Raw genomic sequence first — 72,089 nt, 5'->3', positions numbered from 1 at the left:
TCGATGAGGACATGTACCATAAGAACAAAAAATATGAAAAAAGTATTGCTTGAAGTTTGATCTTGGTTTGTTAAAAAATGACTCAAGTTGTCGTAAGCAAAACAATTTTCTATTTCTTTTTATTCAATAGTATGTACAATTTCTTTTTTCTCATCTGACAATAAAAGAACTCATGAAATTATATCGAGTGTTACATTTTTCATTATTAAACTTAATAGTTAATGGAACATAGTTATGTATTTACTCATTTGAATTTAATTTGACAAACAGAAATTCCTTTATTTCTGATCCATCGTTTATATATCAGTTATATAAGGAAAATTTGAAAAAAGTGTATATCTATGAGGACATCTTCCGTAAGAACATAAAAAATGGTCTGCTCAATAAATGAAACCCAAACAAAGGGGAAAAAGTATTGTGTGAAGTTTGATCTTGGTTTGCTAAAAATGACTCAAGTTATCGTAAGCAAAACATTTTTCTATTTTTTTGTCAATAATATGTACAATTCCTTTTTCTCATATGACAATTAGAAAACTTAATACCTACCCGTGTGACTCAGTTGCATTTAATTTGACAAACAGATATTCCTTTATTTTTGATCCATTAATTATACATTGCAAATTGGGAAATAGAGAAAACATTTTCCATTTTGAACATAAGATTTACTGGAACATGAAATAAGATGTATTATTTTTTCCGCTTTTTAGCTACACTTTTCCTGGCGGTTCTTACCTCGTCGACCAACTGCTTTATGGTAAATTTTGTCAGAAGTTTTTGTCCAGCTGACGATTTTGAGAGTTCATCTCTAGCTATCTTCTGACTGAGAGGTTTTTCGGAAGAATTTATATATTATTCAAAAATTTCAAAAATCATATTTTGCTCCTCTCTGGAGAAGGACCTTCTTCCTTCGAATATGATAAGGTCATAGGTCCTCTTCCTTTCTTTTTCTGCTTCTTCCTCAATTACGTTTTCCTCTGTCACTGTTTCTTCTGCCCCAGGTCGACTTCATTATGAACGATTTCGTCCTCCGGGTTTTCTTGAGAAACAGACAGGGTTTCTGCAAAAGACAGGAAATTTATCAATGAAAATGCTTATACCGATTATTGTTCTTGTCAGTCGAATAACCATTCCTGATCTCACCCTCAATATGAAAGGTTAATCTAGGATATGAGTAATATTTGAACCAGAACATTGACATGCCAGCAAAATTTCCTTTATTATACAGCATTCATATGCGACAAAATCAACTTGATCTTCATTTAGCTGACCCATGCTGCTCGGTAACCTTTGCTTAATTGCAATCTTGAACTTATTTCCAGTGACATTGACCTTTGGAAATAGACTTCTTCAATTCTGACCAATGTTGGTTTAATGTAATGATATCGTCTTCCCATAATGGATATTAACTAACTCACCTGTTTAAAACATCGATTATGAATATCAAATATTGCATGCTGTGCGTATGCATCAAATTCAGTTTTACTAGTATACGCAAAGTTTGTAACGTAAGGTTGGATTCCTATCTTGAACACTTGTCACTGTGGATTTGCGCATCCTTGTCACGGACAATGGCATCGGCATCCCCGCATCCCTCCAGAATTCATTGATGGCCCTATTGACATGGTTTCCATTCATGTGGATCGGTGGAATGTCCACTCGTGGTGACCAAGAAAGGAAACCTCATCACTTTCATTGGATTCTTCTGAGAAACAGGGCAATCTTCTTATTTTAAGATACACATTTAAGTAGTCATAAACCGAGGACTATACTACCAGATAAATGGGTATCGAATATCCAGTTTTGTGCTAGAGAACTTTTAAAATGTAATCTGTTCCCTTTCTTGTAGGGTTTTTTTATTGCGCTCAACTGGAGGTTCGCCACCGCCCACGATCTCTGGCCATTTCTAACTAGAAGCACGAAAATCAGAATAACGTGCAAGGCAGTATCTCTCACGGGTCAAGTCAAAATCATTTTTCATAAAAATCTACCTTATTTAAAGTTAACAAATGTGTTGATATTGAAATTTATCGAAACCTTTCTTGCTGATGGCATTTGAAATGACAGTTTACCTGTTTCGGAGGTTCAATATGCTCTTCATCCATGTCATCGTCATCCTCATTATCATTCTTCCATTCATCCTCCGAATCTTCATACTCGTGGGACACCTTGTCCACATTCTCAACGTCATCATCGACATTGTCATCATCTTTATCGTGATCTTTGTCTTTATTGATGTCGATATGTGTCAATTTCAGAGAAGGCTAGAGTCATTTTTCCCTTTTGTTGATTGACATTGGCACCTCAATGCACGTGTATTTGTCATCCAACATTCCCCATACTGTAATGATGTCCTGGAAATGAAACGATACCTTTAACATGCATTTGAATAATTGGAACTTAGTAGTGTTTATTGCTGTTGTATCGATGTATACCAATGTATTTCGACTAATGAAAGAAAAATAATACCTCATCATCACTTCCATTGTCTTCCCTGCCACTTGCAGAGGCCATGATGTGATGGTATTTCCTGAATAAAAAGTTGAGGTTAAAGCCATTCTGTCATTTTTTATTAAATTTCTTAACTAGGGATTCTAAAATCATACTTAGAGATAAAGAATTATCGTCGGCCTCAGATTATAATTGTCTCTAACCATTATTGACACACACAGATATAGACAAACAAATAAAAAATGACACAAATATCCGCTGTATTAAATGCTCAGAACAAAGTGTACTTATATATCTGGATATACCATGTGTTACATACACTGCATTGTAGATTACTGAAGTTTGCTAGTGTTTGAAACAAGACCATTAACAAGGTATGCATCAGGGAGATGTCATGATGTCATACTATTTTATGTTAAAGCTATAGTGTCAAACCATCTTATGTTAAATCTCAAGAATACAACTAATACAAGGAAGAATTATTATTCTGTGAAATTTATTTGAAATAATTTTTCATACAGTATAATTCAATATTCATTTTCATTAACCGGAATAAGATAGTGACTGGTGCTCTTGCACCTTAAATTGGAACTAGTCTATTTAAATGGCATGAATCTCTTACCCTGGCTGAAACTTCTTCATTGCTCTAATTCATGAAAAAATATTTCAAATAAATACACTGCACGTGATAAACGTATTGTTTATAGAAGACAATACACGGTGCTTAAGTGTGACTTAATTAGTAATTAGGGCACTTAATTACCGTGACCTACTTTTCAACAATGGCATATTTTTTGGTCATTTTTTTCTAATCAAGGTTTTGAAATATATCATCAAATGACATTTAAGAGAAAAATACTAAAAAAGATATATTTTAGTTTGATAATTATTGCATTAATTATGAATTTGATCCCCCACTCGTCCCCCCTATAACAACTGAACAGCCTTGAGCTGACCTTAGATTAATGTCATATCATTACCGCCTGACCTCAAGTTTTTAATAGACAAAAAAAAAAAAAAAAAATAAAAAGTATTCGTCATGGCCACCAGAAGGCCCAAACTGGCACTCCTCCTTTCCATAACATTACTCTCTCTCTCTCTCTCTCTCTCTCTCTCTCTCTCTCTCTCTCTCTCTCTCTCTCTCTCTCTCTCTCTCTCTCTCTCTCTCTCTCTCTCTCTCTCTCTCTCTCTCTCTCTCTCTCTCTCTCTCTCTCTCTCTCTCTCTCTCTCTCTCTCTCTCTCTCTCTCTCTCTCTCTCTCTCTCTCTCTCTCTCTCTCTCTCTCTCTCTCTCTCTCTCTCTCTCTCTCTCTCTCTATATATATATATATATATATATATCAACAATAGTCCGGAAAAGAATCTAGCTCAGAACAACTAATCTAATGGGAAAGGAGGTGACCAGATTAATACAGGCCCACTATACCATTAAAAAACCCATGGAATGTAGTACATAACTACAATTTAACTTTATAGTGCAATCAGTTTCTTTGTGGGAGAAATAATGTAGGTTCTTGGACACTATACCACAGTGACTTTAATAAATCTAAAATTCAAAATGATGTATTCACAAGTGACTGCGTACATACTAATATATTTACATTTCATTTTTACTGCCATCTGTAAATGGAATATTGATTCATTTGTCATTAAAGCAACTATAGTGTTAAAAAACACTAAAACGTTTTCCATTGGTATGTTACAAAACTAAGACTGCCTGTTAATTACTAAAATTAAGTCACCATTTTTTATTGATATCTAAAAAATAAAGAATGTAAACAGCGCGGTCTTGATCTAATGCATACCTTACCGCTCGTAACACTAATGCCGCGCATGCGTATGTCTAGAAAGAAGCAATATGGCGGACACAAATACGAAAAGGCGACAAGGACCTAAACGTTACCTTACAGAAAGCGTAAGAGGAAGGAGTAAGACCAGAAAAGAGGACTGGAAAGAATTTATAATAGACAGGAGATCAATAGATGGCGAAAGATGCAGGAGGATCTTGGACTGAATACGGATTCAGAATTTGCGAAGCTACTGCTTGACTGGTTAGCTTAACGTCAGCCCTATAATTATAACGTATCCGCATGTTATTGATTATAATCCAATATTCAGTGTTTGATGCGTGAACATGTTATGAAAAGCACTACTAAAAGTGTTATCTGATAAATATTAAATGAAAATAGTTGAATTATTCGCTTGAATTTACTATCGACAACGTGTGTTGACTGTAAGGTAGGGCCCAATTGGGGGTATTCGTTCTAAGTGTAAAAATAGGTCGGTACTGGTGTAACTGTAAGAAAAACAACCGTGATGATAAACATAGCCTTCATAATGAACAGTGCAATGTATATTAATGAATACAAAGTATCAATTCCTGTACATTTCTGCACAATGATTTTTTTTTCTTTTCCGATTGTATTTACCCCCTTTGGGGCCCTACTAGTTTAGCGCCCGCGATTGACATAGATAATTCTCGCACGACAAAGCCAAAACAAAACGATTACTAAGATTGTTAAAAACCTATATATTAAAACACTATAGAATCACTTGCTGTAAACAAGAATAAGCAGAAAGGCGCAAAAGCAAGTGTCATACATAAGACATGTGCGTTTGTTTACCTCGTAATCCATTTTTTCTTTGCGGCGGATGTAAATGACTTCGTCACGTGACAAGCCATGTGACCCACTCGGCTTTCTTCGTAATAAACCAAGCGTGAACATGTTGATAAAAATATGTACAAAAACAACAAATTCGGCGTTACAGGTGCGTGTATCGCTTTATTATAGATATATTTCATCATTCATAAGCCGAATTCTCCATTTCCCGATGTTGAAATCCGCTTTAAAGGAAACATATCTTTAAACTTTTTACATGAAACTCAACTAAATCTTGGACAAGTCATATGCAGGGGGTGGTAACTTTATTTTGTTGCTTCCAAAATGACGATCACCAAAGCTCAACAGAATCGATTTAAAAAATCTGTATCGTGACATGTGTGAGGAAGGGGATATAAAACACTGATTCACAACGTACCTGTAAATCAATGGATAACGAAAACACGTGCACTGTTTTCCTGTGTAATTAAGCTGTTACTACTAGATGGACTAGCTGATTTGTGGCAAATGTAACTTTGATTGATGTTCAGCTATCTGAAAAAAGTGATATAAATGTACACAAAACATGTAGCAATATTTATCACATGGTTGTCCTGTTATGCCGTGTAATAGATAACCTGTTATGTGTGATAGTATAATACACATGCACATGTCAACATGTGGATCTGCGGCCAGTGTGGGTGACCGGCCCGGTCGTGTGTAACGTAAGATCTATTGTTCGCATATCGAGTTTGGAGACCTGAACAATGTTAGAAATCTGCCAAATCATGACATCTATCTTAGTAGTCATATGGACGCTATTTTCGAAATGTGATTTCAAGTTTCACAACAGTCAATAGACAACATGCAATTGCTGGTTCTCACCTCACCTCATAGTTCCGCCATTTTTGTTCTTGAAGTGAAAAACACACGTGGTACTCTATCTCAACACGTGAACTAGCCCGTCGGGGTAGTTCTCATAGGGATGAGCCATAGGGTCTAAACTTGTGTGGGGATACTCCTGTTGTTATCCAGGAGTGATTTGTCCTTGATGTTTTCCAGCGAGATGATAGTTCGGCCCTGTGAAACCACTTAACTGGTATCCATACCTCGTGATCCCATAGGTATATGCCCAGCACTCCACCTACTGTGATCTTTCTGAGATACAATATACTTTTCCGCAGCTTCTACCATCGTCCCAGTTCCCTGGTTTCTACAAATCAACTGGGACTGTGCCCCAGGCAATCCCATTACTAAGTACTTTCCTCGGAAACATTGAATAACATCACGCTCCCCGATGAACCTTACTAAATATCTGTCTCTCTGTGGTGTACCCATTCCGGTTGTCGAGCAAACGAAATTCTTAGGTGAGTCATTCGAAAGGAAATTGTCATTCTTTCCCCATATAAAATACTTTAAAGCCAAATGCCTTAAGGCACTAAATATTCTAAAGGTTGTGTCCCACACTGATTGGGGAGCTGATAGAAAAGTTTTGCTAAGACTCTATAGAGCCCTTATTAGATCGAAACTAGACTACGGTTCCATTGTGTATGGATCTGCTAGACCTTCATACTTAAACTTATTAGACACTGTTCATCACCAAGGTCTCAGACTCGCTCTCGGAGCTTTTAAGACCACATGTACAGAAAGCCTCTATGTAGAGGCTAACGAGCCATCACTTTATAGCCGTCGAAATAATCTGGCTTTGCAATACACCATTCAGCTAAGGTCAAATCAATCAAATCTTGCTTTTCCCTCTAGTATTTGATCCAAAATATAAAACCTTGTTTCAAGGCAAACCAAAACCCATTCCATCATTTGGTATTCGAATCTCCGCTCTTTTACAAAACACAAATATTGATGTCATTTGGAACGATAAAAATTCCACCCTGGATCATGAATTCACCTGAAGTTGACTTTTCACTTCATGACATGGTTAAATCAAACAGACAGTTACAACCTTCGTTCATCCTTCTCGAAATTGACCCCCTGCGAATAGGGGTTAGAATATATCCGCTGTGTCCGACTGCATGTGGTAAAAGTCCACTAAAAGGGGCAACCTGTCTGCTGTGGGTTGCGTCCCGTTAGTGCTAGGAGAAAAGGAGAAAGGATCCTTGTGGCTGAGGGGCGGTTATGTGATTTGCGTTTTATTCTCAAGCAATCTTGCTTGGCTTTCCCCAATACATTACTTCAGTCATTGTGGTCATCAATGATTAATCGGTTGGTCATGCCAAGCCCTGGGTCAACTTTATACCCTAAGTGTCATGTGTTTTCCTTTTCATTTCATGCAACCGTATACCCATCTATTTTTGTAACTTTTATTTTACAGTTGTATCCCAGAAGGCGGTGGCTTAATGATCAATCGAGAGAGATCTATTCTTTCGAGTATACTACCTGTGTATCCTTGACACTCGTGTACCGGAGATCCGTACCGTTAGTAGTGACTCCTTGTTGGGCTCCGAGGTGGATGAGGAGTACAGGTAATGAAAATCTATACACCTAACTATGGGCACAAAAATCAAAATAGATGACCTTGTCCTTCATCATCAGACTCAGAAGATGACCATGATTTCAACCAGTTCATCGTAATATGATCGTTGGAAAAGGATATACCAATGTCATCCTTTTCACGTTTTGTTATAGAAAAAAAAACAATCCTGTCAACATGCAGTACTCCAAAGAGTGTTAAAAAACTGCGGTCTGGCGAACTCCTTGTAGAAGTTATCTGCCAGCAACAGGCCAAGAAATTTGTGGTAAATGTGGAGTTCCGGGTCACGAAGATGGGTCGTCAGATGGTGCTTGTGATGGTTTTTTTTTTATTCAAGTTTTTCTCCATAATCACATCCAACTATACAATCTCACCTCACAATGACCCAAATTTGTGTACACACATACATTTTAATAGCATACTGTACTGTACAACTTACACTTAATGAAATAAATCTGTATACACACATACTTTGTAATAGTGTACTGTACTATACAACTTACACACAATGATATAAATTGTATACACATATACTTAATAGCATACTGTACTATATAAATTACACATAATGCTATAAATCTGTATACACACATACTTTGTAATAGTATACTGTACTATACAACTTACACACCAATGATATAAATTTGTATACACGCATACTTTTAAATAGCATACTGCACTGTACAACTTACACATAATGATTTAAATTTGTATACACATGTACTTAGTAATATACTATATTTTCACAAGTTGGTAACTTAACGTATAGTTGTATAATTTTTATTTTAATCAGCAGATTATCTTAACTTTATAACTGATTGATAAAAATCCATTTTTTTTTTATCTTTTCTTGTTTTTTATATGTATATGCATATATTCCCATATCTTCTATTTTATTATAATAGTTCATGTATTTTTTCCCTTCAGAAATTGTAGGTACCGTATTTTTCAACTTACAATAGTAAATAAAGTATCTCATGAGAATTAGTAAAAAATTAATTTCATATCGGTGTTCCATATCTACATCTGTTACACCAAAAATAAAGATTTTTGGATGCCTAAGTAAGGTTATTTGGTATTTGTTTTCTAACATTTCCATCAGCAAAAGCCAAAATATTTTGACAACACTACATTCCCAGAACAGGTGAATAATAGTTTCCCTCTCATTTATACAGAAAGTACATCTTTCACTTTCTGTTAGTTTACATTTCATTAACTTTGTATTAGTATACAATATATTGTGTATTATTTTATACTGAAAGTTTATAAGTTTTGTATCATCAGTTACCTCCCTTGGCATGAGATTAATCAGTTCCCAAGTTTCTTCACTGATATCAGTAGTGAGAATTTCTTGCCATTTTCTTTGACTGCTTATTGGCTTTTCAGAAAATAAAAGAATAAGAATATGATAAAAATATTTTATTACTTTATCATGTGTAGTGAGGTTATTGATTAATTTATATTCAACAGTAGGTGTATCAACATTTACATTCTGCAGAATTGCTTTCCAATGTCTTGGTATGGCATTAATAACGCCATTGTAATCTAAATAATTCACATTAATGTTATACTTATAGAGAAATTATCATAAGACATAAGTATATTGTTTTCTAGTAAGTCAGAAGCAAAAAATATGCCCTTTTTACACCAATGTTTATAAAAAAACCCATCTATTGTCTCTTTTAATAAAACTGTGATACCACCTCTTCAGGGGTTGTGGGGAGGCTGTGATACCACCTCTTCAGGGGTTGTGGGGAGGCTGTGATACCACCTCTTCAGGGGTTGTGGGGGACACATTTTCCTGTATAGAATCCCAAGCTGTAAACACTTCTCTCCAGAAAGTATTAAAATGCTTTGATAATTCTGTTAATCCTTCTTTGGTCATTTTAAAAATATTATCACCTCCAACACCCTCCAATTCATCTATGAGTAGTATTTTCCATGCTGAATGGTTCAAGGGATCAATGATTTTTTTTATCCAAGACATCTTGAGAGAATGACAAAAACTTAAAACATGTGGAAGACACAATCCCGCTTTTCCATAGTCAGTATACATAATATTTCTCTTTATTTTGTCTGGCTTTCCATCCAACAAAAAAACAAAAAAACATTTTTGTAGCTCATTTGTAATATGTGAAGGTGGGTCCGGAAGGACAGTTAATATCTGAATAAAAATAGGCAATGCTAGAGTTCGAATAATTGCTACTCTTCCAATGTAAGATAAATTTCCAAAAGACCAATATTTCAATAATTTTTGAACTGCTTTTAATTTTTCAATGTAGTTATCTTCAAATATGTTCATTTTTTGAAAATTATATTTAATACCAAGGAGTTTAGAAATACCTGGGTGATTCCATGATAAATTTCTTTCAGGTAAAAGTTCCAACCCACAACCCCGTCTTGCCCCAATCCAAATTGCCGGAGTTTTTTCAAAATTTATTTTAAGTCCTGATACTTTTCCAAAATCTTCCAAAATATTTAATGTTGTTTCAAGGGACACTGGATCATCTGAGAGTGTAAAAGATGTATCATCTGCAAATTGGTTTATCAGATATTCTGAGTTGTTAATAGTAAATCTGGATTAATTTTTAAAGCTGAACTTAGTAGTTCTACACATAAATAAATATATAGGGACTCAAAGGGTCGCCCTGCCTGACCCCACGCTGTACATCAAAAAATTCTGAACAATGCCCTTGGTTTTAAATACAAGAACTATTTTTATGCAGAGCTTTAATCCATTGAATAATTGAAGGCCCAAAACCATAAAAATGTAAAGATGAAAAATAAAACCAAAATCTAAAGAATCAAAAGCATTTTCAAAGTCAATCAATAAAATTAGTCCTGGAATATTTCTTTTTTCAGTATTTTCTATTATGTCTGCAACCAATCCAGTGCACTCTCCTATATATCTACCTTTTATAAAGCCTTTCTGTGTATCACTAATAAGAGTATCTAAAACTTTCTTTATCCTATTCGAAATAACAGATGATACAATTTTATAATCTACATTTAAAAGAGTTATGGGCCTCCAATTTTTCATATACAACTTAGACTTTCCTTCCTTAGGGATACATGTAATTATACCACGTCGTTGTGAAATAGAAAATTGACCATCTATATGTGCCTGGTTTAAAGACCATATAAAAAATAATGAATATCTGGCCAGAAAAATGTATAGAACTCTACAGTGTATCCATCAATACCAGGCGATTTTTTGTTCTTCATACTTTTTACTGAGAAGAGACACTCTCTGTATTCTAATTTACCTTCTAATTCATCAATTTGTGAGACAGACAATTTTTTTATGAATGGATTTGTATCATCAAAAAAAATATGCTGATTTCCTTCTGCTGTATTTTTGTATATAATTTTTCGTAGTAATGTTTCTGTTCTTGAATAATCTCTTCTAAATCAATTATCTCTTGTCCATTATCTTTTATAAGTTTCGGAATTAGTTTTTCCTGAAAATGTCTCTTCTCCAGATTACAAAAATATTTGGAACTTTTTTCACCTTCTACTTTCCACCTTGATTTTGCCCTTAAAATAATACCATTTATTTTCCTCTCCCTGAGTAGTTTTAGGTCATTCTCTACCTCTCCAATAAGTTCTAGCTGTCTATATTTTGCTTTTTGTAGTGTTTCTAATCTGGTTTCTAACTGTTTTTCTTCCCTTTCCCGTTCTCTTTTTTCTGTGCTGTATAAGCAATAGTTTTTCCCCTAAGAGTAAATTTCATGGTTTTCCATAATAAAGAGTCACGGATACTAAATGTCAACAAATCTTTGTTATCTACCTCAGGATTTTCTGCATATTGATTAACTACTTCATTTATACATCCCTTTACTAAATCTATATAGTCTGGATCTCTCAGCAAACTATTATTAAACTTCCATGTTCCCTTTCCCCTTTTTTGTTTAATACATTCTAACACTATTGATATTGGACTGTGGTCAGATCTATAACTTATGCCTATGCCACTTTTTGTTACAGCAGAGTTTAAATCAGAGGATACCAGAAAATAGTCTAGTCTTGAGTGTTTCCTATTTTGACCATGCCAAGTACAAAAATTTACATCTTGATGCTGCTCTCGCCAGATATCTACAAGATCAAAAGAATCCACAATGTCTATAATTTTACCTTGATTGATTACATTATTTCTATTGGTAAAATTCTTAGTATCTTTACAATAATTCTGTGGTGCATTCCAATCCCCACCTATAATGATTGACGTATTTTCACAAAATTCAAGGTGGTGAGAGAGTTGATGATAAAAGTTTACATCTGTGCTGTTTGGTCCATACACTGCTACTAGAGTTAAGTTCCTATCGCATGAGGTTAAATGAATATTTACCATTAAAAAATTACCATTTGCATCTTCTTTCCTGGATAACAAAGAGAAACCAAAAGAATTTTTAAACAAGATTGCTACCCCTCTACTGTTCGATACATATGAACTAAACCAGGCCTCATATCCCCATTCTATTTTCAATAAGTTTTCAACTTTTTTAATGGAATGTGTATCTATAAGAAAAGTTATATCATAATTTTTCCTGCATTTGTCAAAAAAGTCCCTGCGTTTTATTGGATCTGAGGACAACCCTCTACAATTTACACTTCCAAACCTGAGACCTTCAGCCATTAACTAATATACAACTATGATTTTTAACATACATAGTAAAATGCTAATATCATACATGTAAGAACAGATTATATGGTCCATTGACAGTTGACAGCATGTAAAAATGTATGAATACATGAATGATATTGTGATGTAAGACAATACAGAAGATGTGATTATTTTTTCAAAAACAAAATTTCCCCTTTCCCCCTAGCTTCCCTCTCCCACTTCCATAGTGAATATATTTTCTATTCCACTAATCCGACTACAAATCATTTCAATTATTAAAAAATAAGAGAAATTCATTGTACTTCAGTCCACTTACAGGTGTCTCCTTTACAGCTATAGACATGAAACCAACAAACATACTAAACATAACTTGCCTTCAACTAGCTAACATTTCTGTATTATATTCTATGTTTTAAACACAAAAAATGTAATAAAAGAAAAAAATTGAAGAGTGCAGGTCTGGTCTAATTTTGTCTGTACTCGACTTGTACATGTAGTAGATAATTAAATAGTACGTACATGTACATCAATTTTAGTAGTGATCTAATTCATTTACCTAACGCATATCGTAGCTTTTTAGTTTTTCAAATAGAGATAGCAACAGTCGTCAGAACAATTCCGAATGCACTGTTTGTATTGGTATTGTACTGGATCGCCTCGAAGCTACATGTGGAAAAAAATAATAAAAAAACCCCAAAACACTCCGGCAAAGATAACGAATCATGATGAAGATTCACGATTGTTTGGTTTTCTTTTTAATAATAACAGATGACATTGTGACTATATGTGTTGCATTTGCTATTTGTTACCTTCAACATTCGGCGAGTCATGTGTTGTTCAACGGAGGCTGCCATTTTATGTGAAACTGCGCAAGCGCAAATGTGAAGTATCTGTTTCCTGTTTTAAGCGGCCTTACTACATACTTTTTATATGAAGCATTTCAATAGGCCTTGATACTAAAAAATACAAACATTACAATACTTTAGAATTGTAGTATTAGAGTTTGTTACCAGATGAGTAAAAAGCTATTGAGTATTATCTTTATATTGTAGGCAAGATAACTTTCACATTTTTTCAGTAACTAGTAACTGGGTATGATATTTTACTTTATATTCTGTACATCACTTGTATACACGGGTTTAGACACCAGTAGCAAAAGCTACCCATAGAAAACACACACACTCGGATAGTTGTGGCCGTGAGGTCAGTCTATAGAATTTAGTGTCATGCACGTGCGATCGGAATGTGTTAGGTCATCCGATTCTCTTTATTGTACATGTACACCATGGAAATGGATTATAGACTTAAAATTAGGTTATTACTTACGGCATTAAAGGCACTTTACTGGTGTTATTCTCACAACGTATAACACAGATATCGTAAGCATTCCAAACGTATATAATCAAAAATCATAACTTATTACCAGAGACGCATATAACATCTCATTTTGGCTACAACAACCTGGGTACACTGGAAATATTTACTTACAGAATTTGAAGGTGCACAGCAAAAATTACATGTACTTCGTATACACATTTAGGCTTTTATAAACCCTTTACATGATAGTATCTAATAGTAAATGTATATATATATCAAATATACTTGTACACAACTGTATATATATTGTTTTTAATTGATAACAAATGAATCTAATCATTTTTACTGTCTTTTCTTGATATCAACACTATGACTCGATCTTTTCTGTACTGTACCACGTTATCCGTGTATGTATACATACTTCTATACTGTCCTTGTACGTTGTATGCATACACACCAGAAGTATATAATATACATGTGTAGAACAGTAACTTTTTTCAAGTGTCAGGAAAGGCATGTTTTTCAAGTATATCAGTTTGGTCTTCCTCTTCTCATCTACAGGGAGATTTTTCCTTTTACCAAGTAATTCTTGACGGAGTTTGGCCAAAGATGGTGGTAAGTCAGGTACCACTGCGAAGCCCGACCCTGGTTTAAGTTTGGACATAGCCTGTTTGAGGACAAAATCCCTGTCCATGGGGGCCGAAAAACGAACAATAATGTTTTCTTTCTAGGTTGACCGCTGGGCAATCGATGAACAGCTGTAAATAAGAGGTTCTTAGTAACCTCATCATTAATTTCAAGACTATCTTTCAGAAAACCCCTTACATGTTTTAGGGTGGTCCGTGGCTCCTCCCTCACCTCCCCCTCAATACCTCGAAAAACTAGGTTCCACTTGCGCCCCCACAACTCAAGACTAAGCCTTTCGTTTGTTTCTGCAGAAATATCACTTTTTATGGTAGAGATTTCCTCGTCCACACGCTCTAAAGCTTTTTCATTTTCAAATACTCTGTCTTTGACCGACGTGACTTCTGCATTTATTTTCGAGACTTCATTTTTCAGGGTTGCTATTTCCCCTGAAATTCTTCTATCTAATTGTCTGAAGCATTCACTTATATCTGAGAAATCGTCGCATTTATACGTCGACTCACTTCTAGTTTTTGTTGCTTTGGGTGGCATGATAGTAACTGCACGTGCAATGACACGTATACACGTAAAAATACAGGTCGTTAGACACAAAACGTACAAACCAGTTCAAAAACACCGATGAAGCCACTCCACAGTACCTCAAAAGTCTTCTATTCACAATTCTTTTTTGCAGCTGTCGATTCAAAGTTCAAAAAGCATCACTTTGGGGGAAAATAAACAAATTTACGGAGACACTTGTAAGTACGTCCACTCGCTTACACCGTCATATACAAATCTGCTTGTGACGGTTTAGCTCACTGCGCTAACTGTGGTGGAAGGCATCCAGCATATTCAAGAGATTGCTCTGCTTGGCGCAGGGAAAAAGAAATCCTTCGCGTCAAGTATACAAACAACATTGCTTTCCCCGAAGCAAGAAAGATTGTTGAAGTGCCTGTGTCGGGTCCATCCTATGCCAGTCGTGCAAAGGTTGGTATTACGACCGTCGAGATCCGTGATGCTGCAACACAGACATGTGATGCAGGTACACAGACTGACATGGCGTGCGAAAATATTTCGGGCCTTCAGCCTGCTGCATCAAAGACCTCTTCAACACAGTCATCGCGATCACCACCATCACCATCAAAACAGAATCAGAACCCTCAATCACCATCAAAACCTGCCCCCAGCACTCAAAAAGTGAAAAATCAGCCAAAGCAGAAAATTCAAATTTCCTCAGATAGAAGGAAAAAAGGGTCTGACGACCCAATTCACACTTTCAACAAATTCGGCTCTCTGGAGGATATGGAGTACCAGGTAGCTACATCCAGATCCTCCAAGATCTCTATTAATTTGTCAAACCACCTTAGGTTAAATAAATAGTCTAGCTAATTATCAATGGTCACCCACTTATCTCTATTTTTATTTGTTATAATGGATACAATAATCCAATGGAATTGTAGAGGTCTTCGATCCAATATTGATGAAATTCTTCGACTGTCTGAAGAAATGGGCTCCAGACTATAGAGACAACCACCGAGACGAGGTTGTCCTTGTCCGTCTTCGGAGGGGTCATGCATACCTCACACATTCATATATGTTGAAAGGCGAAGATGGTCCTTGAAGCATAGGATTTGATGAGACATTCACCGTCAAACATGTTGTATTGGACAGATTGACCTTCTGTCTACTCGAGAGCGTTTTCATCGTAACATTACATGTCTAAAATCCCTTTTTGAAACTGCTGAGATTTGTAAAATTCTACACTACCTGAAAGATGTTGGTCTATGACATAGCATTTTAATATTTTGTGTTAACATACCAATTTAAGATTTTTAACATTTGTCTTTTACCTTTTGGTTTGTTTAATGTTATTTCCTTTTGGATCGCTGTGTGTTTTACCGTTTGATGGCCCTAATGAACTTTTATGTGTTGACGGGCCGTTAAGGATGTAATAATAATGATAATAATAATTGACTTTGAACACTACAATCTACATAATGTGCACAATGCTGTTAGAAAAGTTCTCAACTGTTATGAAAATGATCCAGAAGAGTTAAGTTTTGACATGTACAATCTTTTCAAGCAAAAGCGAGTGAGACAAGAAAAATTTCAAAACCTTTAACTGGAGTATGATATGGATCTGTTCCATAGACACGTACCAAGTAGATAGTTAACGTTGTTGCCAGTCACAACAAGAGTGTTGACAAACTTGAGGTTAAGAGCATGGATTACTTCAAACCTCCAAAATCGGTGAAATCCAACTCGGTCGAGAATAATGAAAGATACAGAAGAATATGTCATGGCTTGAAGGACAAAAAACATCTGTTGATATAGATACCAATGACACAGGGAACCATTTGCCTGACACGAAGGTTGAAATTGGAGAGGCATGGAAACGGCAGTTAGCCAAGTTGATAAGGGATCCTAAGCCATCACATCAGTTGCTAGGAAAGTTACTCATGTAATATCAGGAGAGGAAATGCCATCAGTAAAGAATGAGTGGCTTGATTGCAACACATCAGAGGTACCTGTAGAATGGTCAGAAGATGAGCAAAGGCAGTATGTCAGAGTTGACCTTTAATGGAATAAAGCGACTGACTCAAAGACATCTAGTGGATTGATCAAGTACTCAACTCTTTTCAAAGTTGTGAAGTCTGCTCTCACCCTAGCCCATGACAATGCAGATGTGAGAGGTTATTGTCTGACAATAAAAACACTAGCTACACCAGAGAGAACCAATCTTAACCTTGAAACAATGAAAGGATTAAGCACGGCCAAAGATTGCTGTAAAATGTGCATTTTGACAGAACTGTACTAGGACTATGTTATTTTCCATAAAAAGTTATAAAGACTGAGATGTTTAAAAGCCTTTTGTGGAGTGTGACACATATCGTGATTGATTTTTTGTGATCTCTAATTTTCTGTCATAAGCAGTACAGGAAGTGTAGACAAAATTTTACAATTTTCAGAATTCTAAGTTTCTTTCGTGTATCTAGTCAGTTTCTATATTCTTATTGTTTCTTACTCAATTTTTGAACTAGTTTTGCTGTGTTAAGAATCATTGCAGTCTAAGTCATCTTAACCTACACTACACATGAAAATGTTGCTGATTTTCTTTGTACTTATGATATACACGTAAGTTTCATACATAGTGATAATTTTCATCGGATTCTTGCTTTATGACTTTTTTCTGAATCGTCCTATTTAAATAATCGAATGATGATAATTTAACATATGTAGTATGTTCATTATTAAGTAGAAGGGGCATTTGCTCTGGACTAAATGCGTGAATAATGTTGCTAGCTCTTAGGTTTCAATGAAGATTTACCTTAAGCAAAGATTCTGATTCATTTCATATTGTATTCGTGTTAACAATCTGTTGTTATGTATTAATTCATTGTTATTATTTGTTCTTATGTGACCCTCATTTAAAATGAAAAAATACATTCCAGGTACCCATTCAGATGATGATGATTAGCTCTGCAGCAGCTCGCTGCCTGAGTGTGATACTGTTGAAGTGAATGGTTACTTTAAAGTAGATTTTAATCATTGATTAATATCGAAACAGCAAGTGAAGGTACGAATTGTCAGTATAAATGCCTACAAATGAAATTATTTTCGTTTGAAAATATTTTTATCTATATTTTTTGCCTAATAACTAGCAAAAAGTTCCTACATGTGTTGCCTGCTTTTCTGATGAGATAGGGCCTGTTGTGTCTGTCACAAACAACCCAAAGCCAGCCATGCCTTAAACGCAAGAGAGCATTTATTGGTTTTCATACAGGAGAGTTACAATTTGGGCAGGACCAATTACAAAGCCGGAAGGCGTGTCCCAAAATCTGGAATTAACCAAAATAGTAAATACAGTACACGGTCCCTATTGGAAAAGGCGGACACATGTACAGCATTTCTGACGAAGTACTAAAGTTGATGGATATTTAAACGTCTACTAATCTGCAGGAATACTAGCTATAATGTTGTGATGGGACACTTGTGACAAGCAATACACATTATTGCCGACGGAGGAGACTACAGGAATACTAGCTATTATGATGTGATGGGGCACTTGTGACAAGCAATACACGTTATTACCAGTGTATGTTTATGTATTAACTCCAATAATTAAACAAACTCGCCTAATCTCTTCTATTCTTTACATTTGCTTACGGAAATAGACACTTCCTGGACTTTTAATGACAAATGTCAAGCAGGAAATGCTTATACTTGTCTTTTAGCCCGCCATCTATTCAAATAGATGGTGGGTTATTCAAATCGCCCTGCGTCCGTGGTCCGTCCGTCCCTAAACAATTCTTGTTACCGCTATTTCTGGAAAAGTACCGAATGGATCTTTCTCAAATTTCATATGCAGGTTTCCCTTGGTCCCTAGTTGTGCATTGTACCTTTTTTGAACTGATTCGCATTCAAGATGGCCGACAGGTGGCCCTCTTGGATTTTGGAAATAAAATTTTGTTACCGCTATTTCTGAGAAAGTACTAGATGGATCTTCCTCAAATTTCATATGCAGTTTCCCTTTGGTCCCTAGTTGTGCATTGTACCTTTTTTGGACTGATTCGAATTCAAGATGGCCGACAGGCAACCATCTTGGATTTTGGAAGTAAAAGTTTGTTACTGATATTTCTTGGAAAGTACTGGATGGATCTTTCTCAAATTTCATATGCAGTTTCCCCTTAGTACCTTGTTGTGCATTGTACCTTTTTTGGACTGATTCGAATTCAAGATGGCCGACAGGCAACCATCTTGGATTTTGGAAGTAAAAGTTTGTTACTGCTATTTCGTGGAAAGTACTCAAATTTCATATGCAGGTTCCCCTTGGTCCCTAGTTTTGCATTGTACCTTTTTTGGACTGATTCGAATTCAAGATGGCCGACAGGTAGCCATCTTGGATTTTGGATGTAAAAGTTTGTTACCGCTATTTCTTGGAAAGTACCGAATGGATCTTTCTCAAATTTCATATGCAGGTTCCCCTTGGTCCCTAGTTGTGCATTGTACCTTTTTTGAACTGATTCGCATTCAAGATGGCCGACAGGTGGCCCTCTTGGATTTTGGAAATAAAAGTTTGATACCGCTATTTCTGAGAAAGTACTAGATGGATCTTCCTCAAATTTCATATGCAGTTTCCCTTTGGTCCCTAGTTGTGCATTGTACCTTTTTTGGACTGATTCGAATTCAAGATGGCCGACAGGCAACCATCTTGGATTTTGGAAGTAAAAGTTTGTTACTGCTATTTCTTGGAAAGTACTCAAATTTCATATGCAGGTTCCCCTTGGTCCCTAGTTTTGTATTGTACCTTTTTTGGACTGATTCGAATTCAAGATGGCCGACAGGTAGCCATCTTGGATTTTGGATGTAAAAGTTTGTTACCGCTATTTCTTGGAAAGTACTGGATGGATCTTTCTCATATTTCATATGCAGGAAGTAAAAGTTTGTTACTGCTATATCTGAGGAAGTCCAGGATGGATCCTTCTGATCTTTCATAGATATTGGTTTCCCTCGGTCCCTAGTTGTGCATTGTACCTTTTTTGGACTGATTTGAAATCAAGGTGGCCCACAGGCAGCTATCTTGGATGTCGACAGTAATACAGCACAAGCATATTGTCCATTATCCACCTGTAACTGACTGCTATCTAATAATACTTTGGGATCTTTTTCAAATGATATTTGCTAATAGGTGCTTAATAAAAATATCTTGTGCCATCATAGAGTACATTCAATGAAGACCAGTTCATGAACATTTAAAACACCTGTAACAAACAAAAAAAATCTTCAAGAACTGAAAACAGATCCTCAAATGGTGGGCGCCAAGGTCCCTCTGGGATCTCTTGTTTTGTGTTGTTTTTCCAAAAGAAATTAATCGTTATCGTTTGCGTTTTGGTACTACAATATTTAGATTTTTTTAATTATGTCGTTCAAATATCTGAGTTTTTGTATTTGTAATAAACGGAACTTTATATGCTAATCTTCGGGGCTGAAATATTTTCAAATGCTGCTTGGTCGCGTCAAAATTGTTTTCTTGAATTATTTCATGTAATTCCAATACATGTTAAGTTGAAAATGAAATATTTAAGAAAACTGTAAAACAAGACTTTTCCAGAATTGGATTTTATTGTTGTCATTTATGACAGAATATTAATATAGGAAAAAACAGAGTTCAACATTGTAATTCTGATTTATTCTTAAACCTAATAACTTATAGCAAACATTGACAAAGAATATTGGAATATACATCTTGCACGTTTTAGAGAACAATACTGACAATTTTTTACTTTTTCTCATTCATTTTCATTGTTAATTTGTCTATTTTATCTGGAACCGGAAAATATGAAGACATCATCATCTGCTGAAATTATTTTTGATTTGATGTACCGATGATATTCATTCTTCTGACTTCTGTGGTATAAGTCATAAATATAAACCAGGTAGTACCCGGAATTGATTTTCACCTCTCGATATGTTTAAACCCGAATGGCGTCAGGTGATTTTGATTTCCAGTACGCTGCTCGGCTTTCTTATGAGTATACGATTTATACCTAAACATACTTTATCAAAGAATATTTACTGACTTAATTTCTCTGTCCTTTTTTAGGTCGCCTGAGCCGAAGCCTCATGGTGACCTATTGCCATCATGATTTGTCTGTCGTCGTGCGTCGTGCGCAGTTAACTTTTTATATATTCAACTTCTCAAGAACCACTGAATGGATTTTAACCAAACTTGGCACAAAGCATCTGCATGGGAAGCCGCTTCAAGTTTGCGAAGAAAAAGGGCATGGCCCCGATAGGGGCCCCAGGAGGGGGGAAAAGGTGGTAAAATTAGGTAAATCTTTAAAAATCTTCTTCTCATGAACCAACAGTCAGATTAAGTTCCTATTTGATATTTAGGGTCCTTATGACACGGTCTACACAGTTTGTGAATGAAAAAAAATCGGGTCAAAAACGGCCCCACTAGGGGGCGCTCAAAAGGGTCAAAAATTCAACTTTGACCGATTTCAACCAAATTTGGTAGAAAGCATCCCTTAGTGAAGGCCATATGAAATTATGTTGAAAAAAGTAATTATGTTCCCTTTTGGGCCCGTAAGGGATGTAAAAGGGGCCATCTGTAAAAACCTTCTTTAGATGACTTCTTCTCAAGATCAAGAACCATTGGATGGATTTTGACCAAACGTGGCACAAAGCATCTGCATGGGAAACCGCTTCAAGTTTGCGAAGAAAAAGGGCATGGCCCCAATAGGGGCCCCAGGAGGGGGAAAGGGGAAACTTGATACGAGTGTACTACACAAGGTCCTGGCAAGTGTTTTAACTTTATGGGGCGATTCAAAAGACATTATGGACTTCCTCTCAAGAACCATTGGGTGGGTCATGTTCAAACTTGGTACAGATGTTTTACACATGGTCCTGCACCAGTGTTGTTACATTTTTGCAATATTTTAAAATCCCCAGATTATTGACATATATTCCTCAGGTGACCGTTAAGGCCCATTGGGCCTCTTGTTAATGCTAAATGTATCAGTTTGCATTTTGTGTTCAATTCTTTCACATTGTTAACACTTAATAATTGTACTAATTCATAGACACTTGGCTTCCAATATTTTATATAATAAGATTCTTTGGCGTAAGTCAGACTGAAATGGACACTGTAATATGAAATAGAATTGATCCTCAATTTCTTCTACGTTCACAACATTTACACAATCAATTTTGTCTGCAAATGCTCCATTGCTGACCGCTTTCAATATCTGAATTATTTGACGAAAGTATTATTCAGGATAAACATCATTTTTATACTGGTTTAATAAGATAAAAATTGCAAACAAACGTTACCGACTTAATATTGGTATAATTCTCCTCGTGCCATTTGGCATATTCTTGAAAACATTTCCTACTAGTACTTGTCACTATTTTCATTTTTGTACACAATGTTATACTTCTGTTTATCCGACAGACAGCTAATATTAATTTTTCTAGTTCCATTCTGATATTAACCATGCATCATTCGATTCAATCCTGTAGACCGAACAAGCTTGAAAGACAGTTTGTAGCACAATACAATTTAAGCCAGTTCTTTAAACGTTTCAGTGTTCTTTGTAATGCATAATGGATGCATAGGATGTGATGAGCTATTCATCGTTAATTTTTTTTTTATTGAACTGCATTGATCTATCAACTTGAGTTTTTTTTCAACATAACATTACATGTCTCTAGTCCGTTTTTGGAACTATTATATATGAACAAGATATTAAAACTTTAAATGAATAGCGATATTTGACACTGCCGTCAAATATCACGAAAATTAGTATTTTAATTGTAACTGATTTTAATGTCACGTTGTTGGTATGAGCATCTTTCTTGGCCGCATATATGCTGTGAGCTTTTCACATAGATGAACAGATAGTTTCCGGGTCTACTTAACTTAAAAGTGTTGACTTCCGTATAAGCGTACATGATTTACTTTCTTACTTTAATTTGATGCATTACATCTTGTTCGTCTCATAATATAAAAAGCATGGGTATTCTATGGATCTTCATAGTGTGTATACTGAACAAATGTTCTGGTATGTATAATGTGATTTATCTCTTTTTGCTATACGCAAAGACCTTTTTGTAACTGTTTTTTTTATTCTAGTTTGTCTGAAAGATGTTGGTCTATATTAAAGACTATGACTTACCATTTTAATCTCTTGTGATGATATACCCATCTAAGGTTTTTAGCATTTGTATGTTTCACCGGTTGATGGCCATAATGGCCTTTTGTGTATTGACGGGCCGTTAAGATAGTGATAATAATTATTATTATAATTCTGATAATATAACCATTTAAGATTTTTAGCATTTGTGGTTCACCTTTTTGTTTGTTTGATGTTATTTCCTATTTTGGATCTCTGTGTGTTTTGCCGGTTGATGGACTTAATGACCTTTTATGTGTTGACAGGTCGTTAAGACAGTAAGAGTAGTAATGCTAGTTTTGCCTGAATCATCATAACATGACATCGCTTAGATACTTGAAGGCTTGAATTGCTGTAATGTATTATAAATCTCTACCTCCAAGCACTTCATACTATAGAGACAACCACCGAGACAATGTCATACATACCTTATGCATTCATATATATTGAAAGGCGAAGATAACCCTCGGTGCATTGGATGTGATGAGCCATTCACCGTTAAACATTTTTTATTGGACTGCATTGACCTGTCTACTTTTTTATCGTAGCGTTTCAAGATCTTTTTTAAACTGTTAAGATTAATAGAATTCTGGTTATCTGAAAGATGATGGCATTAGGAGCGGGGCCAAAAAGGGTCACATTGACTCGTATTTCAAAAATCTTCTCAACACCCAGATATGGTAGAATTCAATACTTTTCATGAATGGAAGCATTTTATGGCGTTTTACCAAAATTGTGAATTTCATTGTCTCACATTTCTCCGTGGGTTTTTGACAATAATTTGGTCCATTGGAAATGCTTCAGACTTGGTTAGAATTATAAATGAAGGAGGACAGCTTGATGGTATGCCTATTTTGAACTATGGGGCTGATAGGCGAGACCAAATGGGGTCAAATTGACTTACATTTCACAAATGTTCTTCTCCAGACCCAGATATTGTAGAATCAAATACTCTTCATGAATGGAAGCATCTTAAGGTGCTTTAATTACCGAAATTAGTTTCACATTACTTCCGTGGGAGGAATATTGTTTTACACTACTGTTATTTAAAAAAAAATTTTTTTTAGCTTAACGTTGGTTATTTCCAACTGGAAATACCTTTATAAAAATTATCAGTATAGGATAACAGTTTTGTATGAATGTAAAGACACTGACTATATTCAGTGTCACAATTTCTATTTCATGATATTGATAACTATCCTTTAACCTTTATATTCAATATTGCTTATCTCAGGTGACTGTCAAGGCCGCTAGGCCTCTTGTTTAATCAAATATTGGGGTTTTCCTAAGCGGACGCCCGATTGCCTTCTGTCTGAAGCAAGAAAGGTTTTCATAGGCGATAAAAACAGGCCCAGTGGGCATATTGTTTGATTTAAAACTTGTTCACTCATAACTCAAGGTATACTTATTACACACCAGATCAGATCTTAGTCATCAAAGTTGAAGGGACAAAACACTTTAGATATTAAAAAGGCGTGTGTTCATTTTTATCGGCAATTTTTTTCACAATGACGGGAAAGGAAAGAGAGCCCAGGCGTACATTTTTCTTCCACTGCAGCCCAGGCGTACATTTTTCTTCCTCTGCAGCAATTCACTAACGTTTTAATGCGTGTTATTTCCTCACAATTCACAAAAATCTTTAATGCAAATTGATAACTTTATTGCTCTATGAAACAAAATTGGAATTGCGAACTATTCATTATTGATTCCTTTTCGATTTCATCTAGTTGGACATGGTGCCTCGACTACTCGATCGCCTTCACCCACCTACTATGACAGGGAGAAAGAAACATCGCCGGACATTTGGGGTGACTATTGATACCAAAAAACTATCACAATAGTACTGCGATAGTCACGAGACTATTGTAGTACTATCACGATAATTTGATACCTTTTAAATATGTTTTGAAGTCCAGAAATGAATACTACCAAATGGTATGCATGAAAAAAATATTGACACTTTGTATACAATCAAATATGGAGCACACTGATATACATAACACTTCATACACTTTATTTCAATGTTATTCAATTTATACATAAACATGCAATTCCTTCTCGAAATTGATCCCCTGCGAATAGGGGTTAGAATATATCCGCTGTGTCCGACTGCATGTGGTAAAAGTCCACTAAAAGAGGCAACCTGTCTGCTGTGAGTTGCGTCCCGTTAGTACTGGGAGAAAGGATCCTGTAGTTGAGGGGCGGTTATGTGGTTTGCACTTTATTCTCAAGCAATCTCGCATGACCTTCCCCAAATACATCATTTTGGCCTCTATCTCAGTAAGACGGGTGGTCATCATCGTCCTGAATGATCAATCGGCTGGTCATGCCAAGCCCTGGGTCAACTTTATGTCCTAAGTGTCATGTCTTTTCCTTTTTATTTCATCCAACCGTATACCCATCTGTTTCTGTAACTTTTATTTTACAGTTGTATCCCAGAAGGCGGTGACTTTAGGGCCAATCGAAAGAGTTCTATTCTTTCAGGTACGCTACCTTTATATCCTTGGCACTCGTGTACCGGAGATCCGTACCATTAGTAGTGCCCTCCGAGGTGGGTGAAGAGCACGGGTAATGCAAACCTAAACACCTAACTATGGGCAAAAAAAACCTAGAAATTATTGTTAACAATTTGGCGGGCTTTTCACTCCTTTGGCGACAAGTTGACCGGAAGTTGACATTTATCCTGATAACGATATATGAGAAAGATTAATTGTTTATTAATCTCTGCAACATATCCAAAGATGAAATTTGTATCTTGAAACGTTAAGAGGATATAACTACATAATAACGAGGAAATACACTTTTGAAAGGTTCAAACATATTTGACCCCTGTGACCTTGAATGTCGGTCAAGGTTATTAATATTTGCAAGCCTTATAATGTAACATCTGATGATCATTACATCCCCAATATTAGTTCTCTAGACCTTGTGAAACTTGACAAGAAAATTGTTGAACAATGGTACCCTATTTTGTATATTTGAACTTTGACCCCTATCGGAAACCGGAAGTTGACATTTTGCTTGAAGTTTTCCTAATGACAATCACTAGGAAGTGTCCACAGAAGGTTTATAATCAATTTTCATCATTGTAAGCCTTCTAGAAATGGAGAAACTGTCATTTAACGATTTTTAGTTAATTGACCTCTGTGACCTTGAAAGTGGGTCAAGGTCATTTATATTATCAAACTTTGTTTCCAGTTACATATCCTTCTTGTATATGAAATATCAAGCCTCTAGGCCTTCCAGAACTTGATAAGAAGTTTTTCAAAGATTGGTACCCTAAATAGCTCTTTCCAAGTTTGTGCCCTACCGAAAACCAGAAGTTGAACTTTTAAGGAAGTTTTTCTTATAATAATCAATAGGAAGTGTCCACAGAAGGTTTGTAATCAATTTTCATAATTGTGTGCCTTCTATAAAGTGAGAAAATGTCATTTAACTATTCTTAGTTATTTGACCTCTGTGACTATGAAAGTAGGTCAAGGTCATTTATATTATCAAACTTTGTTGCCAGTTACATATGCTTCATATACGTGAAATATAAAGCCTCTAGGCCTTTCAGAACTTGAGAAGAAGTTTTTCAAAGATTGGTACCCTTAATAGCAGTTTTCAACTTTGACCCCCTACCGCTAACCGGAAGTTGAATTTTGAGGTACGTTTCTCTTATATCATTCGACAGGAAATGTCCACAGAATATTTATGTCCAAAGTTGAAGACTTTGGGCAGATTAACAAAGGAGAAATTACCATTTAACGATTTTTACATAATTGACCCCTGTGACCTTGAAAGTGGGTCAAGGTCATTGATGTTAACAAATTTGATAGATAATTGATCAGACATTTTACACTTGAAATATCAAGACTCAAGGCTATGCAGAACTTGAAAAGAAGTTTGTCAAAGTTTGTAACTTAAAATAACAGTTTTCAACTTTGACCCCTACCTAAAACCGGAAGTTGACTTTTTTTGCAATATTGTCTGATGTCTATTGTTAGGAATTGATTACATAATGATGTAGACCAAATATTATGTTTCAATACTAATTGGTTAGAGAAAAAAAATGTCATTTTAAACTTTTAAGACATTTGACCCATGTGACATTGACAGTTGACCAAGGTCATTCATATAACGACCCTTTATAGCCTGTTGACTGGACATATTAAATTTGAAAAATCAAGTCTCTAAACCTGATAGAATTTGAGGAGAACATCGTCAAAGTTAGTGACCCGAAATAGCAGTTTTCAAATTTGACCCTACCGGAAACCGGAAGTTGACTTTTTTTGCAATATTGCCTGATGTCTATTGTTAGGAATTGATAACATAATGATGTAAACAAAATATTAAGTTTCAATACTAATTGGTTATAGAGAAAATGTCATTTTAAGATTTTAAGACATTTGACCCCTGTGACCTTGACAGTTGACCAAGGTCATTCATATAACGACCCTTTATTGACTGTTGACTGGACATATTAAATATGAAATATCAAGTCTCTAGACCTGATAGAATTTGAGGAGAAGTTCGTCAAAGTTAGTAACCCGAAATTGCAGTTTTCAACTTTGACCCCTACCAGAAACCGGAATTTCACCATTTATCTAAATTTTTTTCTGACGAAATATGTTTGCAGGGTTATGTTTATAATCTGCTTTAAGCTTAAGTCAATAGCTAGAGCCGTTATTGAGTTACAGCCATTTAGGTAAAATCGGATATGACGTCATGGCGGCCATTTTTTTTTCTGATGATTTTGTAAATGACACTAAATGGTAGAGGACATCTGGGGAAACCTTTCAGATATAAATTATTCCAAAAAAAGCCCGTTGGTAAAGATCTAGATCGAGTTTTTCCAAATTGTCGGCATTTTTAAAAGATCAAAGGAAATTTTCAAAATGGCATACAACGGAAGTGGTAAACGTTACAGAGAAACTAAAATCACTAAATTCATCGGAAGGTCATTCTGCATCGATGTGTTAAAGAAATTTTCAAGAAAAATCAAAATTTAAAAAAAAAATTTGTTTTCAAATTTTCAAATATTGACCCCATAGCGAGCTTTTTTATTAGACATATTTTGTATTATAATGGCATGGGGAAAAGTTAGATAAGGAAATTGTCTACAAATAACATAAGTGGACGAACTCTGTACACTCAACGCTTTTCGAGTTACGGCCGTTTTAAAGTTTTTAACTTATGACGTCATAGCGGCCATGTTGGATTTTTGACCTACTTAAAAAATCTGCATCGTCACCTTCCAGTATGTACCTATAACATAGTCAATACATATTAGGTGTGGTCTTTACCGTTTAAAAGATTACGAACCCATAAAGTTCGGAAGAAAAATAATAATAAGAAGAAGAAGAAGAAGAAACATAACAAAAACGATAGGTCTTTTCACCAAATGGTGAAAAGCCCTAATAAATAAACGACCTTGTCCTTCATCTTCAGACTCCGAAGATGACCATGATTTCAACCAATTCATCGTTATACGATCGTTGGAAAAGGATATACCAACGTCATCCGTTTCACCTTTTGTTATAGAAAAAAGAATCTTATCAACGTGCGGTACTCCAAAGAGTGTTAAAACAACTGCGGTCTGGCGAAATTCTTGTGGAAGTTATCCGCCAGCAACAGGCAAGGAACCTCTTGGGATTGACAGAGTTTTTCGAAATAGATGTACAGGTTGTCCCTCATTCCTCCCTAAACACATCAGAGGGCGTTATACGCTGTCCATATCTTCAGGGAGAGAGCGAGGAGAACATCCTCAGCTACTTCAAAGGAAAACAACAGAAGGTCATCCATGTTAAACGGATCAGGGTGAAGCGAGATGGCAGCATCCGTGACACCAAAACTTTCGTTCTTACTTTTAACACCACAATTTTACCAAAACGTGTAAAGGTTGGTGTGGATGTTTACATCTCAAACCCACTGCGATGCTTTGGTTGCCCGAAATTTGGTCATCATGCTAGTAACTGTAAAAAACAGAAAGTTTGTGCTAAATGTAGAGTTGTGGGCCACGACAACGGGGTCGCGAGATGGTGCTTGTGATGGTCGAGCTCACTGCGCTAACTGTGGTGGAAGGCATCCAGCATATTCAAGAGATTGCTCTGCTTGGCACAGGGAAAAAGAAATCCTTCGCGTCAAGTATACAAACAACATTGCTTTCCCCGAAGCAAGAAAGATTGTTGAAATACCTGTGTCGGGTCCATCCTATGCCTGTCGTGCAAAGGTTGGTATTACGACCGTGAAGACCCGTGATGCTGCAAGGAGGATATGGAGTACCAGGTAGCTACTTCCAGATCCTCCGAGATCTCTATTAAAGCTGTAAATAAAATTTCTTTTTTAGTGATATGGATACAATAATCCAATGGAATTGTAGAGGTCTTCTACCAAATATTGATGAAATCTTCGGCTTTCTCAGGAACATAACCCTAGTGTAATCTGTCTCACCAGAGCCGACACAAATATCAATTTCAGAAATTATTCATTGTTTAATTGCTTCGGCTTGGCAACAAAGCAACTGGTGGAGTTGCTATCCTGGACGACAATCAAGTTCCTCACAGAAACATACCATTAAATACAGACCTCCAGGCAACTGCTGTTAGTGTTACGCTCCATAGAACGCTAACAGTATGTTCCATCTATCTCCCTCGAAACTGACTTTACGAACAACCAACTAGACGAACTCCTATTGCAACTGTCTTCCCCTTTCATACTTTTGGGTGACTTTAAAGGTCATAACAACCTTTGGGGTTCACCCGACGCTAATGAAAAAAAATTGAAAAAAATTATATTGGAAAAAAACCTTTGCCTTTAAAATAATAAATCTCCTACTTATTCTCGCACCTTGATTTAACTTTATGTGTCCCATCTTTGTTACTCGAGGGATAATTCAGTCTTGGCCCATATGGAGGTGTCTAATTATATAGTTTGTAATTAAAAATCTATTTTAAATAAAACAATAGAATGGTTTTGTACGTGTTTTCATTACTATTTAAGGAGATAAAAGCACATAAAAAGGAAGTGTGTCCGTTAAGACTTCCTGAGAGAAATAAATATTCCTCTTCAAAATGAAAAAAAATTAGCAGAAATTTGTGACATAATGAAGTGTGGAGGAAACACTTTAACAATCTGAAATGATGATGAAACCAATGTAATTATCTAACGGCATATTATAGAGATTGTTGGTAAAGTTTCATTTTCCGTTTGTTGAAATATGTTAAATTTTCCGGGGTCGTAAATTAATTAATGTTAAAGCAAGGTGTAGCGTTCGTAACACATGGCGTCCGTCTAAAATTGAACAATGATTTGTCATAATGGTCTGGAAGGAGTTATAGTAGAAGTGTGCGCAACTACATCGATAAATCATCGTGGGTTTCAAAGAAGTATTTTAGTGACACTACCGTAAACATGTACTGCTCGTGTACATAGAAAATCAGTTTTTGAAAATCGGTTGTAAAATTGTCGTCTGCTCCGGTACGAATACACCTTCGACGAATAAACCAATTTGAAAAGTTGTTGTTCCAAAATAACCGATCTGTACGTCGCTGATAGGTGGCATTTTCCACCAGAATCAGCATCACACATGCGCATGTTACCGGAAACCGAGTTTCGATCTGTACGTTTATAACGTCCCACGTGGTTCACAGCCGGATACGAACGCAACACGATAAGTATTATGTACATTTGCATTGTATTTCCAGCGAAATAAACGATTCTTAAACAAATTTAATTGCAATTATCAAATGAATATATACCAGGCTTAAGTTAACAGTGATATTTAGACATGTCACTGCCTCGATTGAACGCTTTCATCATTTTTCCTCCGAGTGTCTGTCCCAATCGTCAGGCCAAGCGGAACGTTCAATTTTACCGATATAAACAGTTTTTGATAGCGATTCACAGTTGGTTTAAAATAGTGAAGAATGATTTGTTCTTGACATTTCTACAGGGTTTAAATTCTGGTTCGTGTTTTATACACTTTTTCGATAAAGTGTGTTGTTCGTAGCAATAGTCACCGCATGTTTGCACTAATCGTATTCTCTCATTACGAACAAAACAAAACTTTTTTTTAATTATTACACTGAAAATATTACTCCATGAAATGTACAAGTAATTCTAAAATGCAAATAATATCATGAATACTGAAAGTTATTTGAATAGAGCTCTTATAACACTTGTAAATATTCTGTTTTATGTTCGAAACGACGTACACATAGTTTTCAACACAGTAATTCCATCAAATGTTTTTGGACAGTTAGCGGTCCCAAATATAGAGTCAATGGGAACTCGCATTTTATACAAATTTCCTGGTAAGTGTTGAGGTCATATTTTTGAATGAGAGTAATATTTATATACAATGAAATGAAATATTGGAAAGTGGTCGCTTCCTAAGACACGACGATGTCTGAGGAAGCGACCACTTTCCAATATTTCGAAGGAATTGTGGATCCATGGACAGCGGTCATGTACCCCATTGGAAATTATTTAAAGCAGATTGGAGTAAATTTGAACATCTCAGTACTAAAATTCTCAAAACCATTGATTTCCTGAATTTAGAAGACCCGGTAGAATCTTTTACTACCGAACTTCTTGAGATAGTCGAAGAATGTATAACAAAATCCAAACGAAAACGCAATAAAAAAACCTTGGATTAATGAAGATTGTGATAAAGCTATACTGATAAAGGAAAACCGCTGAGGTAATTAAAATACAACCCCACAATGAAACTTACAATCAACCTTTCTAAATGTTAGAACTTTGAGAATCGTTGAAAAAATCACATGACTCTGCAACAGAACCTGATGATATTCACTATCAGTTCCTAAAACATCTACCAGAGTCATCATTAGAAAAACTTCTAGATATTTTTAACTATATTTTTAGATCGGGAAATGTCCCAAAGTCATGGAAAATGGCAGTTGTGTTTCCTGTCCCCAAACAGGGTAAATATACAGCAGATCCCTCCAGTTACCGACCAATATCACTTACGAGTTGCGTTTGTAAAATTCTAAAGAGGATGAAAAATTCAAGATTAATTTGGTATCTGGAATCCAATCGCATAATATCACCTCTACAAAGCGGTTTTAGATCTAAGCGAGGTACCAATGATCATTTGGTTAGACATGAAACCTTTTGTGTGTGAGGCTTTTCTAAAGAAGGAGCACTTATTTGCTGTTTTCTTCGATTTGGAAAAGGCTTACGGCACAACGTGGAAATACGGCATAATAAAAGATCTGCACGATATAGGTATTAAAGGTAATCTACCAATTCTTATTTCAAATTTTCTATCAGATAGATAGATAGAAGTCAGGAATGGAATGACACTTTCCGATATCCATCAGCAGAAAATGGATGTACGACAAGGTAGCATTCTTTCGGCTACACTTTTTGGACTTAACCGTATTGTCAAAACAATATCCCCATCAATGGAGGGCGCTATTTATGTCAATGACTTCATCATATGCTATCGGTCTAAGCATATGAATACCATCGGAAGAAAACTACAACAATGTTTGAATCGACTACAAATTTGCGCAGATGTAAGTGGTTTTAAATTTTGACAATCAAAAACAGAATGCATTTTTGTCACATTCGGAAACAACACGACGATCCAAATCTGTCTCTCTGTGGTGTACCCATTCCGGTTGTTGAGCAAACATAACTTTTAGGTGTAATATGCGACAGGAAATTGTCGTTCCTTCTACACATAAAATACCTTAAAGCCAAATGCTTTATGACAGTGAATATTCTAAAGGTTGTGTCCCACACTGATTGGGGAGCCGATATAAAAGTTTTGCTAAAACTCTATAGAGCCCTTATGAGATCAACATTGGACTACGGTTCATCGTTTATGGATGTGCTAGACCTTCATACTTAAACTTATTAGACACTGTTCATCACCAAGGTCTGTTCATCACCAAGGTCTCAGACTCGCTCTCGGAGCTTTTAAGACCACACCTAAAGCAAGCCTCTATGTAGAGGCTAACGAACCACTATATAGCCGTCGAAATCAATTGGGTTTGCAATACTCCATTCAGCAAAGGTCAAATCCTTCAAATCCTGCTTTTCCCCCTGTATTTGATCCAAAATATTAAACCTTGTTTCAAGGCTAAACCAAAAACCATTCCATCATTCGGTATTCGAATCTCCGCTCTTTTACAAAACACAGATATTGATGTTAACCAAATTCAGTCATCTGGAACGAAAGAAATTCATCCCTGGCTCATTAATCACCTCAAGTTGACTTTCTACTTCATGAAATGGTTAAATCAGATACACACACTTACACCTTTCGTTTATTCTTCCCGAAATTGTTGTTAAAATATTAAACATTTCTACATTTATATACTGATGGTTCAAAAGATAATGATAAGGTTCCTGCGGCCATAGTTATACAAGATGAAACCTATGGATACCGATTTTAAACCATTTATTAAACAGATTTAGATTTCAGTGGCAGGAGGATTGAAATACCTATACCAATAACAAATTGCACTCTGTTAAACCTGTTATCGGTGAATGGTATCCAGGCTATAGAGACAACCACCCAGACGAGGTTGTCCTTACCCGTCTTGGATGTCTAAAATTCCTTTTTGAAACTGTTGATATTTGTAAAATTCTACATTACCTGAAAGATGTTGGTCTATATTATAGACTATGATGTACCATTTTAATCTTTTGTGTTAACATACCCATTTAAGAGTTTTAACATTTGTCTTTTACCTTTTGGTTTGTTTAATGTTATTTCCTTTTGGATCGCTGTGTGTTTTACCGTTTGATAGCCCTAATAAACTTTTATGTATTGACAGGTCATTAAGAATGTAATAATAATAACAATAATAAAATAATAACCTTTCGCCATGTTGTTATCGAAATGGATCATTTCAATGATGGGTCTAAAACGTGGACCCGCAGTTAAAGAGTATACCACCTCCATCACTATAGTCTGAAGTTTTCATTAGATCATATAAGAATCAACGACATAACACTTGATTAAACTCTCGCCTATTGTGCCGTTCTTGTACTTAGCGCTACCCGATCGATGCTTTCAAAAATAAACGAAGGCTAGCTTGCATCTATTTGGCAATAACTTGGGGAACAATCTTGCTTTCAAGTAGTATTTGTGTTATATACAAGGAAACTATCGCGAATGTTGTCGACTTGAAAATATTTTATTGACCTATTTCTCTCGAGAGCTATCGCAACAATCGATTAGTCGACATATTGTTACACCACTACCGAATATCGCATGCAAAGCTCTCTGTGGTCCCAAGTATTCTTTTTCCGATTGTATCACATCCCTTTTTTATCTTTAGGACGACTGGACATATCTGAAAATGGGTTGTACGTGTGTACTGCTAGAAGTGATGTCAGAGTTCTTCAAACATCACATTATCGATGTTGTAAATTATAATTATGATCGTAGCTCTATATTGTTTAACATACGTCTCTCGTTGTTTACTCTTCAGCACTTGAGTTTCAGTAGTGTCTTCACAGGGAAACAGATACTGTGTACTACCTACCGCCTTAGTCACATACCAATATCCCTACGATAATGAGATTTAGACTCAATATTCAAATGTGCTGTCCGATGTTCCCAAAGTTTAAATAGTGAATTTCACTTGATTGTTTGAGTATAGTCACGCATGATCCTTACTCAATCTGTCTTTATAAGAGCTCTTAAGATCTTAAGCTACATCTGGAGATCCTCTCAACATAAATGGAGGCGGTTTTGTTTCCTTTGGTGTCATCTAGGGGCGGCCATTCCATTAGCGTTTAATTTGCGATTTCAATCTTTCCTAGAAAATCGTGTACAAAGTAACTTACAAGTCCTATTCAGGTGCAAGAAAACAATTTCATTTTCATTTTTAATGCAACAGTAAGAGCTCAACCTCCAACAATTACACCGATTCCATTAAAAGATGTTTACTACGAAGGCGAAAATGTGACACTGATTTGTTTCGCCGATGGTAACCCTCCAGTCACCTATTCATGGACTAGGAATAACTCCCCAGTTAGCGGATCCTCTCGACTCCATCTGATAGACATCCGTATTGAGCAATCGGGAGTATACGTCTGCGAGGGCACCAACTTTTTTGAAGGGAACATATTCAAACAGTCGCGGTCAGTTAACATAACAATAGGTAATGTACCACAACATAGCAAGATATCAGTGTTCATTGTGTTTTTAAAAAGTCTAGCATTGTTCCAAAATTTATACGAAATGTTTACAAAAATCTCTTTTTACTTCAATGTAAATGTCATTGTGAATTATTGTGGTGCGGCGTCTATCGTCTGGTATTAATTATTCCTTCAAGCGACTTATAAAAAAGCAGATCACGTGTTACCATATTTGACTTGTAGCTTCCTCGGGTGAAGCCCGACAGATATGGTGAAATAACCTTGCCCGCATTCAAGGTCATTAGGACCTAATTTGTTAAAATAGTCGTTCATTTCATTCACCATACTTTAATGTCAATGATTTGTATTTGATGTGTGCGATGCAGGCCTTAGGCCTTATGTTTGCTTTAGTTTTAACAAATTACTTAAGCATAATTCGAACGTAGTGTGGATGACAAAATACTAGCAAGGTACGATGTTTAACAAAAAAGCTAGAATATAACTACGATAAAGTATAATTTGATATTTTTCCTGAACGATGGCAATAATATATATATATATATATATATAAATAATATTTACAATATCAATTTTGAAAATGCTTATGATATTTTATGATGAAGAATTTCATTGATGCTGAGTCATTTATTTATGAATTGGAAGTGGAAAAATCCATCAAGCCTGTTCATATCAACCTTCATGTTCGCCTGGCCGAGAATGTTTTGACTTTGACTTGCTCAGTGGACGATACTTTGGATTATAAATGGTTGTTAGATGGTGTTAAAGTTGGTGCCGGATCAAAGTTAGTCCTCAGCAGCGGTGATAGTTCAGGACAGTACGTGTGTGTTGCAAAGAACACGTTCACTGGAAAGACATACCACGGGAACAGATCTGTCAACGTTAAAATAGGTAGTGTATGCATGAGTATTTTAAATTTACGGTCAATCACCCTGCATCTTGATACTCAGTGTTGTGATTTTCTAAGTTGCCGTAACCTGGCACGAAAATTACGATACTGGTAACAACAAAATTTAGTACATAAAATCAACTGCGGGGTGCAGGTGTGTTGCTATTCAGAAATGGCGAAAATTCACAAAAGGGAAATAAAAAGCATCACGCTTATTACACATTGTTTTGGAAAGCTGCCCCTGTTGGTTTCATTTGAGGAAAAGATCGAGATAAATGCCAAAGTCTGTCATATCCTTGATTTCCAATTCTGGTTGGTATATACGATGATTGTTGCCAATAGATTTCTTTATCTAAATGCAAGTCGTCAGCATTATATCTGAAAGAGAAAATGAAGAACTTTGCGAGATCTCTGTGACCTGTTTTGATAACGTGTTTGATTCTGTAGAGGGCCTCTTACGACAGGCCATACTAACCGAAACAGACAAAAGGTTATTTGCGGAATAAGAGAAATCACGGGGGATACGACTTGTAAATTTTCGGGTTCATAGTAATATCCTGATTAGAAAACATTGATGCAATCGTCCCGGATTCTCTCATGTGGTCTTTCGACATTTATTTTATATCCATCAGCATGTACATTCATCATTTGTAAAATAAAATATCTTCGGAAAATAACAAATGTTTGTTCAGGTGAAAAAGGAAAACCACAAAACTCCCTGCATCAGTGTAAGATGATAATCTCTATTTACACATTATGGAAACAACATAATGGTGATTCAGTCAATATTTAATCCTCTATTTCGACTTGTGTCTGGTCACAATTTATCATTTCAGCAGAACCAACACAAAATGAAGCTGGCAGTATCTATATAACCGGGATAGTCTTCATCTGTATAGCGGTTCCATTGCTCCTAGTTACTGTTGGACTGGGACTTTTTATCAGTCGTATGTTTATTAATCATCTATTTTCATTTGCATGATGTTAATGATATATCTGTTTTGAAAGACACATCGCATGCGATCCTTTTACCGTGTTACTACTCTCAATTTTCAAGTGACCAGCTGTTTTAAACAATTTTATGTAGAGCTGATTCGTCCGAATTTGACAAACGGATTTCATACTATTCGTGTTAGTGACTTGATAGTGAAAAATTAATCGATGTAAATAAGGCACAGCTATCTAACTGTTATATATAGAGTGAAAGCAAATATTCATTTATTCTTGATTTCGTCATCCTTCTGTTTCAGGTAACAATCGGCTACCTTGCTAGTAAGAATATAATTCCAGAACGGAGTGACGACTTTCAGTTACTCTTTTGATATTTTGGGGTATTAAACAAAGGAATGATCAAATGTAAAATGAAATAAATACACGGGAATTCACTTAAAACAGAAAGATAACTGTATCGAAAGTGCTATTCACTTGTGTGCCTTTTGAACTCCAGGTAAAACAGTGAGGACTTAAACTCCCTTAGGGTTGCCTACGTAATAATTCGTTCAGATAACGACACGGTTCAGAATATACGCATGTACTCGACATTCCTTACAAATTATCAGACATATGAACTTCCTGAAATGAATTGAATCATAGGGCTACTCATATAATTTTTGAGATCTCTTCCTATCAATATTGATTTTTCTTGGTTGCCTGTAAGAATTCAAAAGTTAGGCCATTAGCGTCAATGACGAAGAAAGTGCTGGATGATGCAATTCAGTTCATCGTTTCGCTTTACTGTATGTCATTCACTTGCACATCTTCTGTATGAAAACATATATCTATATATAGAAGCTCCATGAAACAAATAAAGAGTATCGATTCAACAATGCCCTATCAAATAAAAAAATGTATTAGATCTTATTGTAGATAAATGGAAGAACTGTTTCCAACGGTGTTGCAAACGTTTATTGTGTGTCTTTCTATGGACTTTTCAGTGTTAGAAATGAACAGGACGAAGCTGGATTGCCACGGGACGAACATCCTTCATTACCAGGTAAATATATCTATTTTGGCTGATTGAGACCTTAACGAATCTTTAAAAATACTTTCACAATAGCATGTCATCACATCTGGTCCCATTATAGCGTCAATAGGATAGGCGATGTTTGACCATCGTATTTAATTTTTTTTTTTTAATTTAATTTTTTTATTCAATATAATGTACAGGTACATAATACAACACTAGTATTTATAAATATGAAAAGCACTCTCCCAGAATAACATACACATTTTCACTTCCCTGAATGGATCTATACATGGCTATACACATACAGATGAGCTTCTCTCAAAGAATATGTGCATGTCTACTCACACATGCCTATACATATTACATGTACATGCAATACAAACATGCACCCAGGCATACACAATACACCTAATAACATATACAGGTAAAGCCATGTATGCATCGTGTACATACACCACACTCGCACCTTCAAGTTTTCACACATACAGCCACACTTATAAATCAATAAACAGGAAATCAATCAACCAAAGAATGCTAGCACGTCCCTTTGGAAATAAAAAAAAGGAAAAAAAAAAAAAAAGGTTAGCAGATCTCTTCTAAAATTATCAATGAAATACTAGTAGGTTCAGTGATCTAATATTCTGAGAGCTGTTATTGTGAGGAGGTATGGAAGTGCTACCACACATTATAATGGTTTTCTGTTTTTGGGTTTTTTTTTTTTTTTAGAAAAAAGTAAAAGAATAGATTGGAATAAGAGATATATTGACAAGTTATTAGTATTTTTTATATTATTATTATTTTGAGATATTCATTTAAACAAAGGGTTTCTACAACAGAGTAAACTAATCCAAAACATCAACAGCAAGGCAAATGAGTTGCAATTTGGAGAAAACGTTAGAAGAATAGTATGAATTAGAAGTGACAGGCTTAAGAACAGGATAGACAAAGAAGGAGTTGGAACAAGCATGAAATGGAAGGAATGTAACAGACTTACTCTTTGAGAACTTTAGTTGTTATCAAATGAGCTCAATATTGAGAATATACAAAAAAAAAAAAAAATTGAAAAGAGACAGAAGTCATCAGCCTGAAAACAGCCAAGCCTTAGGCAATATCTACTAGTTTTTTCCATTTACCCCATTCATTTGGAAAGATTTGTAAGGAAGAATTACCTTTACCAGTTGAAATAAACTTTTGGACAATATAGTTTTCTTTTATAACATTGACTAAAGCAAAGACCGATAACGTATTATGCAGAGTTCTAGTTTTATAGATATAAGATTTAATAATCAGAAGTACTTCATTATCTACTCGATTGTAGACCCCAGTATTGTTTACCAGGCCAAATAAGATTGATTCTTTATTAATAGGGAACACTATTTTAAGAGCATCCAAAAGTGTTTCAAAACTGGCATAAAATTTTTGGACTTCACTACATTCCCATAACATATGAACAATTGTCTCCCTTTCCCTATTACAAAAATTACAGTTAGGGTTGTTAGAGATACCAATATTATATGCATACAAGTTGGTTGTTAAAATAAAATGATTTATCCTGAATTGTAACCAACGAAGTCTGGTGTTTTGAGTTGATCTAAAAGCAATATTGTATATTTTTTCCACTTCTCTTTACTTAAATCAAAAATACTTCCCCATTTATGCTGCCCCAATGTTAATTTCCTTTTTAATAAGTAGTTGATAGAAGTCTTGTGATCCTTTTTTTTTCTTTAAAATTAATTCAAGACTCAACGGGATAGAGGGATACATTAACGATCCAGTTAGAGGGGTAACAGGCCTCAAGAATTTCTTTATACTTTGGATTACTCCATAGTACTGTAAATATTTAGTTACTAAACCATATACATTACAAAATTCAATAAAATCGTAAAATAAAAATTCTCTAGAGTCCTGTAATAAATCATTTACTACTCTCACTCCTGCATTATACCATTTTTCATAAAAAAATTGGTTTGTTATTTATGTCAAAGTTTTTATTAAACCAAGGAGGCACTTTAAGTATGGACTCAACATCATTTCTGAAGAGTTCTTCTTTCACTCTAAATTTATACCAAGCCTGAAAAACGTTTTCCCAAAAAATATTTTTACATCTAGTTTTTGCAATGAGTAAATACTCCCTCCCACAATTAGCTAAAATCTGAATATTCACATTTTCTTTCCAAATCACTAGCCACTTACTAGAAGATCTGAAAATTCTTCTGATCCAACCAAGTTTGAGAGCATCTATGTATGTATCAATCTGTAACATCTTCAGGCCTACTTCCATGTAATTTTGTACAATAACATTTCTTTTAACCATGTCTGTTTTACCGCCCCAAAGATAATTAAAAAGAATTAAATTAAGTTTTTTTATGAAAGTTTCATCAGGGTTGGGAAGTGATATAAAAAGATGATTGAACAGGGAGATCAATAGAGATTTAATTTTGCTTATTTTCCAAATAGGAGTGACAGATCTACGGCTCCAACATTTGATAAGAGATTTGAGTTTGACAAGTTTCTTGTCATAATTAAGTTTAGCAATTTTAAACAAATCAACATGGAATTCAATACCTAGGAGTGAGAAATGTTCCACTCCCCAATTTAAATTTAAATTTGGCAAAAATACATCCTTACTATATTTTTTGCTCCCCATCCATACAATCTGTGTTTTACCTATGTTGATTTTAAGACCTGAGATTTCTTTGTATATAGTTAGTTCCTTGATGGATTCTTTGAGAGAGCATTCTGATCCATCTAAGATAAGGGAAGTGTCATCCGCATATTGCGAAAGAAGAATTGGGCAATTATTAATCTCTATACCCTTAATACTTTTCTTGTTTCTAATACGTATTGCTAAAATTTCTGCACAAAGGATAAACAGGTAAGGTGCTATTGGGTCGCCTTGACGACAACCACGCTTTATCTAAAAACATCTGACAAATTCCCCTCTTGATTTATGGCCGAATTAGCCTTACTATGCAAAATTTGTACCCATTTCCTCATGTCATGACCAAACTTAAAAAAATCTAGAACTTCATCAATAAATTTCCATGAAACCGAATCAAACGCCTTTTCGAAGTCAATCATCAAAAGCATTCCAGGAATATTACAATCCTCCGCGTATTGCATAATATCAAAAATAAGTCTAGAATTTTCTCCCAAATATCTCCCCGACAGAAACCCTGGTCTTCATCTATTAGTTTTCCTAGTAATGGTTTAACTCTATTAGCAATGGAACCTGAAGCTATTTTATACACAGTATTTAGAAGAGAAATTGGTCGCCAATTCTTTATAAAATGTCTAGGTTTGTCCCCCTTGGGTAGACAAGTGATTATGCCCTGTCTCTGAGTAACAGACAACTGATTGTTTTTAAAACCATAATTAATTGACCTAACTACAAAGTTCCCCAAATCTTTCCAAAGATTTAAAAAAAATTCCACTGTATACCCATCAGAACCAGGGTTTTTATTGTTTTTCATGTTTTTAAGAGTATCAGAAGCTTCCCTAAGAGTTATAAGACCTTCCAAGCTTTCAGATTCTACTTTACTTAATTTTGGAACATGGTAATTTTTCAAAACTTTATCTAAATATGCATCTTTTATATCTTTGTCTTCACTATATAAATGCTCATAAAAAGACTTCACTTCCCTTAAAATATCCTCTTGTTCAGTTACTATTTCTCCATTATCCAATTCTAATTTGGGAATTATTTTTGATGTGTAATTTCTATTTTCTAAATTTAAAAAATAGCTAGAAGGTTTTCCCCATCTTCAACCCACCTGGCCCTTGAGCGAATGACACTTCCCTTAATCTTATGTTGTCTAATATCTTCCAATTCCTTTTTTTTCATATTTAGTACATCTAAATTTACATTATTCTTCTGCTCAAGTGATTTAATTTCTTTTTTAATACATTCCTCCTTTAAGTTCTGTTGTTTCTTCTTATGAGTAGAGTACGAAATAGATTTTCCTCTAATTTCCATCAGTAAAGTTTCTAAAAACAACTGGTCATGAATAACAAAATCTAAATCATCGCATCTAGGATTTTTTTACATAGTCTGGATGGTATACAGGGAGGCAATACTGCAGTTTAATATTCATTATCGTATCATTGATAAGCTTTATATAATCTTGATCGTAAAGTAATGAGTTGTTGAATTTCCATAGGCCTTTGCCCTTTTTAAAATAATTATATTTTAGCGTAATAGTTGGAAATGAATGATCAGACCTATAGCCAGGTTCAATGCCTGTTTCATATGTACTAGGCAGGAGGCTACCAGCTACCAGAAAAAAATCTAAACGAGCCTGTTTTACAGGGTTGCTCCTCCTCCATGTATACCGCCTGGAATCAGAATGCTGCTCTCTAAAGACATCAATTAAATCAAAATTTTCCATAATCTCTAGTATTTTTTCTCTGGACTTTGGATTGTTTACCCTTTTGTAAGATTTGTCATAATCTAGCTCGGGATTCAGGATCAGGTTGAAGTCGCCACATACTATACACTTATCGGTCTTAAACTCATACATTGTTTCCTCTATCAACTCAAAAAAAGAAGGATCATCATTATTAGGACCATAAATAGACATTACTGTCAAATTAGTACCCTCAATTTCTAAGTTAAGTGCTAAAAAGTTCCCATATATATCTCTTTTCTCTTTAATTACTTTTACTTCAAAATTATTGTTAAATAGAATAGCAACACCCCTAGCGTTTGATTTAAAAGAACTAAAGTAGCAGGAATAGCCCTATTCATTTCTTATTAATTCCTCATTATTATTTGTAAAGTGTGTGTCTTGGAGACAATACAGATTAAATATTTTACTTCTTAGATATGCGAATACATCTTTACGTTTCATTTTGTCACCTAAACCCTGACAATTGGCTGATAAGAACTTTACCCCTTCACCTATACTTAATGTTTAACTTATTAGATTTTCCTTCCATGGATGCTTGGGTGAGAAGAAAGAAGATAGCCAAAGGGTATATTAACACAACAGAAGAAATAGAGAAAGGCTGTAGGGGATAGAAACAGAGACAGAAGCTAGTTAGAGTATAAGGTTTAGGAGGGAGAATGCTGATCCTGATAGTACCACATACCCCAAAACTTTTATATTCTTTCCTAACTGACAATAAAGAAATTGATTGAAAACAGGGAACCATTACTAGAGACTCAACACAAAATAACATGACACCACCAGAAGAGTCATTAACACACTTTGTAACTTTTGGGCTGATCTGCTTATAAACATTGCTTGTAGGCAGTAGTACATACCATAATTCCAGAATTCCCCCCAAAAGTACACATAAAATCCATATTTGGACTGGCATACCCGACATTTTGAGCGTTCCTAATATTTTGGTCCTCTACACAAGGCAAAATCCCCCCTCATCCAGGTATCACGATGGATGAGAGGGATTCTCTGTAATGAAGCCCGGAGGCTGGAGAGTTAAATAATATGCACTTGTCAAACTGTTGGGTGCGCGACACTGAAGTTCAAAGTTGAAAATTATCTTATCGATATTGCATTGCACGTGCCTGACCCATGTGAGAGGTCACCATATAAAAAGACATAACCAAGCCTAGACACACGCTTATTTCAATGAGAAATGTTGGCAGATTGTGTGCAACTATAGGGTGGGAGATCCAAAACTAAACAGCAGAAATAGAAACCCAGAGACTTGGGAGGGTATTTAACTCTCCAGGATACCATGAGACAAACTAAGTAACCTTAAAATTCAACCTACTTGCAAATAGGTCAACATCTGGATTTAAGAATTGACCCCATATTCTGTCAAATATCAGAGGGTGTAATGACCACTCTCCCGAAGACTGCATTGACCGTGATAAGTAATCAGCATCAACATTCAAAACACCCGGTATGTGGCAGGCAGAAATGAAAATATTTCTTTCCGTACACCACAGCCATATCTCTTTTGCTAACTCATTCAGCTCTGTTACATTTCCACCAGGCTTATTAACATATGAAATTGTACAGACGTTATCCGTCACAACCCTGACATGAGTATCAGTCATGTCTGAACAAAAACATCGTAATGCCAACCAGACAGCTTTTAATTCCAAAAAATTTATGTGATGTTCACGTTCTGCTTTTGACCAAAGACCTTTTGTTATCTGAGAGCCAAACTTTGCTCCCCATCCATCACCAGATGCATCAGTTTCCATAATCACATCTGGATCACTTGGTCTTATCGCCCGACCATTCATACTGTTCACCTTATCTCTCCACCATACTATCTCCGTTTGTGCCAACCTAGACAAACTGACCTTGTCGTCATAAGACAAACCATTATGTAGGGCTGCTGTCTTATCCTTGTCTACCAATCTGTAAAATAGCCCTGACAGCCGAACTGCTCTAAGAGATGACGTAAACAAGCCAATGAGACTAGCAAGGTCCCTTAGAGAAATTGACTTTTGACCTAAGACATGGGAACATGCATCTATGATTTTCTTAACCTTTTGTTCTGGTAACGAAACGGTAAATGTGATAGAATCTATCAAGTACCCAAGATGAATGACCATTTGACTAGCAGAAAGATTTTTCGGAACTAATCTGGAACCCAGCAGATTCCAAAACTCCAGCTAACACCCTACAGTTCCTTTCACAAACCTCTCTGTCAGCAGCCTTGACCAAAGAGTCATCTATGTAATAGAAAGCATGGATACCCAATCTGCGAACTTTAGCCATAATTGGCTTCAGTACTTTGGTAAATATCCGAGGGGCACTTGTCAAACCGAAAGGCATAGCCATAAACTCATATAGTATACCTCTCCATTTGAATTTCAGGTATTTCCTATGATGTTTGTTCACTGAAATATGCATCCTTTAGATCAATAGAAGTGAAGAAATCACCTCTCTCTACAAATTCTAGTACATCTAAGGTCTCCTGCTTAAAATGGTGGTACACCATAAACTCGTTCAACTTCCTCAAATTAATGACTGGCCTAAATTTACTATTTTTCTTTTGGACCAGGAACAAATTAGAAACAAATTCACCTTTTTCATGAATAGACTGAGTTATTGCCCCTTTGGATACTAAATCATTCACCTCAGAATCAACAATCTCCATCTCTTCCTTACTAAAAGCTACTGGTCCCGACAATTTATGTTGCACAGGGATTTCTACAAACTCAAGTGTAAGACCACGCACAGTATCCAAAATCCATTCATCATCAGTCAATGATTTCCAAAATTCTAAACGCTCTCCGATTCTACCAGATGGAACACTCACCTTAGGGGCTATTCTTTTTTCTGTGTCTGGCTCTGGCTTTGACTTTGCTGCATGTATGCGGGTCGCCGTTGTCCCCGGCCCCGCTGGCCCGACCGTAAAAAAGGCCTTGCTGAGCTTCTGTACTGGCTATAGCCCCCTCGCCCTCTCTGGCCGCCACTCCAACCTCCTCGCTGTACCTGTTTTCGTGAAGACAAAACATTGAAAGCCTTATTAGCCTCAAAAATGTCTCTCACCTTCCTTGCAAGATCATCCCCAAATAGATTTGAAGTTATTGGCATGTTTTTCCCACATAAGGCATGATATGATGGCGGGAGGGCTTGTCTCATAAGAAACCTACGTTTCACAGACAATGTATGTACTGCATTCCCTAGCATGGACAGAGCATCAATACACAGAGGCCTGAACTTCTCTCGAAAGTCTGGATGACTCACAAGAGCCTCAGTCAGCCTCATCACAGGTACCATACCGTCAGACACCGACTTCTGGGCCTCTTTAAGTTGAAAATCTCTTGCCTGTAAAGGCTTACCAAGTTTACCCCAAATCTCAGGGTTACATCGTGGGACGGTCATAGCGGCACAATTTGCTGGTACAGGGTATTTTTCTGCCATTTTAGAAACGTCCGACGTTTTCCTACAAGCAGTATTTACAAGTTTGGCAAGTCCCTCGTGAACACTAGGGCCCAACTTTACATCACCATATACATAGTCAGGGATGGCGAACAAGTCCTCCATATGACCTTCCTCTGTGGGTAAAATATCAGAATATATATCATCTAACTCAATGGAAGATTGTTCTGTATCTTGAAGACCCAACGGGTCCGTCATACTAAAAAAATCTGAGTCAAAACTGTCAACAACATAATCATTGCCATACCCACCAGCCGTTTGGTTTCCTGTACGGGAACTCGCCCGGTCCCGCTTAACGTCTGCTAACTGCTCCTCCAGAGCCCTCATACGTTTCGCCATGAGTTGAAACTCGCTACCAGCGGCAGCCTCAGTGCAGACGGGACGTTTCTTACCCCCACGGGGCAAAGGAACAGTCGGGGCATCGCCTCCGACGCCGCCATATTTGTCATTCCGAACAACGTTCGGTGACTGCGGCTGTGCAGAGTCCTTATCACTTGCACAAGCGACAGAGTCGCTTAGACCCGAACTCAAATCGGGAAGGGGTCCCGGAAAGAAATCATCACACCCCTCTGCCTCCGTCTCTCCGGGATGGAGAGAGAGGTCATCGTTAGACTCACAATTATCGAAAGTCACCGACAAAGGCAACCGTTTACCGCGAGCCTGCTTACGACGCATAACCGTACAGCTGATAACCAAATGTAAACAAATGAAATTCGCGGAGCGAAGGAAAGGAATCAATAAAAATAAGTTCAAATGGCTGAAACTTTACCAAGCAAATGCAAATCGCGGACGCGAGACCCGCAAGATAGCCTTCCCTTCTGGCTTAATGTCTGTCACGCACCCTGACTGACAAAAAAGCGTGTGTCGAGGCTTGGTTATGTCTTTTTATATGGTGACCTCTCACATGGGTCAGGCACGTGCAATGCAATATCGATAAGATAATTTTCAACTTTGAACTTCAGTGTCGCGCACCCAACAGGTTGACAAGTGCATATTATTTAACTAGTAAGCCGTAGGGCTGAATGGAAGAGAATTGGATTCAGATAAGTATCAGAAGATTGAAAATCCATTTTTATACAATTAGTAGTATAGGCTAATTAAAATATTGTGACTCCATATGAATAGTGAAAATAGATACATGTTTGGACAATAATATCTTCAGTACAAAATAAATTATCATCAAGATTGAGATTATCCAATATATAATAATGACTTAGAAAATCAGAATACTATGATAATGTTTATATTATTGAAAAGGCACATCATCAACAATAAATACTGATACCAGATACACAACCACAGGCCAGTCATCCATGCTACATGTAGGTATCGAGGTTACAGATACATTCATACTGGGGTTCAAAATCTTTATTGTATTACTGAAACATATATCACTCGAACATATATAATTACATTGAATATAAAACAGAATTTACTCATAATCACTGTCTTATCAATGGTACTCATGATTAACAAACACATGTTTATAGTACCATCTTACTGTTTCATTATCTTATAATACTGCATGGTTGTACAACATGTGTTATCCATAAAAATAACATTATGGAAAAACTTTCTATTTTTTTTTTTGACAAACATTCATAGGATAGGTAAATATATAAAAAAAAATTTTTTTATATAGTTAAACTGCTTGATATACATAATTTTATATATAGTATACTATACATTTTTATTTTTATTTTCATTTATTTATTTTTTTTTTTACAGTTTGAGATTATTGAGGTTTTGCATTTGTTTCCCTGTCAGTGGTAGAAATGTAGCAAGAATTACGATATCAAATTGCAAATGTTGGTAAAACATCTAGTATAAATAATTTAATGTTATGATCACGACTTCTTATTACTACATGGAAAAAGAAATGGAATCACACTGAAAACAATGGATCTTATGAAGAATCTGCAATATTTGATCTACTTGATATGAGTGTCATATAATTTTAAACTGAAACTTGATATTTGGTCATGTGCACTCAGCAACTGTATTACAACATAAATTCTTGCAAATTTTGACAAAAAATAATTTCATATGTACAACAAAAAAAAAACAAAAAAAAAAAAAAAAAAACAGAAAAAAATCACTTGAACAAAGTGCATGTTAACAAACAGTGATTTGATCATTGACTTACCTCTCTCAACAGAAAAGACAATCCGTGTATCATGTAAGAGACTCAAAAGACAGTTCAAAGGTCAGTCTCATACATTGCTACACCACACATACAAATATACAAATACTCCATTACTTTTGTGTTATTTTTTGTCCCACGTATGTATTTGTATTCATATTAACACTCTGGATGTGTTCATTCACAATGCAGTCAATGTCATCAAACAAACTGAATTTCACTCGTTGTTTTGTTTCAACACAGAGACCATACATATTACAGTTATAATACCAGCTGTACTCAATTTTGTCACAAGCCCGTACTTTGTCCATGAGTAGAAAATTTTCGCTGGTAATGTCCTCAGCTATGTATAGTCAAGCTTTACGTAATGACTGTTTGTTTTTTGTCACAAGGTTCTTAATGTCACTGTTTAACAACTTCACAATGATTGGTCGAGGTGACCTTGATCCACTGGGAATACGATGTACTGCAACGATGTCATAATAACCATTTAATTTCACACCGGTCACTTCCAGGATTTTCCTTGGTAACTCCTCTCTCAGGTTTTCACCTTTACATTCTGAGAGCCCTCTTATCCGGATGTTGTTTTTCCTGGAGTACTGCTCATTACGGTTTTCGTATTTAATTTAAGAGACAAGTAATAAGTAGAAAGGTTCAAATAAGCAAGATTACGACTAACATTGGTATCTTCATATTTCCTCTAAAATCAGTCTTAATGTTTGTCGTGACACTGCCTCAGTTTTATTTAAGCTTTCGGTTCAGTCCCCTCGGATAGCAAAACCAAATCTGAAGATGGTAGTTACCACTCCTTTCTAAACCTCAGCATTTGATTTAGCGACTTGAGACCCAACATATCGCAGCATTCTAATGACATGCGCTTTCCTTGCATATATAAGGATACCATTCTTAAATGACGTTAGATGATGATAGGACGTCAAACATATTTTTCTTTGTTAACAAATGTGTTTTTGTAAAAAATCATTTTTGTCGCTGCCTTCGCTTTTCTCAGATTTGCGTTGTTTTACATTGCAGCAGAAAATACAAGAGAAAGACGAGAGTAAGTGTAGTATGTTGCATGTAATTTCTGTATCTTTTAATTATAAAGTTATCTGTATCGTAATGACATAAAGGCACATTATCACAAAAATTAGCGTCGTGAAGGTTTTGGTGAAGGCAATAACGTCAATTAGATTTATCATCTAAAAGGATTTGTGAACAATTCAAAGCGACTCATGCCAATAATAAAGAAGTAACATTCTGAGATACGAATCATCCATTCATAAATTTCGTATATTAGCTATTGTCATTCGATGGAAATTATTTCCCCTGATATTTGTATAATAATAAAATGGTGACGGATCAGTTATGGGCTTATGCAGTCGACGTACTAAGTGTGATTAATCCATCGGAAGGTATATGATTTACTTAAAATACCAAATTTGCACGCATTTTACAGGTCAGATTATCAACAGCTAGAATCGTCTGCCGTCGCTGGGCCATCTGTGTATGACGTTCTAGAACGGCGTTCTACAAGTAAGTTCGGATCAGCTTCCCATCTTAGTTCGTTGTTCAAAATCCTACAGCATTCTCATTTACCATATACAATAACTGCTTTGTGTTTTGGCGAAATCTACCATGTTTTGTATTTCGTGCGTTGCCATTGATATTTGATACACAATACCGAGTCAAAGGTCCGGTTTGATAATTTCCGACATGAAATCATATATTTGTAAATAAATCTTTTTTTGCAGGATCTGTAAGTGGAGATAGTCCTGCAGAACAGTAAGTCAAACATGCCTTTTAATACACTAAATCTAAGAACTAAAACAAACATTTATTGTTGCTTGCTGCCAAATTAATACAAAAGCGATTTAAGAATTATAGTAGCAATTTCTTGACTTTTATCTTATTGGTTTCAAATTAAACAGTAGAATATTATAAAATTATTGAAAACTAACAAGCTTATTCCGAACCAGTTGTCAACATCATAGTGACTATCAAAGCAATTGAACTTGGAAATAACAGGAAAATACGATATCGTGCTTAAAATCGACATTAAAATCAACGTTAAGTGGGACAACCAAACATTTATCGGGATGTATACTACTTCACGTCCTACGGGGATTAATAAGAGGAAGTAACAAGAAAATACGATATCGTCTTTAAAATCGACTTTAAGAATTAAGTAGGACAACCAAAGGAGTATCGGATGTATACTATTTCACGTCCTACAGGGGTTAATCAGGGGAAATAACAAGAAAATACGATATCGTCTTTAAAATCGACTTTAAGAATTAAGTAGGACAACCAAAGGAGTATCGGATGTATACTATTTCACGTCCTACAGGGGTTAATCAGGGGAAATAACAAGAAAATACGATATCGTCTTTAAAATCGACTTTAAGAATTAAGTGGGACATTAAAGGGGTATCGGGATGTATATGTTTCACGTCCTAATAAGGGTTAATCGAAAGATATATTTTTTCATGGTGATAATGCATACACAAGGATATTGAATTATCAATCGTAAGAGATATTTTGAACAAGGTCATGTATACTAGATGGATCTGTCCCTGTAATAGACAGTCAATACTATAATCAGGGGATCGCAGTTTAGCTTTTGCCAATTTACCCATTTACGTCAATAGGGCGAAAATACAAATCAAAACTTAAAAGTTTTACTAACAAACTGCAATTTACATTATACTCTATGGCGAATTTAACGTTGTGCCAAGGCATTTTTGATGGCAGAGCAAACGTAGTTTGGCGAATATTTCACTGTATGGTCATGTAGGGGATGAGAACGAGAGGTCTATTTTAAGCACTTTTATGATGTTTTAGATCATACGAGATGTTACAAGATAGATCATCCAGGGCAGTATACGATGAATTACATGTCTAGGAAACAGGCAAGTAACGCTTCTTGTTGCAAATGATAGTTTTGTTCTGATGCCGCCCGCAATTCTGTCCTAAATCAATGTATTAGCCTGGCAAGAGAACCTCTCAACAAATTGGTATATGTTTATCAAATCATCAGTAGTATAAAGTCTTGTTTACATAGAACCGAAAACATGTCTTAACTATACAACAAAGTAAGAGATATTGTGGTAAATGCTTTATAAAAAAGATTTTCTGATATACGCGTTAGTTATTAAAGACGTTAAAAGAAATACAAATAAAATAAAATGTCTGGTTTTATTGTAGCATACGAACGAAGATTGTCAAAAGGGATATATTGACCATGATATTCAGACTGTTGAACAGGAGTTTTGATATTTTCTGTGGAACGATATACACCAACTTCATTTTTGCTTGCCTGTTTTGAAGACGCACAACATGTGATGAAAATTGCCGAAAACTTGTATGAGCTGAATTCGTCATGCATTGACTGAATATACGTGAGATCATTCAAACTTAATGACAGTTTACAATTAACACACAATTAAATTGAATGTAAGAATGTATAGCTGAGGTTATCTTAACTAAGCAATAACTCATACATAAAAAATGTTGAAATATTCGAGTCATGGACAACACGAATAATTTATTAAGGAACGCTTAAGTCTGAAGTATTCTTGGGTAAAAGCAAATTAGTGCCTTGTTAATGGTGCATCCATGTCTCTGGGGCGGAAGGGACTGGGCTCAATTGGAAAATGCATTCCCCTCAAACCCTTCTTCCGTTCATGGATATTGCCAAAGTTTGTTCTTCAGCACTTCTTATGGATATTTAAATCTTAAATCACTTTGACTACAAGGCTAGTACCTAGAATCGTGTATATTAGAAGCGATGTTATGTCATTTTAATAGAAATTTGTAAAATAAATTGGTTTGCTTGGAATGCTTGCTGGATCCGTTGCTGTATCTCATGTTCTCAACACTGTGATTATGTCATTTTTTAGTTAAGACACAACATATCCTGTTCACTGTATCATTAGAGGATGACTCCAAGATTCGATGTGGTTTTGTTATGTTATTTGCATACTCTACATTTTTTAATGAAAAGCAAGTGCAGTAACTGAATGTCACATATGTGTCAGATTAATTGAAAAATGCGTGTTTCTTTTACATAATTGATACGAAGAATATCTGTACCATCGTGACTGTTAGGTACTCCTTGGTGAAGTAATTTGACAGCAAATCCTTTACCATCTTTGGCGCCTTTTTCAGTTTGCACAACCCAAGGCCCTTCACCCACTTGATCTGGAACACAATCCAATGTCCTTCAACTACTTGATCTGGAACAAAAATGGGGTCATTCCCTACCTAACATAATACATATATTAAAAATAAAGTATCAGTTTGCCTTTTTTAATCTTCATTATCTGATAAACTGAATTAGTATACAAGATAAAACAGCTTAAAATATGTAGTGTTAAGGTAGTAGTTTGCCAAAAGGAGGTATATAATAAAGACTTTAAAATCTGAACATATTTGAGCTCACTGAAATACACGAAATTGGTTAGTACGATATTAGTAAAATGGTGATCTGTAAGTTTTATACATAAGACGGTATTGAAAGGAAACCACTTGTAAAGAGCTGTATGATTGAACCTCAAAAACCCATGAGATGAACGACAATATTTACTGTCGTTTAAGACATGAAATAATGCACAATTGAGACACTTAAATTCATTTTTGCATACGAGATATATTGTAGCAAACAATTATCTGCCGTGGACAAAAAGAACGGCAGGGAATGTTTCCCTTCCAATCCTATTATATTTATATCTCAGTGGCCAGTTATATAACGTCATCTGTTACAATCATATTACGAATCGGGAAATAACCCGTTGTTTGTTTAAATAATTGTGGAACAAAATGCAACCTTAAATTCTATATGTAAATAAATATACGCACTGGAAAGTTTTGAATGTGATATCTGACAGTGATGCAGTGATGAATACAGTTTTTTTTTACTTAGAATTGTTTGAATTGATAATAAAGATATACAAAATTGTCAATATAGGATCTGGAGATCATTGATTGGATGACGTTTTTTTAAAAAAATTATGTTATGTGTATGTATACTCATTATAACACGGGTTTTGTATGGTTAGTGGTTCATGTTAAGTAATCAATATCGTAGGATCGATGACTGTCATGTAGAGGTTATAAACTTAGTTTTGATGCTGATTGTAAGTGCACGTTGTTTGTTGTTTTACTTCACAATGCTGTCACTGTTGGGAATGACCTACATCCAGCATGTCGCTATATATATACCTCTGTGCTAATGGTGCCGCATAAAGGATAATACATGCGTAATTTTATTGTAAAAACATTGTGAATACTATAACAGTGGACATCACATTTCAACTTCACATTTACTGGGTACGCAATGTTGATAAAATCAAGACTGTTTCAGTCGGTTTCACAATCAATAGACACGAAAGGTTTTTTCACTCCATTCAAATAAATTCAATCTAGCAATTTGCATGCAAAATTCAAGCGATAACTTCATAACAAAGTCATAACAAAATAATGCCTAACTTAAAGCATGTTCAACGTCGATTGCTTCTAATTACACTACTGTCGAGCCATAATATCCTCACTTAGTATACAGATCCTGTGATGTGTTAAGAAATCGATCATCTTTTACCACAGCATACTGTCACAGTCGTCGAGAAAGATCTGAACTTTAAGTTAAGAATGAAGTAGCAGATTCGTCCTATTACTCGTCGTCAGCTATACTTGGTCGACGTCGTTGTTGGCACACTAAACTCTTCATTATCTATGATTAGTAGCGAGATTTGAAAACACGGATGATTCCTTGGTCCAGAGGCTACAGATGCGATATACAGTTGGCGAGAAAATATTTAAGTGTAACGTAGTCGAGGAAGATGAGAACTGTCCGTTTTCTCGCCTCAATCGTTTGTCTACACTTTTGATTCAATCCTATAAGATGTAGCCATCCAGGCTTTGTTCCCATTACAGTTTCCGTCTGTATTCTTTACAATGATGTATTTCCGTTTTAAAATGACCGACACTGCATTTTCCAACACCATACTACTCACTGAAGTGTTTTTTGGAAGGTCTCAGTAGAATCTCCGTTTAGCAACTGGCGGGGACATTTTGGACACTTTTACACAATAGGTAATCGATCCGAATTAGGAGACACAATGTAAAAGACAACACTTTGGGCACCGGCGTTATTTTGACGGTCGGTGGATCGGATTTCGCATCATCGTTCGCTGAAGTAAGGCCGGTTTACAGAAGTCATTTTGGTCTATTTTAAATGTTCCGGATACAAAACTGGTTATGAATTCGAAGGGATTGCTTTATTCTATGATCAAAAAACAATTCCTTACATCGTTGTTTCGTTCGCTTTCAAGAGGTGATCGGTTTCGAGAAGGAAATTGAACTGTATGATAACAATATTTTGTAACGTAGGACAAGCGGTCGAGTAGGGTGTTTTGGATTGAAGACAACAAACGGTTTTACATGAAACTATTTACTACAAATATTATATACTGATAAATATAAATATCGCACTAAGACACATTCACACTCACTCCAACGCGAAAGTTCAAAGTTCATAGTTCTTTATCCACACGGCACGACAGCCACAAGTTTCCTACACGACAAACATCAATAAGGTCAATCACCTGAACCGCAATCCAGGCACACGGACAAGCGTTCCGCAAGAATGTCGGGTACAGCAATATCAACAAACATACTTTCCCGCAGGTACAGTATAGAACAATAGCTGCTAGCGCAAATAATCTAGCGCAGCTCGGCAATAGCTGATTATCTCACCAGTGCGTCTATAATACCAGACGTCGACCACATGTAGGCGTAGTGTTACCGCCCGCTCCTTCACTTAGCACGCTGACTCGCCTGTCACACCAACGGAACTTCCTGAGACTGACTCTATCTTTATCAAGTCCTGACGCCGAAGCCGTCGTGTAGCTATTGGCTCAGGGACTAAATTCCGTCATAGAGAGCTTAAACAAACAAACAAGACAAGTTCTCACCTGACAAACCGTGGCAAACAATAATTAATATACATTAATATCCTAACTCTGATAGTAATAGAATAAATACCCTAATTAACTACTTATACGTGCCCAAATATTAATAATTAGATGTACAAAATACTAACATAAACTCGTGTCGTTCCATTCCTAACACTATCATCCATGTACACAATAGTTTAGTTATGTCCTGAAAGGGCTTCCGTACATTTTTACAAAGCTGAAATTCACCAAACTAATTTACCTGCAACTATCATAACTTCGAATAATTTATATTTCAACATAAGAACTCTATACACACTATAACTAACTCCATAACATAGCAATAACCACATAATTATTTATAACCTACATTTAAACAACACAAATATAGATGTAAACAATGGTTACACATGATTGGACCACACGTCAAATACATGCTAAAAGACACTTACCCGGAAAAAGACATTCAAAGTAAGAAACTAGAGAAGTAACCAGAATACTAAAACATTAATAACTTACTGATTTCCGAGCCTGTTTCCATGTTAATAACCGAGACACGGCCACAGGCGTTCACAAAACAGCTATTACTCTAGGCATACACTACCTGTAGTCACGTAACTAAAAACAACATTCCGCACGTGCACCCGTACTTCCGCTCACGCCGTACTTCCATACATGCCATAAAAATACTCGTACACGACAATAAACAACTAAACACGAAAAACATCATATGAAAAATATATTGAGTACATGCGATCATGACAACGTCCGCGGGTTCCGGGAAAAAATGGTTTGAAGTCACTATATCCTGCTCAAGTAATCCGCTCCCACATTATCCGCACCTTTGATGGCACGAATGGTGAAACCTATATGGCTGGAGTAGTAGTGCCCACCTCATAAGTCTCGCATTGGCTGTCTTAGACTTGTTCAGGTGGCTGGTGATCAGTCTCGAGCAGAAATTTTCTTCTGTAAATGTACGACTCGAACTTCTGTTTTCCCCATACGATTCCAAGACACTCCTTCTCAATGACTGCGTAGTTCTGTTCCCGGGGAAGACGATTCCGACTGGCGTTCGCAATAGGCCACTTCGGACCGTCTTCCTCCTGTAATAACACGTCTCCTAACCCGCTGTCGGACGCATCAGTTCTCAAGATAAAGTCCTGCTCCAAATCTGGCAGCTTCAAAACTGGCTTTTCCGTCAGGAGTTTCCTCAGAGTGTTGTAAGCACGCTCATGACTGTCCAGCCATTCCACTTTGTTTGGTAAACCCTTATGCGTAAGGTCTGTAAGCGGCACTGCAATAGCGGCAAAGTTGAGGATGAACCGGCGATAGAAACCTGCCAACCCAAGGAATGAACGGACTTGGTGCGTTAGCGATTGCCTCTACTTTGTCGTCCTCCAGTTGAAGTATCCTCGCTCCCAGAATGTGTCCCAAACACGAAAGACTTCCAAATGCAATAGAACACTTGGTCGGTCTCGCTGTAAGTATAGCATTCCTCAAACGTGAAAATAGCTCGCTCAAAACTTCCAGGTGTTCCCTCCAGGTATCGATGTATATGATGATATCATCAATGAAGTTGTCTAGATGTTCCATTCCACGAAGAAGTTTCCTCATTTAACGACTAAATGTTGCCGGGGCGTTGACGAGTCCAAAGGGCATCACACGGAACTGGAATAACCGCTTCATCAGCAAGTGGAACTTGCCAATAACCTTTACTGTGGTCCAATTAAGAAGTATTTGGCGTTCCCAAGACGCGCGAAAATGTTCTCTGTGTTAGGCATTGGTTCCGCATCAAATATGGTAACACGGTTGAGTCCACGGAAATCGATACAGAACACAGAACCTATTCGATCCGTCCTTCTTCTTTACCATCATTACTGGTGATGAATAAAGTGAAGTTGAAGGCTCTATGACATTCATTTCTAGCATCTTTCCAACTTCTTCGTTGATGTAGTGTAGGGTAAAGAGTACGATTTCATCCGTACTGGATGGTATGGATCGCACGATCAATCAGGTTGGTGATCCCTGGAACATCTGTCAGTACGTCCTCAAACTTCTCCATGAGGCTTCGCACATCTCTTCCGTGATCTTCTGTGATATCCTGACACACGCCAACATCATCAAGAGTTTCCTTTCCCCTATCACCTGGTAAAGCTTCCAAGTTCCTGTTAATATCACCGTCATCTCCCTGGTCACTCTCGTCTAACACAGCTGTCATCACGCAAGCTAACAATCCCCCTAAGTCACTTCCTTGTTTTGGTTCCACGTACTTCCTCAACAAATTTATATGAAGAACCTTTACCTTGCCATCCCGGTTGACTCTATAATCGGTAGGTCCCACCTTCTCAACAACATCATAAGGCCCTCTCCACTGAAGTATTAACTTGTTTGCCTTGTTAGGCAGTAGTACCAGCACCTTATCTCCTGGATTTAAATCTCGTTGCTTAGCCCATTTGTTGAACTGCTTCCTCTGTCTTGTCTCGCCTCTCGAAGATTGTCCATGGCAATCTCACAGGTCTTCTCCAGCTTCTCCCGTTAATCCATGACGTATAAGTATGTCGTCTTAACGTCATCATCTGGGAAATCCTTACTCCACGGCTCTCGTAAGATCATCATAGGTCCCCGAACTGTTCGCCCATATAACATCTCAAATGGGGAAAACCCAAGGCTTTCGTGAGGCACCTCTCTGTATGCAAACAGCAATGCGTTGATGAAACGATCCCAGTCCTCAGGTCTTACTACTCATGCGCCTTAACATCAGCTTTGACGTGCCATTGAACCTCTCAACCAACCCATTGCACATTGGGTGATAAGGCGCTGCTGCTACTCTTCTCTTGGGAAATGACCTCTGACATGCATCACATGATCTACAAAAGCGTACGACGTCTGCCTGGACTCCTGGCCAATACAATTCTGATAAAACTCGGCCCGATGTCCGCTTAGCTGCAAGATGTCCTGCCATGATAGACTCGTGAGCTAACTGCAAAACAGTCTGTCTAAACTTTTCCGGTACCACCATTTGACGGAAACTCTTTCCATTCGCTGTTCTTGGGCTGTAGAACTTCCTGTGTAAGAGTCCCTTGTGGTAGTATATCTTCGAGTGTCCTCCATCCCCTCGATCACAAACCTCTGACTTCTGTGCCAGTTTCCTTAACTTCGCCAAAGTCTTATCACTCTTCTGTTTCGACTTCAATTCATTTACGCTTCCTAAGTCTCTCAGCATTTCTGGAACCTTCAGTGGTCTGTAATTCCCTTTCGTCTTCTTCTGGTGTCTGGTCTCAACCGCTTGTAGGGTAGTCTGTTCCTCCGTCCAACTCTCATCAGGCTGATCCGGTGGTCTGGCGCCGACGACGTTTCCTACGATCAAGTCGTGTAACGGCGTGTGGAGTACCCATGCTTCTATAGTACCTTTCAGGTATGGCGTATCTACCCCTAGTTCTGCAATTGGCACAACCAGTTTCGACCCATCAGCCAAAGTGCAAGTCCTTGTTCGGTTTGTTATCTGCACAGGTTCCTCTTAACTTCGCCGAACCACAACACCACTACACCCGGTGTCCTTCAGTACCTTGACAAGTCGTACTCCGATACGTCCTGTCACTACTGACATCTCCATTGAACACTATATAACATGGCACACTAAGTTCCGTATCATTCTTCTCCTCTTGCTCATCTGAGTCTCTACTCCCCTTCTTCTGTACATATTTCCTCTTGCCCCTTCTGGAATGCCGCTGCTTACCGTCGCCGACGTTAGCTTCTGCAACAGAAGCCACTTTACCTCCCGATTTCTTGTTACGACAGTCTGTGGTACCTCCTCCACTTCCAACAGCTGTCTTTCCACCGCTGGTCGTCTTTGCACACTTGGATGACAAGGAACTGGCTGGCGCACCTCTGGCTTCCACATACTGATTAGCTAACTTTGCCATATTCCCTACCGATGATAGAGATCTCTCTTTGAGGAATAAAGACAAGTCCTGGTTACACCCACTAATAAACTGGTCCCTTATCATCAAGTCCTTCAAGCCGTCATATGTTTTCGCAGTCCTAGCCATCGCCTTCGATCTGTCCAGATAACCCTCTAAACGCTTAGCAAACTGGGCAAAGGTCTCGTCTCCCTCTGGTCACATTTCCTAAAACTCTTCCGGAAACGTTGTAACATAACCTTCCTCAGATCATCGAAGTTCAAGGCTTGGGACACCGGTAACCATGAAAACAAGTCCAATGCTTTCCCCTTCAACGAGGCACTTACGTTGGTCCCCCACTGGTCCCTATTCCATTTCTGAGCAGTGGCATACACTTCAAAGCGCTGAATATATGCATCCATTCCGTCCTTTCCCTCTTCAATAGCGGGTAATTTCGGTCCCTTCGGCGCAACTGAGGAGCTCCTAGAACCGCTAGCATCATTGGAAATACCTGTCGAACTCCATCTTGCGGTTTGTGCTCCTCAGCCCTTTCATCAGCCTCTCTCTCAGCCTCAATACACAATAGGGTTCATCTCTTCTGTATAATTGGCAGCTTCTCTCAACTATAGCGGTAGAAATAGAAGGAATGTCCACCAGGGAATGCATGTCTAGCAAATTCCTATCAAATTATTATAATATAGAAAACGGATGTATTCAAAACCAAAAACCCACACGCTGGTTTATTCCACCGCTGCCACCAATTTTGTGATAACACTTATTTTCATACTTACAATAAAAAGGGGAAAAAATAATTTAATGGTCAAATTTGTTATGTTGTCGCATTGCGTTTAAGTATTGCCTATGCAACACATGATTTAATTTGTTCTGAAGATAAGACGTGACTTCAAGTTATGCCTTCAGATATGGCGGGACAATTACGTCTGCAATATTCAAGTTAACCGAATTGACATTTAATACAGAAAGTGCATCAGCCTAAAATCAACCGTTCGACCAGCACATCATGTTTGGAATTTGCAAAAGTGAAGGTTCCCAATTGACTTGTGATCTGTTATTAGTTCAACGTTGTTGCCATACACGTAAATGTTGAATATACCACACGCCAAAATTACCGCCACGACTTCCCTGTTTCAAACACCTCCTTTCTGCATCTTCGACTTGTGTAACCGATAATTGTTTTCGCTTAAAATAGTTTGAATGGGTACTACTACTAGACAAACATCAACACATTGGTCACAATTTCCGTTTTAGTCACCATTAGTCGGAATAACCTGAAGGATGTCAGAAAGCTGTCCTCTTTTCTGTCCCATACAAACCTGGTACTCGACTTTTTGAGGATGTCAGGATGACCTATATTCATCGTTATTTTCGTACGTCGTCGTGCGCCGTCAGCCGTGCGAACACTTTCCATTCCAACGACTTCTCAATAACAGAAATACAGGCTATTGATATTAGGCCCATAGCATGCTGGGATGACAGGTAACTGTTATGTATTTGCTGGTTAACGATGGTTTCTTGAGCCACAACCGAACAGCACATGGTTTGTAACAACAGCCATCTTTTATTGCCCCAAAACAGTGACGTAGTACACATATACTGACTGACCAGACTTACACAAGTCCTGACTACTGACAGTACTACATACCTAACATCCCTCCCCTCAAATCTGTGAGAACAAGATTTTAGCAATTACTGACACTTTACACCTTGCTGTCTGTTCATTTGGAATGTTCACTCGTAATCAAAATACTGAGGGGTAATAGGTACGTCATGGCCTAACTAGAGCTATCAAAACTAAAACAACCTTAACTATAACATTAACTAATACAGAGCCCTGGGGTCTATGGGTTGCACGAGGATTATTATGCCTCCGGACACAGTGTACCAATGTGACTAGAACTAAACTATAAAGGAAAACTGATCAGTCCATTTACAAATCCAAACGATTTGGCGCGCACCCGCGATTAAATCTAGCAGGAAGTGTTCTGGTGGGTATAGTCTCTTGACGCTTAGCCCTGGATGTTGACTTCCCGACACTTTGTTTGGATGGAGTCCCTCCAGGTACATCCGTCCCAGATGTCGTGGTGGTCTCGTTAAATGTAGATGTAGAGTTCGGTGTAATGTCCACATTAGCGTGATCCGCAGAGGCCCCCATGTTCCCCTTTGCGCTCTCTGCCCGACTTATTTGATCAGTATGTCGTCTCCATAGTACTCCCGGTGCGACCTCTACCTTGTAGGACAATGGTCCTGTTTTCTCTGAGATTGTTGCTGGGATCCATTTCTTGTGGTCCTGTCGGTAGTCTCGTACGGACACAGGTTCTCCCGCGCTAAACAATACGTGGAACAATACTGATGGCGTTTCCTTCGTCGTCTCCTGCGATATGGTCCTGTACGCCATCAGGAATTTGCTGAGTTTTGTAGCAATAAAATCCGTCACGTTCTTTGCCGATTTCAAGGATTTCTCCAAGTACCTTACTCTGGAGTTTTTCAGGGATTACAACTCTGATCCCCCACGTAATACACCCTTGATGTAAGGACAGTTCTTTTGACCTGTTATAGTATGCCCCAAGCGGCTTGTCCACAGGGGCCCATTCATTCATGGTTGCAGAATAGACCTTGGACAGTACAGGGTCCTTCCGAGTCGCGTCCTGTATAGCCTTAGTGGTCACTGGTAATGTCCCCATTTTTGCTGTCATGTAGGCGCAAGTACTATCCATCTCCTCCATGTGTTCTGTGTTTGGAAGAGGAAGACGCGACAACCCATTCGCGTTACAGTGGTGTGACAAGCTCTTGTACACGATGTCGTACTGAAATCCGGAGAGGAGCAATGCGTAGCAAGCTTCACCGTTTTACTAGAGTCATAATGGGTCAGAACTTGCTCGGACGCGATAGGACGTTTGACCGACTGCTAAGTTCTTAACGAAGCGGCTATAGTAGTTGATAAGCCCGAGAAAGGCTCTAAACTGGGAAATATTCTCTGGTGATGGTGCGTTAACAATGGCAGCAACCTTCTCCCGAGCCTTATGTAGGCCCTCTTCGTCAATGATGTGACCACAGAATTCCACCTTTTTTCCGGAAGAACTCACATTTTCCCCCATAAAGCCTCAATCCATATTCCTGTAGTCGGTGCAAGACCTTTTCAATGTTTGACACGTGCTGATCTGTAGTTTTGCCGGTTATGATCATGTCATCCAACAGACATTGCACTCAGATAAGTTTTGTAGCACTTGCTCCATCGTTCTTTGCCATATTGCTGGCGGCGATGAGATTCTGAATGCCAACCTTTTGTAGCGATACAGCCCGCGATGTGTATTTATCGTCAAATACTGGCGGTCTTCTGGGCGCACTTCCATTTGTAAGTATGCGTTAAGCAGGTCTAACTTTGAAAATCACTTCCCTCCTGCTAATGTAGCAAAAATGTCCTCTATCTTGGAAAAAGGGTATGTATCGACCTCTAGTAATTGGTTTACTATAACTTTGAAGTCTCCACATATTCTAACCGAACCATCTTTCTTCGGTATTGGCACGATAGGCGTTGCCCATTCACTATGTTCAACTCTTTCAGTGATACCCTCATTAACTAGTCGATCAAGCTCTCGTTCCACCTTTTCCTTGAGGGCATAAGGTATAGGCCGTGCCTTTATGAACCGTGGGTTAGCGTCGTCCTTAAGTGTACCCAGTTCATCCTTAAAAACAACTGGGAACCTCGCCTGCAATTTGGACTTCAAATCAACGTCTGTTGCCTCTGGTCCCTGAGGACGCCCTGGATCGAGCTCTTTCCCTTTAAGAGACTTAATCATGGTCCAATCAAGTTTAATAACGCGCAACCAACTACGCCCAAACAGTGGAGGTCCACCGTTCTTCACCACAAACAGGTCCAGGTTTTCTCGTCCATTTAGGGTTACTGAGACGTCAGTCATTCCTTCCGGAATAAGCTTCTCCCCAGAGTAGGTCTTTAGTTGGAGGGTTGACTTGCGTAGCGTTGCACCAGCGAAATATCTGTCATACGTTGCTCTGCTTATCACTAATATCGCCGAACCAGTACCAAGTTCCATAGATAATGTTTTGCCATCTACTTCTGGATGAAGCCAAATAATTCCGGTTTTCCCAGGCGAGTTTACAGAGTTTAATAATGCAAAGTTCTCATCGTCATCATCTTTGACATAATGTAGACCATTTTTGTCACGCCTCTTTCCTAGACAGGCCTTTTGTATTTGTCCGTTTTTATTGCAGTGATGACATGTTGCGTCCTTAAACTTGCACTCATTGGCCTTGTGATTTGTTCCTGTACACCTGTAACATTTCTATTTGACCTTCTGTGTAGGATTACCTTGACCTTGTGATTTTCGTGCAGTACTTCCATTACTTGGATTTTGTCGTTTGTAGTTACTAACCTTGTGTACTGCCGGCTGGTGTTGCTTCTGGAGCTCAATGGCGTCTTTCCTGGCCGTTTCAATCGCTATAGCCAAATCCAATACGGTTTTATAGGTCAGCCCGTCTTGAGATAAAAGTCCTTTCTATACATTTTCACTTCGAAACCCGCATACGAAACGATCTCTCAGAGCCTCGTCTAGAACCTGACCGAAACCACACTCTTGGCTTAGTTTACGTATTGCCGCGTTGAAATCTCTCACATTTTCGCCCGCTCTCTGATCCCTCTTATGGAATCTGAAACGCTCCGCAATCTGTAGGGGCTTAGGGTCGTAATGTGCTTTCAATATGTCAACGAGTTCCTTGTAAGTTTTCGTCCCTGGGACGTTGGGGGCTGCCAAGTCTCTTAGAATTGTGTAACACTTCCCCCCTATAATGCTTAACAACACTGGGACCTTTTTGTTGTCCCCGACCTTACTGGCCGCGAAGTACTGTTCCATTCGCTCCTGGTAGGACCGCCAAGACTCTACAGATTCGTCAAAACTGTCAATTTCCCCAGTCATTCCCGCCATTTTGAGACATAAACACTGAATGTTTACACAGCGGCCAGGTAAATATAAACAAAACCGAACGAAACAACAGGTAGTTCATGCATCGATAAAAATGTGGTCTGGGCGATGTCTGCATCCTCGTCGCCAATGTTATGTATTTGCTGGTTAACGTGGGTTTCTTGAGCCACAACCGCACAGCACATGGTTTGTAACAACAGCCATCTTTTATTGCCCTAAAACAGTGACGTAGTACACATATACTGACTGACCAGACTTACACAAGTCCTGACTACTGACAGTACTACATACCTAACAGTAACCAAGTGTGTTTATATGGTTGACTTTGAACCTTTTTCAACGATATTTCATTAATAGCTAAAAGGCCATGTTTCTGATACTGGGCCTGTGGCATGCTGGGATGAAAGCCTACGAAGATTGTTCATTTGATTGAACTTGTGTAAAATATTTTAAAACCAAAAGTTTCCGGCTGTTGATATTGGTTTCTTTGATATAATAGGATGGAGTGCTATCAAATTAATCCAAACGACTGACCTTGACTTACCCTCAAGGTTTCTAAATTAAAGTGTTGAGATATTAGAATTTCTTTCAAAAAGCAATTGGTCTGGAGTCATAATATTTGTTTAGTAGCATGTATAAAGAATAAAATTTCAAGATTGCAAGAATTTTGTTTTATGAATCGGCAATATTTCCTTGCAAGTTGTAGAGTTGTTAAGCAATTGAGGTATATTTAACCTCTTTCATATACGTTTTTATAGTCATATGACCGCAAAGGCTCATGGGCAGGTTAACAAAATTGCCTTGGGAAGAACAAGTATTGAAATACCCACACATTGTAATCAAACAAGCGGTGGAAAAAACACAGAATACACTTTGAAATATATTTTTAAAAATCGTTAAAACGTAACTTTTTAAGTCGTTTAAAAACACGCCCTTTTAAAAGAATGCTTTTAAAACGCTATCTCCGAAAATGAATTTTATAAACAGTAGTTTCAAAATACGCCCCGTTAAAAACGTTAAAAAACCATGGTAATAAAAACAAATTTCAATACATCATCATGAAAACGTAAGAAAATGTACGCTAGAGATTTTCTCTGAAAAACAGGTATATTTTGAACAATGCTGACGAGGTAGGGTTTGCACGAAAAATCCAATTTGTTGATACTTAATCGTTGGAATTATTCAAGTAGACACTGGACAACAGATCGTTGGTTTTATTCTATCGATAACATATTTAGGCTACAAAATTTCATTCGACGTCGATGTTAATGGGAGTCAATGTGAATGAAACTGTTTTGTGTAACTGGTGTACACGTTTACAACGACACATATAGCATCAAGTAAGATGTTTTCAGTTTCAACAATCTCTGATTTCAAAAGGCGATAAAATGCTACATTGATCCTAGAAATAAGCCACAAATTCAACTACACGTACACAACAGCAAATTGCTGAAAAAATCCAAGTGGGAGACACAACGCCGTTCGTTAACGCTAGGGTGGATTTAGGGATCTTTCACTTTCAAACTTGCTACCCGAAAGAATGCAGGGAGACTAAGCAATAGTGAAGAATTAGGCATGAATATCAATCACATCGGAGCAGATTTTTCATTTATTCGTTGTCTATCGACCGCTTTGGCCCATTAGTGGACTTCTTCAGGGTAAAAAGGTTTATCTATCTCCTGAGGTAACATAAAGGTGGACACGATGCTCTATAGATAGCTCATACCGTATTTGATGTCCCGGATGTGATAGCAAGCGGGTGAATATTGATAATTATATTTCATTCAACATTGTTGTTACTCTAATGTACTTCCTACCTTTATTTAATAGATCAGTCTCCATCACGGTGATCAGTTATTTTAGATATATATGTAAACAAATATAATTATGGCCTTCAGTCTCCATCACGGTTAGCAGTTATTATAGATATATTTGTAAACAAATATAATTATGGCCTTCAGTCTCCATCACGATGAGCAGTTATTATAGATATGTATGTAAACAAATATAATTATGGCCTTCAGTCTCCATCACGGTTAGCAGTTATTTTAGATATATATGTAAACAAATATAATTATGGCCTTCAGTCTCCATCACGGTTAGCAGTTATCATAGAGATATATGTAAACAAATATAATTATGGCCTTTAGGCTAATTGCTATTCATCTAGGCATACTTGCGACATTTATAATATCTGGTTTCCTTTTCATCTCCGTCTTCTGATGTGTTTGTGGTAAATACAGACGCCTAAAGCAAATTATCTATTAGCGCCAGGTCCTCCTTCAGCATTTCCATAGCATGACTGAAGAATAGCTAGGGCATTTAAAGTCTTTCTACACCTCAACCGATTAACTGCTATACCGGGAATAGCTGGAACTGTACAAAAGTCTGGCTTAGCTACGAAAGGTATTTTTGTGTGACTTTTCTATTTTGTTTTTTGGTTTTTTTTTCTGTTTGCCTTCACCCTGTTACAACTTCCCCTCTATGGTTTGGGATGTTATTTCCGTTGTTGATCATGAAGTCTGTGTTTTTTAACACATCTATATTGGTCAATGTTCAGTTACTCAAAGACATGGTGTCATCGTATGTATTCCTAAGGGAGACAAGCCACGCCACTTCTTAAAAAATTGGAGGCCAGTAACACTTTTGAATATTACCTATAAAATTGCCTCCGGGGTAATCACACAAAGAATAAAAACAGTTTTGAGCAAAATTATTAATGAAGATCAGACTGGGTTTTTATCAGGTAGGTATATAGGTGAAAATATCCGTACAGTGTGTGATGTAATGCATTATGTAGAAGAACTCCATATTCCAGGTATGTTAATGTTAGTAGATTTTGAAAAAGCATTTGATAGTGTTTCATGGGGGTTTATAGATAAAGTTTTGAAATATTTTAACTTTGGGGAAGATATACGCAAGTGGATAAAATTATTTAATAATAATGTATATGCTTCTATTCATCAATTTGGGAATCTTTCAAAACGTATTAATATTGAAAGAGGTTGTCGTAAAGGTGACACAATATCTCCTTATATCTTTATTTTATGTGCTGAAGTTCTAGCAGCAAGAATTAGAAATAATGAGTTTATTAAAGGCATTGATGTTGATAATATACCAATTCTAAATGTGCAATATGCAGATGACACTGGTTTAATATTAGATGGCTCAGAGAGGTCGCTTAATGAGTCTATCTCAGAGTGAGATAACTATGCAAAGATTTCTGGTTTAAACATTAATACTAATAAAACTCAAATTATATGGTTAGGGAGTGATGTAACATATCGGCCAGATTTGAATCTGCCGTGGGGGAAAAATAGATTTATATTTCTGGTTGATTTGGATCAAATACCAAGATTAAATTTTGACAAAAAAATTGTAAAACTTAAAGCACTTCTTACTTCTTGGAAGCGACGGAGCTTGACTCCAATTGGCAAAATTGATTTCACAACTCAATTATCTATTTATTACCTTGCCAAACCCATCAGAAAAATATATTGCTACAATAAATTCTTTATTATTTGATTTTTTGTGGAATGGTAAGTGCAATAAGATTAAAACAGATGTCATTATTCAACATAATAATAATGGTGGGCTAAATATGATTGACTTATATTCTTTCATTCATTCTTTAAAATTAGGCTGGATAAGGAAATTATTTATGTTATCAGGCAAATGGTATCTGATCCTTAAGTCAACAATAGATCTAAATAAGTTGTTTAAATGTGGAAAGGATTATGTATATTTATGTGGATCAAGATGCCGCAATCAATTCTGGAAAGATGTTTTCAAAGCATGGGATAAACTAAACAAATCTAAGGATATATCGCTAAATAGACAAAATTATATTCTCAAAACACCCCTTTGGTATAACAATGATATTAAAGTTAATAATAAATTTGTCTTTTATCCAAACTGGTTTATGGCAGGTATCTTGACATTGAATGATCTGATGAAAAATTCTGAAAACTTAGCATTTCTTTCTTTTGAAGAGTTTTTACAAAAGTTTAGAATTAACACTAATTTTCTAGAATTTCATGGATTAATAGTTGCAATTAAACGCTATTTAAGAAATCTCGAGTTCAAATCAGAAAGACTTTCGCATCCTTTCATACCACAAATATTAGAAATATTCTTCAAGAATAAAAAAGGTGTGAAAGATTTCTACAAGCATATCATAACTCCACCGACTATGCCTACTGGCACCAAAAAATGGAATTTGCAGTTTAACTTTGATTTTGAAAAGTGGTCAAAAGTATATAATCTTCCCTTTACAGTCACCAAAAATCCTAAATTAATATGGTTGCAGGTCAGAATTATTCATCAGATCTTAGTAACAAATTCTTTTCTTCATAAAATAAAGATAAACCCTAGCCCTATGTGTACTTTATGTAATATGGAAATAGAGACAATTGTGCATTGCTTCTTCAGAAATTTGAAACTTTATTAGATCTACTTTTAATACCATTTGCATATAATAAGGAGGCATTTCTTTTTGGAATAGTTTCACAACAATGTAACTCAGTTGACAATGAAATTCTTATCATTATAAAACACTATATATATAAAACCAGATGTATTAGTAACTCTTTGAATATAAATGCTCTCATTAATGTAATTAAAGATAATTTTGTAGTTCAAAAATATATAAATGATAGTCAAAAGAATCATATTAAAATGCAATTTGAGTTAGGTTGGAGAAAATGGAAGCCCTTGTTAGACTTATAAGTTCTTAACCTTAATATTATTTCACTGGCTTTAATTATCTCTGTACGTGTATATTTATTTTGTTGTAATCATTAATCATAAAGCTAACTCCGCCGACGACTCTTGATTTGTTGTTATGATTTAAATATTCTTTATTTACATGTATAATACATTATACAATATTTATGTGTGTGTGTGTGTGTATGAAGAAAACAGTACCTCCTCCTCTCTACTCTCCTTCCTCTTTCCTTTTTTCTACCCTTTCCTATTCTGTCTGTCTTGTTTGTCTTTTTGTCTGATAAGCGAATGGTATGTGAGCATCTGTGTGTGTATGGCCATGTAAGTGTAGTATAGGGAATCAGTTTTGAGATTCCATCATCGATGATCGGATATTAACAGTAAACCTAACATCACTGGTTATTATTTTGAAACCGATCATCAATGTTGAAATTTCATAATTGATTAGTTATAATAGGTTGTGTTTCCTGTTTAGACATTGATTATAATTAGGTAATCACCTACACAACACTATGTAAGTGTATGTAAGTTTGTGCGAAAGTTTATGATAATATGTTTATATATGTATTATATTTGAAAACTTTAAAAAATAAAAAATAAAATAAAAAAAAAAAAACAACAAAAAAAAAAGTCTGTGTTTCGTCCTTATGAGCTTTTACATCTCTTGCACATTCTTCAAGTCTTTATGACAGAGTGGGTATCATTTGACTAAACAATCTGGAACATTCCGCAAATCGGGCAGTGTCAATGTTTAAGCACACAAAGGTAGAATAGAAATTCTTGAAAAAATAGATTTGAAGCAAACGTGAAAGTGCCACTACTTTGTCATGTTACCTTCCCCATCAAATATGGACACTGACGTCATGTTACCGTCCCCATCATCTATGGACACTGAAGTCATGTTACCGTCCCCATCAAACATGGATACTGACGTCATGTTACCCTCCCCATCAACCATGGACACTAATGTCATGTTACCCATCATCTATGGACACTGATGTCATGTTACCGTTCCATCAACCATGGACACTGACATCATGTTACCATGCCCATTAACCACGGACACTGTCGTCATCTCACCGTCCCCATCATCTATGGTCACAGACATCATGTAACGATCCCAATTAACCATGGACCATGATGTCATATTACCGTGGCAATCAGCCATGGACACTGACGTCATGTTACCATCCCCATTAACCATGGACACTGTCGTCATCTTACGGTCCCAATCATCTATGGTCACTGACGTCATGTTACCATCCCCATTAACCATGGACCCTGACGTCAGTTACCGTCCCCATCAACCACAGACACTGACTTCATGTTACCGTCCCCATTATCTATGGATACTGACGTCATGTTACCGTCCCCATTAACCATGGACACTTACGTCATTTTACAATCCCCATCAAACATGGACATTGACGTCATGTTACCGTCCCCATCAACCACGGACACTGACTTCATGTTACCGTCCCCATTAACCATGGACACTGACGTCATTTTACAATCCCCATCAAACATGGACACTGACGCCTTTTTACCGTCCCCATCAACCACGGACACTGACTTCATGTTACCGTCCCCATCATCTATGGACACTGACGTCATGTTACCGTCCCCATCATCTATGAACACTGACGTCATGTTACCGTTCCCATCAACCATGGACACTAACGTCATGTTACCGTCCCCATCAACAATGGACACTGACGTCATATTACCGTCCCCATCAACCATGACTACTGACGTCATGTTACCATCCCCATCAACAATGGACACTGGCGTCATATTACTTCCCCATAAACAATGGAAACTGACGTCATGTTACCCTCCCCATCATCAATGGACACTGACGTCATATTACCATCCCCATCATCTATGGACACTGACTTCATGTTACCTAATTTTTGCCTGGTGCCATAAACGGTGTGAGCAGGATATATACTGAGAGGAAAAAGAAACGCAATTAGCAGAAAGTTAATATTGTAAATTAAATCCTTGACGTACACCCTTGAAACTTGACAAATGTGTGCATTTGAGTTAGGTCCTTATGGTACCGTATTAAAATCACTGATGCATAACTAAACTGCGCACGCAGATTGTACAAAAGAATAAGAGACCAAAGCACGATATATCGAACCCAGTATAAAACATTGGTTCAAAATCTGTGTGCGCGAATCTTCAGACATATCCGTGTTGACTTCCCACATTTTAAGCATTAACAGTTCACCGTAGAAAATGCCACGACTGTCCGAAGTTGACAGGGGTCGTGCCATTGCACTTCTTATGGAAGGTGCCCCGCAAAATCAGGTCGCTAATCAATTTGGAGTCCATCCATCGAACATCTGCCGTCTCATCCAAAGACTACGTGCCACCGGAAGGGTTGCAGACCGTTCCTGAAACAGTCGCCTTCGTGTGACGACGTGTCGGCAGGATAGGGCAATGCGACTTTCGCAGCTACGCAATCGCTTTCTGACGGCCACGGAAACAGCAAGGAACACAATTGGGCGTCATCATGTTCCAATTGATCCAAAGACAGTGCGTACACGACTGCGTGCCTTCGGTCTAAGACCGCGGCGGCCATATGTTTGACCACAGCTTAATGCGCGGTGACGTGCCAGACGAATGCAATGGCTGAACGCACATTCCGTAAGACACCTCCCAGTGCAACGTGCGAGAAGGATCCTGTTCTCAGATGATTCCAGGTTTTCGCTTTACCGGGCCATATAGACGTACCCACGAGCGCTATGCACATGCTTGTGTGATAGAGAATGGCCGCTTTGGAGGAGGATCGGTCATGGTATGGGGAGGGATTGCGCATGGTTTCAAGACTCCTCTGGTCGTTATTCAGGGAAATCTCACGGCCGTTCGCTATAGATATCAAGTCCTAGCGCCGCATTTTGTTCCTCTAGTACAGCAGCGTCAACTGACGTTTCAGCAGGACAACGCCCGGTCGCATGTAGCGAGGGTTTGTCGCGGTTATCTCGCAGCAAACAATGTCCTCAACCTTGACTGGCCCCCATACAGCCCTGACCTCTCCCAATAGAACATTTATGGGACGAGTTGGACAGAAGGATAAGACGTAGGCCGAATCCTCCAATCAACGTCACTCAGTTGGCGTTGGCGCTGGATGAGGAATGGAATCGTATACCAATGAGGAGGGTTAATATATCGAACAAATCAATGCACAAAAGAGTTCGTGCAGTTACTATTGCTCGCGGGGGCACACACGATATTGATGGGTCCAGAACGCACTTCATTTTGAGTGGGGTACTCTTGAATCAACGTCAAATTTGAAAGGTTTTCTTAACGTACACGAATGAAATTCTCGTAGATGACAGATTGGTCAACAATCTTCCAGTTACACCATTATTACATTCTTAAACCCTTTTCTATTTCCCGTTGTTTGACCTGGAAATTCCTAACTGCGTAATTGCTCTAAGTATAGAAACACAAAAAAAATATCCCATGCGTAGTAACCATTGCCACTGCACCTCGTGACATCTAGTTCGATAACGCGAGAACGTTTTTTCCTGTAAAAAAATTTTTTAGTGTTATTTAGATCAGACACTACACACTTAGATTAAACACGACACCTACATATCCATAACCTAGACGGTTGATATCTAGGCTGTATTAAACTATTATCTTTATCTGCAGCAAAACGACTCGGAACATATCCAACGCGTCATTCATATGATATTGTTCAAGCATCCAGTGTATAACCATGCCTTCACGGTATACAGAGTGACCACCTCGTGCATACACTGAGAAGA

The 72,089-nt window shown here is 37.0% G+C and overlaps 3 protein-coding genes across 3 annotated transcripts; 1 reads left to right on the top strand and 2 right to left on the bottom strand.

The window, feature by feature from the left end:
* The first annotated feature begins 22,617 nt into the window (after positions 1-22,617).
* Positions 22,618-51,003, top strand: LOC132551854 (carcinoembryonic antigen-related cell adhesion molecule 1-like). Its single transcript, XM_060215998.1, has 12 exons — positions 22,618-22,666; positions 24,505-24,585; positions 34,645-34,908; positions 35,549-35,794; positions 36,632-36,739; positions 37,043-37,064; positions 37,727-37,785; positions 48,805-48,829; positions 49,229-49,305; positions 49,524-49,554; positions 50,614-50,681; positions 50,977-51,003. Exons 1-11 carry the CDS (start codon positions 22,618-22,620, stop codon positions 50,672-50,674), a joined length of 1,023 nt encoding a protein of 340 aa, XP_060071981.1. The 3' UTR covers positions 50,675-50,681; positions 50,977-51,003.
* An 11,028-nt stretch (positions 51,004-62,031) lies between these two features.
* On the bottom strand, positions 62,032-63,585 carry LOC132551853 (uncharacterized protein K02A2.6-like). The gene is made up of 2 exons (XM_060215997.1): positions 63,174-63,585; positions 62,032-62,927 (listed from the first exon to the last, which is right to left on the bottom strand). Exons 1-2 carry the CDS (start codon positions 63,583-63,585, stop codon positions 62,032-62,034), a joined length of 1,308 nt encoding a protein of 435 aa, XP_060071980.1.
* A 6,111-nt stretch (positions 63,586-69,696) lies between these two features.
* Positions 69,697-70,101, bottom strand: LOC132551852 (uncharacterized). Its single transcript, XM_060215996.1, has one exon. The coding sequence runs from the start codon at positions 70,099-70,101 to the stop codon at positions 69,697-69,699; it is 405 nt and encodes a 134-aa protein (XP_060071979.1).
* Positions 70,102-72,089: the final 1,988 nt, after the last annotated feature.

Source organism: Ylistrum balloti, unplaced genomic scaffold (assembly GCF_031769215.1).
Source record: "Ylistrum balloti isolate Yb309-2 unplaced genomic scaffold, AGI_CSIRO_Ybal_v1 Utg370222, whole genome shotgun sequence".
Taxonomy (NCBI): Eukaryota; Metazoa; Mollusca; class Bivalvia; order Pectinida; family Pectinidae; genus Ylistrum; species Ylistrum balloti.
Note: the sequence above shows the minus strand (reverse complement) of the source record. Positions and strands in the feature narration are given on the sequence as shown.

Excerpts from the sequence above, each read along its gene's own strand:
- LOC132551854 (XM_060215998.1), top strand. The coding sequence starts at position 22,618 with ATGGGTATTCTATGGATCTTCATAGTGTGTATACTGAACAAATGTTCT. Across the intron at positions 35,795-36,631 it reads ATCTGTCAACGTTAAAATAG|AACCAACACAAAATGAAGCT; the intron begins GTAGTGTATGCA and ends TCATTTCAGCAG. Across the intron at positions 36,740-37,042 it reads ACTGGGACTTTTTATCAGTC|GTAACAATCGGCTACCTTGC; the intron begins GTATGTTTATTA and ends CTTCTGTTTCAG.
- LOC132551853 (XM_060215997.1), bottom strand. The coding sequence starts at position 63,585 with ATGGCGGGAATGACTGGGGAAATTGACAGTTTTGACGAATCTGTAGAG. Across the intron at positions 62,928-63,173 it reads TTTCGTATGCGGGTTTCGAA|GAACAAATCACAAGGCCAAT; the intron begins GTGAAAATGTAT and ends ACAGGTGTACAG.
- LOC132551852 (XM_060215996.1), bottom strand. The coding sequence starts at position 70,101 with ATGACGCCAGTGTCCATTGTTGATGGGGATGGTAACATGACGTCAGTA.